At 54.0% G+C, this 70744-nt stretch overlaps 3 protein-coding genes across 4 annotated transcripts; 2 read left to right on the forward strand and 1 right to left on the reverse strand.

Moving 5' to 3' along the window:
- Positions 1-10425: 10425 nt before the first annotated feature.
- On the forward strand, positions 10426-22971 carry LOC119112976 (RNA polymerase-associated protein RTF1 homolog). 2 transcript variants are annotated; one of them, XM_037237283.1, is made up of 13 exons: positions 10426-10657; positions 14463-14640; positions 15443-15719; positions 16045-16210; positions 16488-16702; positions 17678-18002; positions 18385-18561; positions 18933-19128; positions 19454-19582; positions 20268-20396; positions 21386-21559; positions 21776-21914; positions 22262-22971. In XM_037237283.1, exons 2-13 carry the CDS (start codon positions 14560-14562, stop codon positions 22372-22374), a joined length of 2121 nt encoding a protein of 706 aa, XP_037093178.1. In that variant the 5' UTR covers positions 10426-10657; positions 14463-14559; the 3' UTR covers positions 22375-22971. The 2 variants fall into 2 exon arrangements, with proteins under 2 accessions (XP_037093178.1, XP_037093187.1); XM_037237292.1 differs by lacking the exons at positions 21386-21559; positions 21776-21914; positions 22262-22971 and adding an exon at positions 20981-21079.
- A 1743-nt stretch (positions 22972-24714) lies between these two features.
- Positions 24715-32592, forward strand: LOC119112991 (cofilin/actin-depolymerizing factor homolog). The gene is made up of 4 exons (XM_037237305.1): positions 24715-24818; positions 27750-27992; positions 31531-31662; positions 32148-32592. The coding sequence occupies exons 1-4, from the start codon at positions 24816-24818 to the stop codon at positions 32214-32216; spliced, it is 447 nt and encodes a 148-aa protein (XP_037093200.1). The 5' UTR covers positions 24715-24815; the 3' UTR covers positions 32217-32592.
- Positions 32593-36562: 3970 nt separating this feature from the next.
- Positions 36563-55246, reverse strand: emb (exportin-1 emb). Its single transcript, XM_037237314.1, has 18 exons — positions 55131-55246; positions 51296-51404; positions 50314-50595; positions 49626-49856; positions 49139-49258; positions 48810-48938; positions 48388-48540; positions 47556-47756; positions 46987-47229; positions 46463-46697; positions 41284-41447; positions 40837-40971; positions 40184-40327; positions 39391-39537; positions 38658-39032; positions 38055-38240; positions 37532-37756; positions 36563-37190 (listed from the first exon to the last, which is right to left on the reverse strand). Exons 1-18 carry the CDS (start codon positions 55148-55150, stop codon positions 37047-37049), a joined length of 3243 nt encoding a protein of 1080 aa, XP_037093209.1. The 5' UTR covers positions 55151-55246; the 3' UTR covers positions 36563-37046.
- Positions 55247-70744: the final 15498 nt, after the last annotated feature.

Genomic DNA, 70744 nt, shown 5'->3' on the forward strand with positions numbered 1-70744 from the left:
GAGACAGAGGTCGAGTCGGCCTCGTCCCGATCAACGCCAAAGCCGTTTCCTTGCCGCCTCTGAGGGACTCTGGCCTAGGAAGCTCCCCCTTCGTTAGGCCAGCACGCGTAAGCGGAGGTCTTACCGCACGCCGCGCCATGCATGGGCTCCAGCGCGCGCATGCGCCTAGCGCGCCGGCCCCTGAGGAGCGGCCGGCAATGCCCAGTCATTCACCCCGTCTGGAGGGCGGCGTGCCGGCGCGGCGGCGCTGCAGGCAGACACCGCGACGGCACGGCACGAGCGGCCGCTCACAGCAGCGGGAGGTGCGGAGTCCGCCGCTGGGAACGGGGTGTTGCCGGCCGCGGGCCCGCAGCCCGCTCCAGGAACGGGAGCCGGGACTTGGTGGCAGCGTTCTGGGACGCACGCGACAGACGTATAGCTGAGATACGATGGCCTCGTCCCGGGACGCGGCAGGCGTATAGCTGGGACTGGAGGTGCCAGCGGCCCGGGACGCGGCAGGCGTGTAGCTGGGAGTGGGTGTCAGCGGCCCAGGACGCGGCAGGCGTGTAGCTGGGGCTGGCGGTGTCAGCGGCCCGGGACGCGGCAGGTGTGTAGCTGGGACTGGAGGTGTCAGCGGCCCGGGACGCGGCAGACGTGCAGCTGGGGCTGGCGGTGTCAGCGGCCCGGGACGCGGCAGGCGTGTAGCTGGGGCTGGCGGTGTCAGCGGCCCGGGACGCGGCCGGCGTGTAGCTGGGGCTGGCGGTGTCGGCGGCCCGGGACGCGGCAGGCGTGTAGCTGGGACTGGAGGTGTCAGCGGCCCGAGACGCGGCAGGCGTGTGGCTGGGGCTAACGTTGCGCTTCAGAGGTACAGCAGACGCGAGACCCACGACAGCGGCGTAACAAGGCATGGGCCCCGGTCCGCGACGCTAATGATACCAGCGGCGTGTCACGGCCAGCAGCGGCGAGCCAGACATCAGCCCATGGCCGTGACAGAAGCATAACCGACCCGAGTGGCGGCACTCGGCGCATCAAGTCCCATGTTTAATGCAGCACGTGCCATCGATTACACGGCCGGTGCGGCGCCGGCCGGGCCCCGCGAGCCGGTGGGCCTCCCCAGCCGACTGGACGCCTGGAGAGCGGCGCCGCTCGGCCGGCAGGCCGTCCCGCTGCTGGCCGCCCCGCCACCTCGGCTGGCACCCCGGTCACGCGCTGCGCGCTGATCAGAGGCGCCGGCACGGCTCGGCTCGTTATGCGCTCTCGGCATTAGGTGATCGCCCATTCGGACAGAAGAGCAACAGCCTCATTTGAGGAGCGAATGTCAACAGCCGGCTCCAGAGGAGCAGTTGATGACGACTCGGCGGAATTGTGCCCGCTACCCTCGGCCCCGCGGCAACAAAGCGGAGCTTGCTGTCTGCTGCGTCGCGGCAGCTAACGGAGACAGGCACATGCAAAAGAGACTGCGGTCTCTAGCAGCACGAGTTTTGCTCGGGTCACTACGAGCACCGCACTGGACATGAACCGAAACCACGGCAGAAAAGACGGCTAAAAATCAGGCTTCGTCGTCGGTGATGGTGCAGCTTGGTGCAGCCTCACCAATAAGCGCGGTAGACGCTTTACAGCGCATGGCTCTGACACCACCGGCGCTAAAAATAGCACTGCCTTCAGAGGAATACAGGGTTTGACCATCTTGATGGCCATGTAGATCCAGTTTGTGTGGTGTGGAGGTTAGAATATGCAGACACCTGGCATGGCCCTCCTAAATAGTGTGCAGCTGCAGGCACAGATGCACACTCCCATTGCGCTGCCATCCGCCCTGTAACATGCATATTGCATGGCTATCGGTTGTTATTTAAAATAAGCAATGCAAAAGAAGCCGCCTGAAGCACAATGCCAAGTTATCAGCAGCTCAGGCCAACAGCTCAGTGAAACGAGTAACGATTTGCATCCACTGATTTCAGCTGAATAACCAATAGCTTGCGACAGGCCGTTGAAGTCAGCACTATTTCAGCCGGGGCTGGAGCAGGACGGTGACGGGCCCGCGCGACGCGGCGTTAAAGGCCTGACCGTGTGCCCTCACTCCCGGTCCCACGACCAAGCCGCCGATCCGGGGCACAGACCGACCCCTGACCTCACCGGGGTCACGGGTCAGGACCTCGCCGTCTGCGCCCTGATTTGCACAGCGTCACGGCGGCGCAGCTCACCTCGCAGCGGTGCTTCTGGAGATGATGCGGCGCCGCGGGGGACGTGTGGGTGCCCGAGCCGGGCGGTGGGTGCCGTCGGGGCACGTGTGGGTGCCCGAGCCGGGCAGTGAATGCCGTCGGGAGACGTGTGGGTGCCCGAGCTGGACAATGGGGTGCCGGTGGTTGACGTGTGGTGTCCCGAGTCGGGCGGTGGGTGCCGTCGGGATACGTGTGGGTGCCCGAGCCGGGCAGCGGGTGCCGGTGGTTGACGTGTGGTGTCCCGAGCCGGTGAGCGGGTGCCGGCGGCCTGACGTGTTCCAACGAGAGCGGCAGCCGGCGCGTGCCCACAGCACCGTGCAAGAGTTCAGGCAACGGTGCCTCTCGCCCGAGGCGAGTCAGATGCACAGACGACGCCGGGTGGCCAGCCCGGCTTGGCCCCGCTCACGGAGAATTACGGCAGCCAGAGTCCGGAACGTACTGTACCGACGAGGCGGCGCAGCGCGCTTTGGTCCCTTCTACTCGGAGTCGGTAGAAGCGGGTGTTCCTCGCATCCGAAACATGCAATATAAATGCTATGGTGTGGTAAGGAAAGGAATGACGTAACAATCGTGTTTCCCTGTGTCCTAACAGAGCACCGACAAGACTCGCCGTGTTGACAGTCTGTCCACTGTATTAAACGAGCAGTGCAGGTGATAATTCGGCTTACCGGCAGAGTGGTACTCATGGCCGTAGGCGCCGTACGCTATATCAAAATAACCTACGCGTCTGGGTCATCGCAGAGCAATCTACATGGTACGTCTGCGCCGGGGTATAGCTAGGTAATGTGGCGCCAGGGCTTGGCGAAGGCGATGCCGCACAGCTTTTAAATTACACTCATTCGATACTGTCGTGGGAGGTTCTTACTCCATTGTGAGCGCATCACCACGCCAGATTTCCCGGCGTGATTCTCCGGCGTCTGGCGACGGCCGGCCGTGGGGCCGCGGACACCACGCCGTCACTCAGCGCGAGTCGCTGGGGTATCCAGCGTGCTCACCTGCTTGCCGACGGGCTCCTCCGGCCGCAGCCGCTTCCCGGTGTACCCCTCCACCATCATCGCCATGGTACGACTGACGCCGGCCGCGCTGCAACCGACGTCCACCGGGTGGCGCTCTCGTCGGCCTGCAACCGGCCGTCGCCAGGCGGCGCCCCCTCTTGGCCTGCAACCGGCACGGTCGCGCCGGTGGCGCCTCCCTCGGCGCGCGGCCACGGCTCGGCAGGCGGCGCCGTCGTCACGTCGGCGCCGCATGCGTCGCGCTGAACCGGAAAACTGAGCGAAAAACGCCGGCTCTCCTCTGTCGCGTGCTGTGTGCAGAGGTCGGCAACAGGGAGTTGGCTGTTTGAGCGTGTTTGCGCCCGCCGGCGGCGGCCGACCGGACGCGGAATTTGAACTCGCAGCGCCGCCCCGCCGCCAACGGCCGCCTGCCAACCACCGCATGCTGTGCCGCACGACAAGCGGCCGGCGTCGACGGCCAGCCGAGGCCAGGCCGGGCTCCGTGCGACGCCGATGAACAAACTGCTGGCGGGACGACCAGACGGAGTTCGAAGCAGGAGTCAGAGTCATGGTCACCAAAGGAAATTCTCGGAGAACGCATCTTTCGAATCATATCGTCTGGTTAAGCTAACTGTTCTCAAGTAACGGCCGGTGCCAGGTGGCTGACCTCAGCTGAGGCTGAGGTCAGCCTCAGTCCGAGGTCAGCCTCAGAGTCATATTTTCTCTAAAAGGTTAAATGGCGTTTAGAAAAAAACCTTCACACGATCGAGAGTTGCTTGCCGCCTTTTTTGCAACGCTACACTTTAAATGTGTTATTGAAGGATGTATTAAAAGACGTGGCATTGTTTACAGATCACAAATCGCTTGCAACAGCATGTAACAGTTCTCATACTGGGAAGTCAGGCAGGCTACAACGTCACTGGTGTGCTATCGCTGAACACGTCGTAGAGGCAGAGTACCTAAAAAGGAGCGATAATGCAGTGCTGATAACCTGCCTTATCTGGCAAACGTAATTCATGTCGATGTCCACGGCCCAGCCTCTCTCGCGGAACAACAGCTGACTCACCTGCTGATTGCTGAGCTCAAGCACCGTCTGAGGGTCTGTCTGGATTTACCCCCTCAGAGATGACCTTGAGATTTGACGCAGTCGAATATTCGACGCCTCGCCCTAGACATTTTGTGTCATGCACTACACGTCATGGTTTGTTTGATGAATTGCACAACATGTCACACACTGGTCAAAAGACCTCCCAGCGTCTGATCACAGCTCGCTCCTTTTGGCTGATAGGCATTTGCAGATCAATGTCACTGCAGATCAGTGCCGCGGTATCTTGCAGCCAGTGGCAGATCCAGGATTTCGTGAAGATCTTGCAACATTAGGGCCTTAAGCAGCACGTATTCCGGCAATTCAATGATGATATTTATAATGTATGTTATGTGTATACGAAACCCATCTTACGGCGCGCAGCCCTAGAGACCTAGGCGTGTTACGTATGCACAGACATGTAGCTTGTTCACTTTCTCCAGGTCATGGCGTATCCTGTCATTTTGAGACTACCTATTTCGGAAATACATGACAAAATGCACTAAAGTTGGCCGCTAAGTACCATCCAATGCAAGCACGAAATTGATTCCTAGATTTGGGTGCATTTCCAGCGCGCCAAGAATGTTCTATTTTATGTGTTGTCACGTAGAATCCTTGCCTGGAGTGCTTGCAGCGTAAAAGTTTTTGTTTACATCTTCGTAAGTGTGACAATAACTACGTGTGCAAAGACACAAGTTTTCGTTTGCAGGTTCTATGAGTGCTCCTAAGAAAGGAAACTGCACATTTTGGCCTTTGTAGCGGATCAAACACATTTTCACCACCCGTGGTCGGTGATGGGTACTTTTTTGAATGATCCAATAAAAGGCGTCTTTTACCCTCGACGACCGAGAGCCATTTCCAATGCGGGACAATTGCTTCCGGCTTAAGGCCAGGCAAGGATTGTGTTAAACTCGCCGATGCTGTCCGGTGCAAAGCAAGGAAGGGGGTATTTTTGAAGTCACGTTAACTTAATCTAGCTCATTTTTGTTTCAGAAAGATCATGGCAAGTGAAGAAAACCGGCCCGATAGTTATATGTATTTCACCGCCACACAACACGCATTCAATAATCTTGAACGGCAAGTGAGCCTCCTCACCGGTCCTTGCGCCAAATTCCTCGCATGCAGCGCGTCCTGTGCATTGTCCCCTTTGTAATGGAATCTGCTGTGTCATTTCTGTGTCACTCCAACCGAATTGCGGAAAAGATTCTGTGTGTCCAGCAAACATTCTATGTGACGTCACCTAGAATCGTTGTCGTCTGAGTTGTTGCGAACACCAAACGGAGCAGAATCTATGGGGCATGATGTCATGAGTGACCTCTCGGCATATTCTCTCTTCAAGGAATGTTTGATAATTGCGCGTAAAATTCAACGGCACATATTCAACCGTTACTCTAAGGGTAGTTGCAAGGAGAAATACTCATCCTGCAGGCTGGGAATAGAGTGCATGAAGTAATATAATGAGGCCCGTGCACACAAGAAGGCGAAACGTCCTGGCGCTCGCGAGCACGCGTGGGGCTTTCAGCAACAGAGTAAAATTTTGCTGACCTCATCGGAAGAGCTCACAACTAATGTTGGGGGCCTGCGAGCCAGAAGCGCCTACTGATTAAAGGGAGTGTCCCACCTCTGTCGAATATTGCAAAACATGCTCCACTGAAACCTCAGGTGTAGTTGCCGCTAACAGTAGCACTGGGTACTGCCGCGGCAGCACCGTCAATACATGACAATGCTATCAGTTTTGATTATTTTCGTGACCAAATTATGCTGTCAGGGCTTTGTAACAGCACCGCTCTTTTTTCCTGCAGTTCCAGCCAATGTCGTCATGGCAACCATGGCGCGCACCTCTTCTGGTACGAATACGATAACATTTGTGATTGGCCTGGCGGGCAAGGGCCTGCTATCGAGGAGTATATTGGCCAAAGTTGATCCAATGCGTCACATGAATCTTGTGTTACTTCCACTCCCAAAGCTAATGTGCGCCTCGAAAAGACCCACTGGGTAAACGCCTTTGGGGCGAATTAAAGCCATGACATAACGTTTCGTTGAATTCGCGAGATATCAGCTTCGTGCTCGCATAAATTTGTGTCTGAGACACAAACAAAAAAGATACGGAGAGCTGGCAGCAAGTCCCATTAAGGCACCAACGACCCCGACGCGCAGAGCCGGGCCCTCAAATATCAGTCAAAGGGCCTCTTGCATCGGTGTAAAATATCCTGGAACAATGCGGACCTCTATATCGGTTAAAGAGCGGCAACACCTAACAGACGTCTCCGTGCCGGTCTGAGCCCTGGGGCCATCTCCCAAGCAGGGACAAGGTCGGGACGCGCGATGTGCATTGGTCGGACCCCTAAAACAATGAGCGCTCCTATGCCTGTGAGGCCCTACAGTGCCCAACAGAGGGTTCTATGTCGACAAGGGTCTCAAGTCGGCCTGGGTAACTACGGGTACTTTAAAGTTCATGTGCGTAGGCGCCGGAATCACATGTGGAGGTCCAGAAGTTTGCATCAGCTTCTGAAAAACGCACCTTTTCCGTGAAGCTGGAAGCATTGGTACCTTTTCTGAATATCCAAAAAAGAAATCATTTACGAAGTGGTTTTTGACATTATCTATACATAAACAAGAAAAGGGTGTTCTTATCACACGTGGCTTGCACAACTCGTTCATACGCAGGTCCTTGACAAACCGAAGTTTCATCGATACAAATTTGCATTAGTATTTCAGCTGAAGCAAAACAAAGCATAGGCGCTCCTCCATGCATCAGCTACGAAAATTGTCTTCAACCTTTCCCCAAAATAGCTTAAGCAGATACCCTCGTGTTGAAAATGCCTTTCTCTGCTCATTTCATTACCCACGCTTTGCAAGCCTCCTGAGTTTTGGGGAGACACTGTTCCGAGCCTTTGTGCCTTTATATATATACATATATATCACATACTTTTACTTTCTATAACTCAAGTATAGGCCAGACGCTACCGCAGGATCAGTTCTGCCTTAAGTTTACGGCAAATAAACTGAAAACAATATGTTTTAAATGACCGCCTGAAATAAATCGTACGGCGCTCCTCATCTTACAGCGGTCTAGTGGACTCTTTTTAAAACGACAGACCTCAGAGACTTCGTCAGAATTTTCATCTGGGTCGTACAAAGACAGCAAGGATTTAGCGAATGTAGTTGGAAGATGTAAATGGGTCAACAACTTGTTATAACATGGCCAAGCCATGTTTGTCAGAATATGTCCAACATTCAGTCAGAATCAATAAATGGTAAAATTATGTAACGTAGTTTTGAGCATGCGCGCTCGTACACCGAATAACAAAACCTCGACGCCAGGCGTTGCAGTCTCCCTAGGCCCCGCATCGTCGGTCTCGCGACTAACATCAGGCCGTGACTAACAGATGGACGAAAATGATGACGCATTTGAAAGAAGAGCCTTTTAACGTTTTTGGAAGTCAAATCATACATTTAGAGATATTCCGGGCGTACATCTCACCTGTGCAGTCTTTAGACTAGTGACAACAACGTATGTAACCTGGGATCTCGCAGTGGAACTGGGAGAGTAAAGGTAAAATCTTTATTTCCCGTGTTGCTGTAGCTGTTGATCTGTTCAGAGGACAACCTTAAATTGTAAAAATATATTTACCCAGTCGTATCTTTGAAGTGTGCGAATACATTTTGAAAGAAATTCAGAAACATAATTTTACGATGGTCATTGTTGCGCGCACGGCACCTGCCCCCTGGCGTTACTCGCAGTGGCCAACACCGCTCGGTTTTACGAAAACTACAACCCAAGCAATCGCTATGCTTGCTCCCCTGGATTACAGGCGTGACAATGGGGCTTTGTAACGCACTCAGCTGCTGGGGCTATATGGCGTCGCTAGCCTCTCACCCTGGCGCCAAGGGGAGTCGTAACTTGTACTTGTGGTTTCCAAGACGCACCGTAGTTAACACAGGCGCGATAACCACTACACTCTCGGCACCCGGCGCGCAGGCTCAAAAATTTTGATGTTATTTATTTCACTAGTCGATTGTGCAAAAGAATGAACGTTCTCAGGCAAACGTGGGATGGCCGCAGTTGACCCCGGATCGAATCATGAACCGTCATTAACGCAACAACATCCCTACTCGCCGCAGGTGGTCAAATAGTTGGCACATAGACTCCAGTTGGGCTTGACGGGCCTATGCTGCAATAGGGTTGGAGGGCCCACCGTTGGACGCTGGGGGCCCTGACTGGCACAGGACTCTTCTATTGCCTTAATGTGAGCGCTCATCATAAGCTCTTCCTTCAGCTGTGAAAATGCCCCGACCAAAGGAAGAGACCCTCTGCCATTCGGGCCCCCGTCCCCGTTCCTGTTGAACAAATTTTCGCCTGACCGACTCGAGGCCCCTTGTTGACACAGAATGCCCTGTAAGGCACTGTGGGCCCCTGAACGGCACAGGAGCCCGACCAATGTAAATCGCGGTCCGGCCTTGTCCCTGCTTGGGTAATAGGTTCCCAGAGCTCAGACCAACACGGAGCCGACTGTTCGTTGTTCGTGATCTCTGGCCAACATAAAGAACGCTCTGTGGCAGGGGACCCTGGCGGTGCAAGAGATCATCTTACTGACATGTGAGATCACGGTCCTATGAACGGGGTCTCTAATGTTACCTACGGACAGCCCTTCGGACCCTCCAGCCATTCCATCAGGCCCTTGATCTTTGGTCCCGATGGACCTTTCGACCCCTCTTCGGTCCCCCTCAAACACCGCTCCATCTCGGGGCCACTTGCCGCCACTGGGCCCCTGTTAGGCACTGTGGCCCCTAGCCGACACAAGAGCCCCTCATTGTGTCAGGGACCCCGAACATTGCAGATCGCAGATCCCGGCCCCGTTTCTGCATGGGAAATTGGTCTAAAGAGCTCAGACTGATATGGAACCGACTATTTGATGTTCGTGGTCTATCACCGACTTAGGCACCCACATTGTCTGGGCGGTTCCGCAAACGGTGCAAGAGGACCTCTGACTGATATTTCAGGTCACGAGTCTGCGGGCCGTGATTCTTGTGACCTATAGCCAGTTCTTCGGGCCTCACCGAATACTTTCCTTGGTCGGCCCGAGGCCCTTGCGAGCACAGGGCCCTCTGTTAGGCGCTGTGGGCCCCTGATAGATACAAGGCCCCGACCAGTGTAAATCACTAGCCCCAGCTTTATAGCTGTTTGGGGAGTGGGCCTTCAGGCCCATACTGACAAGGAGCCGACCGCGTGGTACTGGTGGTACCTGACCAACATTTAGGCCCACATCGACTCGGGGGTTCCCGATTGGCACAAAGGGCCCTATGACCGTGATTTGAGAGTCCGTCTTCACATGCAGCGGCCCCGGCATAAGACTACGACCAGTCCTTTATGCCCTTAGACCCTCTAATCACACTCTTGGTCGTCGGACCCGTTGGGCCCTCTAGGCTCTTTGAGCCTCCTCGAGCACTGCCTCTGGCCGACTCGAAGCCCCTTGACAACACAGGCCCCTTCTAAGCACTGTGGGGCCCCGAGCAATGTAAATCGCTGGCTCTGGCTTCGCTCCTGCTTGGGACATGAATCCCTAGGCCCATGCCACCACGGAGCCGACTGTACGTTATTGATGTCTGACCGAGCCTTTATTGACTCAGTGGGTCCCAAATCGGCGCGCAGGGCTCTCTGGCTAACATTGGAGTGTTCAGCCCTGTGGGCCGGGCCCCTAAATGGGACCTTCGACCGGCCTCTCGGGTCCTTCGAGTCCTCAAATCCCGTCCTTAATCGTAGGTTCCGAAGAGCCCTTCAGGCCCCTCGGAGCCTAATGAGGGGGGGGGGGGGGGGGGGTCCTGTGCCCTCCGCCTGCGCTACTGGGTCCAACTCAACATTAAGGAGAGAGCAGAGCTCTTGCAAAAGAACACAGATTCGCCGACGCTCGTGGTTGTGGGCATGATAGGAAGGTCGGCGAAATACGCAGATTCTACTTCCACGTTGTTCGGAATTCGACCGGCCATAATTCCCCAGTGGCTTGCTCTTAAACTATGTCCTGGCACCACGTGGGCGTGGGATGGGAAACAGGCCGCAAACCCATTAGCGAATATTTTATCCGTTTGGTATCTAGGAAAGCGAAGACGGTTACGGCGCAGGTGAAGCGGCAAATGCGACGCAATACGCGTCGCGGGAGTCGTGTGTCTGCGCTGGTTGTGTGATTGAAAGGGGGTGTAGATGTTGCTGTTGTAAAAAAAAAAGTGGGAGTGGGAGATGTGTACGGTGCCGTGCACACAGTTCTGAGTGGAATTTCAGGCTTATTTGCTCATTTTTTTAAAAGCCTCTTGCTTCATTCATTGACGTTATCCTATTCTGCATGGCCAGGTAGCATCAAGTCAGCATACGTGACAACTGGAAGAAAGGTAATGCTGGCGATTCTTTTCGAGTTGCTTGGTTGAATTACATAACATGTTTGCAGCTGTACCACATGTGTGTATTCATCATTGGTAAAGGTTCATCATATTGCAAACCAAACATTTTATTAGTTTTCATGTATTTGTTCCATTCATAATTAGTCGAGATTTATGTGTACACCCACAGAATATGGTGCATTTTGATGAATTGCCTTCAGCACATTTGAATTAGGTTGGCCACAGCACCAAAGTGGTGCAATCCCAGTGAAATAGTTAAGTTAAGCCAAAAGTTTTAACATGATGGAGCTCAGTGCCCACACAACAAAAGGTGTATGTTTTGGTGAACCTGTCTGCAGAAGCAGCAGTGTTGATGCAACAGTTTTCAGCCATTCACCCAAAATTTTTGACAGATGATGGAGCTCAGTGCCCAGACAGCAAAAGATACATGTTTTGATGAAACCATCCAAAGACAGAGCCACATTTATACAACAGTTAGACCATGTATGCTATGGTTCTGAAAGCTCTGAGCTTGGTGTATGATTACCACCATTTTCAGCATAGGGGAAGCCGGTGTTTCAAGGCATTGTGAGTTGCATGGGTAGTTGTAGAGGAGCACACTGAGAACATGTTTTGCATGAAAATAATTTGGAAATTTAGCACAATTTTGAGCTATCTTGATTAAAGTAGGTATGAGATTTGTGGGGATGTTGCCAAATAGGAGTTGGGTACAGTTGATGTATTTTTTACAGACTGGTTCATTCTTATGACTTAGCTGCCCTATGCCAGCCTGCTTTCATTGCTAGCACCAGTTGACTATCTCTGACAAGCTAAATAGAGGGACTCTGCTCCTTAATGGACTCTTATGTAAGACTTGGCATATAAGCTGTGGTTCCTCCCATGGATGAACTTTGGCTATGGCTGAGGCCTCATGTGGCTGCATGATCCCTCTCCAGGATATTGTGCATGGCCCCCCTCCCACTGATGATGTTTGCTGGTATTTGACTTATTTCTGGTCTGCATCAGACTGACAACAGGTTTTTATGGTTGTCTCACAGTGCCCACTCACCTTATCAGGTTCCCTGACTTCTGGATGGGATGAGGCATGCAGGCATGTGCTGACATGCCTTGGGGAGCTAATATACCCTGGATGTAGATGCATGAGCATAGCAGACATGCTTCATGCAATATGCCATGCACTTATGATTGACTCTACTGGCTCTTTAGACATCACTGTTCAGAAAGCAAAGTTGATATATGCCTGCTTCTCTTGCAACCTCTTCAAACATTGAGCAAGAATGACCCCAAAAATTACAATATGACATGCAGTCCTGTAGGGAGGCAAATGATAGCTTGCAGGCAGTGGCAGCGAACTGGGGATGTATTTCCTGATCCCTGTGATCTGTGATTGTGTGCAGGATGACTGAAAAGGCAAGGCATAACAATTAACATTGAGAACATGTGAATATCCCTAATGTCAATGGCTGCTATTCCATGGCAAATCATATCATTTCCACCAAATTGCGCAGTTTGCACAGTCAGGCACAACCCTCCAAAAACAAGATTGGGCTTATTTGCTGATCAGAATTATCATGGTTCAGAATAATTATTTGTTGTGCATGATGACTGTATTGTTAGCTGCATTATATACATAGTTTGTTGTCATAACAGCAATTATGGCTGCCTCAAAATGTCCACTCACATTGGCATCCCTCACCTTTCATCTTGTTATGTTCATGTGCATGCATTCCAATATTTGATGTGCTTTTAATAAGGAGGTATGGTATGTAATTAGTGTGTGTGTGTGCATAATTGGGGCTTTATGACATTCAGTTGAAGAGGCTGTTTGTTGTTGCCTGCCTCTCAACCTGACAGGGAGTGCTTATAATGGGTAAGCACTATGTTTTTGACAAACTTTAACCTTCTGGAGCAAAGGCTGCATGCCTACTGGGATAGTGATTTTGTCATGTGTGATGGTGAATCAGTTCTGGGCAAGTTACATGGGTAGCAAGTCTCTGGCATCTCTGTCCTCTTTGCATTCAGAAAATTGCACTCTATATGACAAGTGGTTCACAATATTATCACCAAATATGTACAAGATAACCTTTGTGTTTCCAAAGCTCTTGTTAGCTGCTGCTTTAAAGAAATGGAATTGGCAGGAACAACCTCATACACTTTCAAAGATTCTGGAGACCACAGGTCATGTACTGGGATGTCGGAAATATTCAAAGATTGGCTGGAGCATCCACATACACTCCCAAAGGTTCTGGAGACTACAGGGCATGTTCAGCACACCAGAAATGTTCAAAGATTGGCTGGAGCAACCAGTAACACTCAAAGGTTCTGGAGACTACGGGACATGTTCAGCACACCGGAAACGTTCGAAGATTGGCGGGAGCAACCATATACACTCAAAGGTTCTGGATACTACAGGGCATGTTCAGCACACTGGATATGTTTGAAGATTGAGGGGAACAACCATTTACACTGTCTCAAAGAATCTGGAGACTACAGGGCACGTTCGACACACCGGAGAAGTTCGAAAGCCGGTGAAAATGACGGAGGGATTCGGGCACTGGCCTTGAAGCCTCGCTCCTAGCCAACACCGCCATGTCTGGGCCATTGTAATGCGATGAGTTTGGATCGACCAAGTTTGGTATGTCCGCGAAGCTGGTTCACACAGGCGTATTGGTTTTTCTATCCTGAAATCGTTCGAGGCAAGCGGAAATGCCCAATTGGTCGCGTACCACGACCGCCAATCTCGAGGCTGCGGGCAAACAGGCCGACAATTACGTTTGGTTTACCGCTGTTCGGCACCTTGTGCGCAATTGAGGCCTTTGCCTTTTATATGGACGGTAGATTCAGAAAGTTTGAGAGGTCTCAGGGGCATGGGACCGCGTGAGCCGTCGAGTGTCTCCAGAGAGATGTTCAGCCAGTATGAGGGCTAAGTTATCCACGTGAAGCGTGACGTCTCTGATCGCGCGGCAGCAGCACCTCCGATCCAGACAGGTTGGGTGGCGCAGCTCACCACTGGCATAGGGCGATGAAGTGACAAGCGCGTGCGGCCACCGGAGCGAGAAGTGCCTAATGCCGGTCACAAGCGCGTGCGGCCACCGGAGCGAGGAGTGCCTAATGCTGGTCACGAGTGCGTGCGGCCTCCGGAGCGAGGAGTGCCCAATACTGGTCACAAGCGCGTGCGGCCACCGGAGCGAGGAGTGCCTAATGCTGGTCACAGGTGCGTGCGACCTCCGGAGCGAGAAGGAGTGCCCAAAACCGGTCACAAGCGCGTGCGGCCATCGGAGCGAGGAGTGTCTGGTGCCGGTCACAAGCGAGTGCGGACACCGGAGCGAGGAGGAGTGCCTAATGCCGGTCACATGTGCTTACGGCCACCGGGGCGAGGAGCAGTGCCAATGCCGGTCACAAGCGCGTGCGGACATCGGAGCGAGGAGTGCCTGATGCCGGTCTCAAGCGCATGCGGCCACCGGAGCGAGGAGGAGTGCCTAATGCCGGTCATAGGTGCGTGCGGCCACCGGAGCGAGGAGGAGTGCATGATGCTGGTCCGCGCTGACTCACCACGTCACGGCGACGCCCATATTGACTCGAGCTAACGGACGGTTCGTGGCGCCAGACGCCGGAAGTTTTGAGGACGTCACTGCTTTAGATAGTGACTGTACACGTCTGATACTCACTGTTACGTGATCCTTCTCAAGGACTGAGCAGTGCGCGTCTGTGCTGTTCGCGATGAGCCCGGGCGGCCTTGTGTCATTCTGTAGACCTAGACCGCTACATGATGCCTTTGTCGTGGTTTGGCCGACAGGTCCCGGCCCGCCCGGAGTGCGCCGGCTGCCGATAATCCGCGAGCAACATGGTGAGCGGCCGCTGACTTCGCCGACACACCCCTCCAGCCGGCGGCCATGTCCAAGCGCAAGAACAAGGTGCTCATCTCGGACAGCGAGGACAGCGACGCCAGCGCCAGCGGCTCCGACCTCGACTCGGTCAGTGGTGGGCGGGTGCCGCGCGCGCGAGGTGCGCGCGCCGACACGGCGGCGCTTGTGTGCAGGCGGACGGACGGCGCACGGCGTTGTGATGCGTCTCGGCATTAGGCGCATCTGCGCCAGTCAGTGTCTACAAGCCGTTGTGATATTGGAAGATGTCGCACCGGATATAGCCTGTGCAGTTTGAAAAAGTTTCTTAACGCTTTTGCAGCACAATGCGGCGGTATGCAGGCATTGCACGAGGCTGATGCCACAGCGTGTTGGTGATAATGACTTCGGTCGTGCGTATTCTTCACACATTGCCGTCAGTTACTGATGTGTCGCAGACGGTGGAGGACTTCGCATGTTATTGATCTTCACCGCATCGCTGCATCTGACCAACCTCTGCCGTGCTGTTTGCGCTCCGTATCGGGCATAAAACACGCGCAATAATCTGCTCTGCGTGGTAACGGTTGTGTCGATATGTGCTGGGAACAGGCAAGGACGCAACATGGTGCGCACCTTTGCTTGTTGTTATGACCTATCAAAGCTGAGAGGCCAAGAACAGATACAAAACGTCAGCAGTCAGTAACGTCTTTGTAGTGTTTGACGGCAATTAAATAAACGAATGATAACCATTTGTTATGACCGTTTTTGCTCAAAACCCTAATGCTACGAGAGACTTCTGCATGAATGGTCTCATCATAAAGCAGTTCGCGACACCCATGTCAAAACTGAGACATCGATTATCGTGTGCCGACGCTCCACCACCGGGATTTTTTTTTGCCGACGTTGTTCTGAGGCTGGAACCGCTCGTCGCTAGGAGCTGTTGTCCCTGGCCAAGAAGAAGCAGCGCCGCCAGGATGCGCCGTCGCCTCCAGCAGCGCCGGCGCCGGCCGCCGCCGACTCGGAGACATCGGACAGCGACGAGGAGTGGGGCTCGGCCGGCGGCAAGGCGCGTCAGAAGGTGGCGCGTCGGCGCGCGCCCGCCCGCCGCAGCTCCGGCTCCTCCTCTGGCTCCGGGTCCGGCTCGGGCTCGGGCTCCGGCTCCGGCAGCGACTCGGAGCCGGGCGCGGCGCCCAAGTCTGAGCCCGAGGAAGGTGCGTCCCGCCTGCCGCTGGTCGTCGCGCGACGTCCAGACGCGTCTCTGGCATGGGCTGAGACAAATCGCGGGAATCGTTTTGGAAGGCTCTTGACGCATGAATATTTACGTCCGACTGAAGTGGCACCTTCATCTGGTATTGGGCATGTATCGCAGTGTCGCCTGCGTATTTTATGCCCAATCGTATACTGAGACTTGACTATCTTTTGGGGTTGACCCAGCCAGCTCCTTACCATACCGTTTGGGATCGACTGGCTGTGGAGGCCAGCCGTGACCGCGTGCTGTGACCGTGCCGGCCGTCACGTGTCGTGTCTGCGCGCCAGGCGAGGTCTCGGACTCGGATGCTGACTCGGCTGAGTTCGACGACGGCCTGGACGAGAACCTGATGGGCGACGACGAGGACCGCGCGCGCATGGAAAAGATGACCGAGAAGGAACGCGAGCAAGAGATCTTCAATCGGCTGGAGAAGCGCGAGGCACTCAAGACCAGGTGAGTCGGCGCGCCGGCCTCCTCCGTGTGCTGAGAGTTCGGGCTGGTTCAATTGTTTGTAAGAAACGCGTTGTTTCAGCTATCTCGCACTGTGTAAAACGGGCTGTTTCTGAAACTGGCAGTTTGTTTCATGTTATGGGGTGAGTGACCTGAATGTTGGTCGGGATGGTCTGCGTATGAAGCTTGCCTCTTTTCTGTTGGTTGAGCCGGCTTGAAACAGTGCCGTGAGCATGGCGCTGGTTAGTGGTGACGAAGCGTCCCTCCTCCTTGGCCATAGGTTCGACATTGAGCGAAAGCTGAAGAACGCCAAAAAGCTGGAGCAGCGCAAGAAGGAGGGCCAGCAGCCGGCACGCGCGCGGCCGCGGCACGAGCCCGAGATAAAGCGCACCACCGACCGCAAGAAGGCCATGGAGGAGAACAAGGAGCGGCAGGACAAAAAGGGCAGCGCGCTCAGCCTGCTGAAGGCGCAGCGGGAGGAGAAGCTGCGCAACGGTGGGTGTTGCACTGGACAGGGTCTGGGCCTGTGGGTCTGACATGGGCCTGTGGGCTTGAGGGGGATGACCCGGTACCGTGCATGCTGTCAGAACCACTGGTGATTTGATCAACACTTTGTGAATATGGTCACACGCCTATCATGCACGCATGCATATGGTGTAATGTGTTGTCCCTTGTGCCCACCTTTCTACCGTATCACACGGCAGTACGAGGCTTCTCGCCTCACCTCACCTCGGTAACCAGTGCCGGAAAATGTTAACACGACGCACCGTACAAATACTAGTGCATGTCAATACCGGTCACCCACGGCACCATTGAGTGGCTTATTACCTCTGAAAGCTGATGATTAAAGCTGATGATGCTGGGAATTTGCCGTGAGTCGGATGTGCTCTTGGAGCCTAGTGGGATCAATTCGCCACCTGTTGATACAATGGGTGCCGCTCAAGTCTCGAGTTTTACCACGTCACGTCCGGGTCGGTTCGACGTGCGGACCGACCACGGAGTAGCCCACGTCTTGGAGCTTTGTCGCCCGCCGTCCCCGCGTATCAGCCCACTGGGCCTGTCACCTCTACCGACACCCACTGACCCCGTCCCCTCGCTCCGTCCCCACCCGCCGACCGTACCTAATGACTCCGTCCCCTCTCTACCGACACCCACTGACCCCGTCCCCTCGCTCCGTCCCCACCCGCCGACCGCGCCTAATGGTGCCGTCCCTCCTTCCGTCGACCGCTGACCCCTTCCCCCGCGCTCCGCCCCCACCCGCCGACTGTGCCCGCTGACTCCGTCCCCTCTACCGACGATCGCTGACCCCGTCCCCCTCGCTCCGCCCCCCACCCGCCGACCATGCCTAATGATACCGTCCCCCTTGCGACGACCGCTGACCCCGTCCCCCCTCGCTCCCTTCGCTCCGCCCCCTCTCCGCGCCTTTGCTCCGCCCCCGCCCGCTGACTCGGTCCGCTCACGGCCGCGCAGCCGAGGAGCGCGAGCGGCGCGTCGAGGAGCAGGAGCGGCGGCGGCGCGACCAGGGCCAGGCCTCGACGGCGGCCGCCCCCGCCGAGGCCTCGGACGGCGACTCGGACACGGAGCGGCGCGCCAAGGGCAGCCGCCTGCACACGACCGACGTGTACAGCGACGACAGCGGCTCGAGCGACGACGAGCGGCCGTCGCGCCGGCGCAGCAGCAGCGCCGAGTCCGACACCGACCGCGGCTCCAAGCGCGCCCAGCCCAAGAAGGCGCAGCAGGTGAAGAGCCGCGAGGACCTGCTCAAGATTAGGGTGTCGCGACACCGGCTCGAGAAGTGAGTGCGCTGGCCGGGAGCGGTGCTGGGCGGCGGGTGGGCGTGGCGAGCGCGGTCGGGAGGGTGCTCTGCTCCGCGAGGTGTCTGGTGTGCAACTGACGCGACGTTGAGCCCCCTTTGAAGGCATTATCATGCGAATGTGATGTGCGGTGCTCGAGACCCTTTGTGGTGGTCTTCGATTGATTAGTATCGGTAGCACAAGTGCACCTCCATGCATGCTTTACCGTTGATATGTCCCGGATGTTTTCACGTGTTGTATGCTTTCATCGCTCTTATAATCTGCAACGCTGTTTCGGCCGCCCGCTCCCGTCACATTTCCCAACTACCGGGCGAGACCTTCCCGTGGCCTTGCGCAGCTCTGACCGGTCACTCCGCGTCCCAGCTGGTGCCACGCACCCTTCTTCGGCGACACGGTGCGCGGCTGCTTCGTGCGCGTGGGCATCGGCAACAACAACACGGGCCGGCCGGTGTACCGCGTGGCCGAGATCACCGGCATCTGCGAGACGGCCAAGGTGTACCAGCTCGGCAGCACGCGCACAAACAAGGGACTCCGGCTCAGGTGGGAGGCTGGCGTCGGCACGGGCTCGGCCACGGGAACTGGTCAGACGCTGCAGTAGCAGCAGGGCGCTGTCACATTTACCAGAGCGTGTGTTTTCTTGGAGTGCGTAGATTGTCTGTGGTTATAGTGTCGATGGATTGAGGTCACTGTCTGTCGATCTGGTTTATCAACCCTGCTCTTCGTGTAGCCGTTCTCCTGTGGGTGCATGCGGGCGGTCTGGGCCCCTGAATGTCGCAGCCTGTCGATGTGACCGTCGCCGGGCTGTGTGCCGCCCGCCCACAGGCGGTGGGGGCCGCCCCAGGTGGGGTCTCACCACCGCCGAGTGCAGGTTCGCTCCGCCCGGTGGAGTGACCGCTCGCCGTGTGCCGCAGACATGGCGGCCAGGAGCGAGTGTTCCGCCTCGAGTTCGTCAGCAATCAGGAGTTCACCGAGACCGAGTTCTCCAAGTGGGTGGAGATGTGTGCCATGCAGGATGTAGAGCTGCCCACCATGGAGCAAGTGGAAAAGAAAATGGCCGACATGAAGACCGCCAAGAACTACACATACAAAGACTCCGATATAGATAAGGTAGAGCTGTTGTTTGTCGCTGACCTGCTGCCGAGTGGCAGCCAATGGTGGTGGGGGGCTGTGCTGGCCAGCCCGTTGTGCTGTCGTATGGGTCACATCTCCCAGTCCTTCGACTGTCTTTCCTCCGTGCCTGTGTGAGCATGCATGATTGGCTACATTATCCAGGACATTTTGTGGAATTTCATAGCTGTTTAAGTCGCAACCGTGCAGGTCACTTGTGATCGTAGCGCGTTGTGGGCGCCGTGCCCATGGGCGCAGTGCGAGTGCTTTACTGACTGTCTGCGGCCGGTGGCTGTGGCGAACTGACGGTCGGTGCATGGCGCAGATTATTTCAGAGAAGTCGCGCTTCAAGCAGAATCCCACCAACTTCGCCATGAAGAAGAGCCAGCTGATGAAGGTGCGGGAGATGGCGCAGTCCCAGGGCGACGAGGGCACAGTCGACAAGATCAACCAGGCAAGTCCAGTCTGCTGTTGTCGACAACGGCTTAATGTGTGCCGAGACTCTCGGCATACGCGTATGCCGTGGACCGTAGTCTCGACTCGAGACCATAGTCGACGAAATGAACCCCATCGCATTCGACGTCTCAAACTATGATTGGTATTTGCATCGTCCTGTCCCCGTCACGTTACGAACCTGTGTTTTGTGCCGTCGCCACGCCCGCTGTATTCGCGTCCAGATGATGCCGGATGATTTGCGTTGAGTTGACTCCTCGCGTAGTGGCTAGAGCACAGGCGGGCCCAAACGCACCACGAATGACGCCATCCGTATTAGGTGCGGACTGCTCATCCACGTGGCCAGGTGTATGATGGAACCATCAACCCAGGCTGCAGAGTGTAATCATTCTGCAACCTTTGCTGTGACACATGGTGGGCGTGTGCTCAGGCGGGCTCCAAAGGTATTGGCTAAACCGCATCAGTGATCATCCAAAGCGCTGGTCACTAGAGAGTTCCGCATGCTCCTGACTGGCGTCCGCTGAGAACCGTCGGCGGCCGTTGCCTGACCCTGACCCCGCGGACCGCTGGTCCTGCTCACCTGTGACCCCGCGGACCGCTGGCCCTGCTCACCTGTGACCTCGCGGATCGCTGGCCCTGTTCACCTGCGACCTCTCCGAATCTTGACCCTGCCGGCCACGCCGCAGGAGCTCAATACGCTGGAGGAGCGCGCCCAGGAGCTGGACCAGCGGCGAACGGGCAGTATCCAGAGCATCGCCTACATCAACGAGCGCAACCGCAAGCGCAACGTGGAGGAGGCCGAGAAGGCCATCATGGTGTGGACTGGGGGAGGGGAGCGTGAACGCTGCCGTGGCCGAGTGGTCGGCACGCGAGTGGGAGCTGGACCGGCAGGCGGTTAGAATTGGCGGCGGACCTCAGATACTCAGCGGGGTGGTTCGATGCAGCGTGCTGACTCTATTCCTGTAGTACGTCGTAGGTCTCATCACTGTCCGGACGCCCCGGAGCAAGAGGAGAGACTTCTGTTGATAGTCCAACGGAAGAATGTACCATCGCCCAGGATGATTTGTGATTTCATATGCGTATCCGTCGAGTGACACAGCTGCTGTTGAGAATACAGCTGCTCGGCTACCATTGCCGGGTCCGCATGCCGGTCAACCACAATGATACCACCGTCCGTTTGCGTAGTCCCAGTGCATGTCTCGTAATAGACCAATCCCTACGTGCTGCATACTGCATCGCTGCTGGTTCTCCTTTCTTCCCTGCGGGAGGAGCTGCGACTGGCGGCGGACAGCGGGTCGTACGCGCCACTGACCCCGCTTTGTCTCCCTGCAGGAGGAGCCGCGACTGACGGCGGACAGCGGGTTGCACGTGCCGCTAACCCCGCTCTGTCTCCCTGCAGGAGGAGCTGCGCCTGACGGGCGGACAGCGGGTCTCACGCGCCACTGACCCCACCCTGTCTCCCCGCAGGAGAGGCCGCGACTAACGGTGGACAGCGGGTCGCACGTGCCACTAACCCCGCCCCGTCTCCCTGCAGGAGGAGCCGCAACTGACGGCGGACAGCGGGTCGCACGCGCCACTGACCCCGCCTTGTCTCCGTGCAGGAGGAGCTGCGCCTGACGGGCGGACAGCGGGTCGCACGCGCGACTGACCCCGCCCTGTCTCCCTGCAGGAGGAGCCGCAACTGACGGCGGACAGCGGGTCGCACGCGCCGCTGACCCCGCCCCGTCTCCCTGCAGGAGGAGCTGCGCCTGACGGGCGGACAGCGGGTCGCACGTGCCACTGACCCCGCCCTATCTCCCTGCAGGAGGAGCTGCGCCTGACGGGCGGACAACGGGCAGAGGACCCGTTCACTCGCCGCTGGTCGCGGCCCAAGCTCATGTCGGCGGGCAACAAGCGCGAGGCGGAGGTGGCCACCAGCGCCGAGATGCTCAAGCAGATGGAGGAGCAGCGGCGCGTACAGCAGGAGCTCAAGAAACAGGTCTGACAGCCTGCGAGCCTAGAAGGGGGGGGGGGGGGAGCGACAGTGACGGTTGGCTGACGGACATCTGTCATGGAACTGCATGTTTTCATTTGTCAGTCGGGTATTGTGTTTAAGTTCAGGTTTGGGTGTGTTTGGTTAGCATGATGTCGCAAAGCTGGTGTCTAGTTCTTGTTTCTGGAACTGCGCGCTAACAGACGCATGTTTTGGGTATAGGAAGAAGAGGAGAAGAAAAAGCAAGAAGAGCTTCAAAGAAAGAAAGAAAAGGAGAAGGCTAGAAAAACCGAGGAGCCTAATGATATGTTTGACGCCCATAATTTTGAAATCAAGATCGATCTAGGTGCTCCTATGCCATGTAAGTTCGTGTGGTACAAGTAATTACTGGAACTTTCACATTAGCTTCATCGTCATGCTGATTGTCACACTTTTCTGTTGAAATGATTGCGCAAATTTTCCTTTAGTACATAATGTGTGAGTGGTTTAAGTGGATCGGAAAAGTTTCGACCATCACATGCAACGCAGACGGGATTTTAGCTAACGCGGAGTTTCGTCCGATGTGACATGTCCACACGTGACGTCAGCGGCGAGTTCCGGTTGGACCGCGTTGCCAGTCTCGCCCGCGCACCGACCGGCCGGCCACCGGCCGTAGGCTACCACGCTCTCCCGTCACTTCCCGAGGACTGACCGACCCTCTCCGGACAGCGCAAACGATGACGAGCAGCGTGACGCCGAAGCTGCCGCGGCCGCTGGAGAGCGTCACGCCGCGCCGCTCGCTCAACCTGGAGGACTACAAGAAGAAGCGCGGCCTCATCTAGGCGGGCCGGCGGCGGCGGACGCCTCGGGTGGGCACCGTCGGCCGGCCGGCCGGCAGCGGGGCGTCGCCGGCGTCGCGAGCCGAGGGTCGCGGCCCGACAACGGGCTGCCAGGGCCGGACGACGTCCCGGGGAACGGCTGACACGCCGGTGACGGGCCGTCGCGCGGTGACTGCGACCCGACGCCAGGTCACCGGGCGGTGACCGCGACCCGACGCCAGGTCACCGGGCGGCGACGAGCGTTTGGTGACGAGACCGGCGCCAGCGCGCCGAGGCGTGAGGAGGCTCGTTCTGGCCTCGCTCGCGCCGCACACGGACTGGTGGGGCCTGCGTGCCCCTGCGTGCCTCGCCCCCTTCCTCTCTCACTCTCTCCTTAGGTCGTCGACGCGCTGCGGGGATGACTCCGTATGGGGCTGCCATCGATGTGTAGACGAAATGTGCCGCCCTTTCTGGTGAGGCGGGCGACACCCGACCGGGCGTTGCCGCCCGTGTTTTGTTTTAGAAGGTTCCGCCATCGCGCCGGAATGAACTGTTCTGTACATGGTCGATCATGCACCCGTTGCGCTAGCACCTAATACAGATGCGACGTTAGGCATGTGAGTGGCGTTTACGGGTCGTTGTCCCGTGCGGAAGAGTCTGTGGAGACATCACAGTCCGGCTAGGAGTGGCATCTCGCTGAGGCAAGCTGAGTCGATCCGCCGAGGGCAGCGAAGAAGCCACGACATTCGGGCCGGATTTGTTGGTCCGAGCGTGTAATCAATTGCGTCAGATTCGATTTGTGAGCTGGTCTAGTCGGGTGAGTGTGCGCGGGTCGCCACACGGGGGAGGGTTTGGCGGGTCGCGCCTTCGCCCGCTCTCAGGGTGCGCGGGTCGCCACACGAGGGAGGGTTTGGCGGGCCGTGCCTTCCCTCCCCCCCCCCCCTCTCAGGGCGCGAGGGTCGTCACATGAGGGAGGGCTTAGCGGGCCGCGCCTTCGCCCGCCCTCAGGCAAGGGCGGATCCATTCGGTTCAGGTGACATTTCCAATTATAGTTTGGATTTGACAATTCAGAAAGGTACCCTGATTTTCGAAAAATTTTAGGATTTTGCTTCCCATTTTCTACCAGAACAAGCATAAAAACCGCTTGGTTTTCTTCAACATACCAAAATTTATTTTGTTCTGGTTGGGCCATGTTGACAGGGGACAAGTCCCGGTTCCTCCCCCTTGGGCTCACCCCGGATTTTTTTGGATGAATTCTCAGAAAACCCATCGTCTCTCAGCAAGGCACCGCAGGTGTTATAAACGGGGAGGTGAAAAGCACCTGCATCCGACTTTGCCTGTGAGGGATTTGTTCCCTCAGTTTCAGTTAATGAATGAGCATTTTTCGCACTCGCTCCGTGACAGGTGCTGGACCTATCAAAACCACGCTCTTTTCTAAGTTGACGTAGAGCGATTACAGTAATTGGTCACATAGCAACTTAAGACCTCCATTCATACCGAAGCAACGGTGACGTCATTTGCACTATTATATCTTCCGTCGCAAACCTGTGGACTACGATGCCATAATGGAAGCTTTACTATATGTATAGTGCCACGCCTCCAAATGGCCTATGCTCGGTGTATTGGCTCCTTCGCCGACCAAAACTTGAAGACGTTCCTTTTTCATGCAATGAAAGCTTTGCACCGTAGGCGCAGTCTTCAATTCCGCAAAAAGCTTGGACGTGCCCCTGCACGTCACGGACCACGATGTTACGGCCATAACTTCCAGACATGATCAGGATTTGGGGTCCACCGACAGCTTACAGTCACTTGAATCCCATAATTAAGTGTTAGCATAGCAAAGTGATATTTAACCGAGTTTTTATATGACTGAAAGCTTAAATTTCGAAGAAAATCGGCTAACCTGTGTCACATAAACAAAAATGAGTGTACAGCGAAAGGAGAAAACTTCTGTCAAAGAAAGCTCCTAGAAAGAAAGACATCAGAAGAACATGCCACAAGGTTCTACGTATCTATCTAAAGAAATGTTTTTTTTGTCGTCCCATCGACTTTCAAAATACTTCAGGATGCCCCTGGACCTCCAATTGTTTTTCCTCTTTATGGGTTCCGAAAAGTCGCCACGCCCTCGCGTGAAGGAGCTTCGCTGCGTTAGACGTATCGTAAGTGAATGGTTGTATTGCCTTAATCTATCCGTCAAAATAGCTCAGAATCTGCTTGTTCATATTTCTCTACCAAAATCTAATAGTTTTGAAGTCAACTGCCAAATAATTTTAGCATATAATTGATATGGACTAAAAGTTGGGATTATTCGCAACTTTGGCAGACTTTTAGATGCGATAGCCTTATCTGCGGTACGCCCTCGAGACGACCGGTGGCGCTGTAACGGGAAGTGGGAGTGGCAGCGCGCCAGTTGTAATCAGGGAATAAGTGAGGGATTATCCGGGTGGGGTCGAAAAAATACAGCAATGGTACGTACACTCAGGTTCAGTGATGCATGTAGTGGCTCTCGTGGAAGCGTGAGGGTGAGGTGTGGTGCCACACAATGCTGCAGTGGTTGAGGTAGATTTGGCTGTGGAGATGCGCCAGTGTTCCAGCCTCTATTCATTGCAATAGGGTTCCATATTTGTGTATTTTGGGAGGCAGGTCCGACTGTGATCTGTGCACATTCATCACCACACTTCATGTGTACAGAATTCATGCAACTGCTCAAACATAATGGAGAACACTGATGGGTATTTGCCAGTGAATGCTGAACTTTTCCCTGTGGCCTCATGTGGGTCCTGGTTTCCATCAGTGCTATACCATCATTAAAATTGTTGTTTTGAGTGTTCACCCATTTGTATGGTGTTCACAAATATTGTATTCATGCATCAACAAAGCTGTGGAAGGTATGAATGGTGGCAAATTTTTGTGCTCAATGTCATTGCAGAGCATGAGTCATCAGACATGACTCACCCTGTCAGTGGTTGTGCCCCAAACAAGTAATTTTTGCAACCAAAGTAAGACCAATGTCATGTGTTGTTACTATCACCTCATGCTGAGTTTATTTGCTTCAACACAAATGACTGGAGTGGCATTGAAACCAGTGATGTTGCATTTTTGGTACAGTACATGTCATAATGCAGGCCATCTACAAGAAACAGACAATACCTAAGGCAGTGTAGCCTAACCCAATGCATCCTTATCAAATATAACCAAACTTAATCTAACCTATCAAAATCTAACCAAAGCTGAAGTAAAATAATCCTAACCCATGCTTCTGCCCATCATTTATTTATAGGTTTGCAAGTCACAGAAGAAGTATATTTACCTTGTCAGATAGCTTATTCAGAACTGCATAGATATGGCTGTTGTATTTTAGATGAATGGTGTCAATGATTACATTCATTAGCAGCATTTCATTCTTGTTGCTGTGAAATGAATTTGTAAAATTCTCTTTGTTTCCATCACTATGTCTATTCTGTACTTCTATTGTTCCTTGTGTTCAGCCATGCAGACAAAGTACTTTTGTTCTGTTAAGAATATGTTGTTTTTTATGCAGTTCTGAAGAAGCAACAGCAAAAATGCTGTTCACTTCTTATTGGGTTGCCTTATTACTCTCCTTTTCTTCCAAATGTTATTACTAATATCCTATATTCAGTACAGTTATCAGCATCTGAACTCCATTCTGAATAAAGAAAAACTAGTGGGTATCTATATTTCAGTCACATGATCTTTCAGAAGCTGGCATTTCTGCTGTGAAGTTGATATTACCTAGGGCATGGGTGGTCAGCAATATTCATTCTTTACTGGGATGTATAAAACATTGTTTTACATCATGTCTAAGAGAATGAACATTTTTGTTGTATTGGGTGATGACTGTTGCAATCATAGCTGAAGCCTTTCCATTGAAATATAATGCTTTGTCAGTGAACAGTACTCATTTTTATCTCAAGGGGTTGATGGATATCTCTAAGATATCTAGATATCTAGATATATCAAAGAGAGGTTGATGGATAAGCAAAGGGAACTAGTGTTGGTGCAGTCAGCATACTGCTTCAAACTGCAAACCATCAGACATTGGTAGATCAATTTCTTCTTTATCTTTGCATCTCTCTGTGCAAATGGTCTATGCCACTTGTTTAAACATAGGTTTGAAACATGTAACAATTAAGCATGGTTTGAAATTATCAGTCACCTGCCACACTTATATGCTATACTTCAAAGGTGATTTTGTGGAAATTTGGTTGGCTTCATGAACTTTTTATCCTCCAGCACTTGCAGGCATTAAAATTTTTACATGTTTGGATTTCAGCATATCTGGAAATCATCAGAATGCATATAGTAGTTGTTGCTGTGTTCTTACCACCCTTGTTTGTTGCCTGTCCTTTTTGGTGATGCAAAATGTGCAACACTGTGATGTGCCCATAGTGGGTGAGGATCAGGGCTCCTGCTTGTGATATCAGCATTAAGAACTTGTAGAGTCAGATATCCTGAACTGTTTTGGCAGGCACCATTTGGTTGCTCACATTGGGAATTAGGTCCCATTGTTTAACAGGACTGTTGTTATAGAATGCCAGTCATACAGGGGAGTAGTGGCTCACATGTACCCAGGATGGAGACAGTGACCCAGTAGTGGCTCACATGTATCCAGCATGGAGGCAGTGACCCAGCAGTGGCTCACACATACCCAGCATGGAAGCAGTGACCCAGCAGTGGCTTACATATACCCAGCATGCAGGCAGTGACCCAGCAGTGGCTCACATGTACCCAGCATGGAGGCAGTGACCCAGCAGTGGCTCACACATACCCAGCATGGAGGCAGTGACCCAGCAGGGGCTCACATATACCCAGCATGCAGGCAGTGACCCAGCAGTGGCTCACATATACCCAGCATGGAGGCAGTGACCCAGCAGTGGCTCATACATACCCAGCATACAGGCAGTGACCCAGCAGTGGCTCACATATACCCAGCATGCAGACAGTGACCCAAATATGCAATAAATAATAGGGTGCGTGGTAACAAAAGGAACACCTGAATGTCATTTGAACCTTAAGAGCATGCAATGGGACCTTGGATTATGTACATGGTTTGTACATACAAGTACATTTATACATACATACACACAAGTACATACATTGTACATACAAGTGCCAAAGTATGTGATGGCTCCCACTGGGCAGGAAAAATATTTACACCTCAAGACTGAGTTCGGGACACAGTGTTGGCAGTGGTTCAGTGCACTTCACGATCCTTGCAAGACTTGTAACAGTGGTGACCTCAATGCTTTTGCATCGATCGCAAAGCGGTCGGAAGGCCATCGCTATCGCAATACCTGCCTCCGTGTGTCGGCCGGCCAGAAGCCCGCCTAGTCCGTGTGTTGGCCGGGCAGTGTGCTGACGCTCGGGCCTCGCTGCAGGCGTCCGGTGTGTCCGTATCGGACGCGTGCAAGACGGTGTTTGACGAGGTGAAGAAGGCCAAGAAGCACCGCTACGTGGTGTTCATCATCCAGGGCGACACGCTGATCGACGTGGAGGCAATCGGCGACCGCGACGCCACCTACGAGGACTTCGTCGCCGACATCCAGAAGGCTGGCAAGGGTCACTGTCGGTACGGCCTGTTTGACTACGAGTACCTGCACTCGGTCCAGGGCGCCTCGGAGGTGAGTGTGCCCGTCTGCCCGCCGGCGGTCCGGTACCCGCCTGCGGGTACCGGCGACAGTCGAGTCACACGAGCCTCGCCCCCCCCCCCCCCCCCCCGAAACCTGCCGGTGCCGAGTCGGCGAGCTTTGGCTGGTGCCGGCGCCGGTACAAGCTCTCGACGCGTCCAGTGCAGGCGTGCGTTGCGTAGCACCTGTTCCGAACGGACTGCCGTGCGCTATTCTGCCGCTGAAGTGACGCCGCGCTGGCCAGTCGCCTTCGACAGCCGTTCCAGCGGCCGGGCTGCCCCGTGCCAGCTGGCGGCGGACTGGCTTCAGACGCTGGTAGCGCACGGGGGCACGCGACGTGAACGGGCCGCAGTCTTGGGCCGTCGGCACCGTGTCGCCGTGCCCGACGGCGGGCGCCCGGAGGGGAACCGGCGGCGGCGGGGGCCGCCAACAGCCGGGATGTGGTCGCCGCCCTACCGCGCTGGCTATTTCGGCGGAGAAGCAGTGCTCAGGTGGAGGTTTGAAAGGGACCTCTGGTGCGAGGAGAGTTCAGACACCGCCAGGTCAGACACCGCCAGGTCAGACACCGCCAGGTCAGACACCGCCAGGTCAGACACCGCCGGGTCAGACACCGCCAGGTCAGGCACCGCCAGGTCAGACACCGCCAGGTCAGGCACCGCCAGGCAGGCACCGCCAGGTCAGACACCGCCAGGCAGGCACCGCCAGGCAGACACCGCCAGGTCAGACACCGCCAGGTCAGGCACCGCCAGGTCAGGCACCGCCAGGTCAGACACCGCTCTAGTATTTGCGGCGGCGATTTAGTTCCGGCGTCGGTGTCACAGTACTAAGAACTCACGTCTCTCACCTGGTTAGTCTTGTCGACGCTGCTGGTGAAGCCACATGCACCAAGTGCTGGTGTTAAGGGGCTTGTGTTGTGGTGCCGGGGTGTATTTTTGGACGTTGGGGACTTGGCGCGCGTTTGAATAAAGACGTCCTGTTAATGAGTTTACGGGTATTGTAGTTTCATTCTTCCAATGCACAGGTTGGCATCCTTGTCCCGCGTTTAGTTTTAGACTTATACGGGATTTCCTCTGGTTGCGGACTTTAAGTACTCTTATTTGACTTCGTCCAGTTTTTTTCGATCTTTTCAGCGTGGGGTCTTTTTCGAGTCGCGTACTATGCACCATGTATGGGACGTATGTACGGCAGACTGTGGCAGTTGTTCGGCCGGTGTCCGGCGCGTGTGTGTGCTGCTTCGTGGCTTCAGGTCGGACTACCGGCCTTGTCCCCAGTCATCTTCTCCCCCCGTAGCGATCATCATGCGAGGTGGCTCTGCTGAATGACGAAAACAAGGCGAATGCGCAGCAAATTAGATCTAAAATTTGTCATTGTCTTCAAAAATGTCATGTACTATTTCCTTTCATTATTTGTTAGGGTATTCATGTCTAGCCGATTTATCAAAACACCTCAAGCCAAGTTCAAGGCTAGAACTGCATGCTATCGCAGCGCAAAAATCGTACGTTTTCAGCTGGGGCTTCCTGCAAAGCGTGTGAACTACCTCACACCACCATCAGGAAACCTCCTGCACACAGCACGTTAAAAGCCAGTAAAGACCTCCACCTGCAAAGGTTGACAGATGAGCGTGCTGGGCATGGGGAAGAATCTCATCACGTGTGACCTCGAACGGTGACCTTGGCGGCTCACGCTGGGTCGCGGCGTGGTGCGGAGCCAACCGCCTGCTGCAGACCAACGCCATATTTGGGCAAGCGCTTTGAAGACAATCCCAACGACATTTCGTATTTCGTTTGATATCTCGAGTGTTATTCAACGTGCTGCTCGTATTTTCTTTCGTAATAACGGGCGGGTGTGGCGGGATTATTCAGGGACGATGAAGATTTGCGGGTACTTCCAATGCCAGGCGATGAGAGAAAGGCGAGGGCCCGGTGCGCCTGGTAATCACCGCAGGTCCCAGGCTTTTGGAAACTCTTAAGAAGCGGGTCCCCAAAAAGTTAAAATCAAAACTAATCCAGATCTCCCCCAGGCTGCACCTTTTATCCACTGGTCATCAGTGCGTTAAAGTATTATGATTCGCCTAAACGTTGCTTGACCCCACATTTTTTACATTCAAGAGAGGACGATGTGAAAAACTCAACGTGAGAGATTAATAGTTGCGAAAGCGGCCGACAGTCTCACTCGAAGCACTGTCATCGACGTCCGTCACCAACAAGTGCGCGCATGCTCAACTGCTCCGTACGAGGAGTGTCCGACTAATCAGCTGTTGTGGTCCGTAGAGATAGCTCGTTTCCTCTCTTGCTTCCGGTTGCAGGTTCACAATAAATGAGGCTCGTGCGCTATGTGACGGACGCGACTCCGCTGTTGCGGGACGACTGATCCCGTGTTAATCCTGGTTAAGAATGTATCTTGGTGCATGCGTATGTGTTGGAGTGGGCTGAACGATGATTTAGCTGATTTATCTCCGGGTTGCAACAGGAGTTCAAAAGAATCGACTGTACCGTAGCCGAACGAAAAGTTGGCCTATTCCGTTGTTGATTCTGATTCCGACCAGAATGATACGCAATGATGGCCGTGGTTTCCTCTTTTTTAGTGACGTGGTTAAAGAGTGTTCCATATTTACATGGGGTTTTGAACAGAAAAAGACATCTTGAAGACCTCTCGGTGCTGTTCGCGATCTTGTCCTATGCTATAATTTATGTGTGTTACAGCTACGAAAGACGATCGCAGACAATCGTCTGGGATCCCTTCAAACACGCATTTAAATGGGACAATCAAGGTTTAACACACACAGTATGTCAGACAAGCTCATGGTATCGAACCTGACGGTTCTAAGTAACGACTTAATGCTGTTGGCTTCACGTATGAAACTATGTGAGGTTCGAAAAGCTTAAGTGATTATTGGAATTGACGTCGGAAAGTTCAATAGATTTTCGGTCGACACACCGTTGAAGCCCGTGCCATACATTTCCAGCGGACCGAACATGTTTGCTGGCTGTCCATGAAAGTACTACGTGACCTGAAAGGCACGCTATGTAGGCCCAGCCCAATACCCTTTGATAGGTCATTCACGGTTTATAGGGTGAACAAGTAATTGGACAAAAGCCAATGGCCCATGCAAAAATATAGAGCATTGACAAGTTTACCACTTATTGTTCCTCATTATTATTGTCATCGTTTGCTGCAACTATTCGTCGTGGATACAGAAGTCAGATTGGTGAGGGCAGCTGTTCGAGCCGGCTTCTGTGGAGGCCACGGTACGGTGGTTGGCGATATGGTGTGTTCTGAATGTCCCGTCGGCGAGCGTGGCGATGGCGGAGTTCACGGTCCACCGACGTACCGTTGGTCCGCCATGACCGGCGAACCGGCTGTGTTGCCACCTGTGACCTCCCCATAGTGCCTGTGAATCTGTGTTGCTTGCGGGTGGGTCAGTTCTTAGCGTGACTGCGGGCCTCCTGGTTTTCGGCCACAGTGATGTCCAGTCGGAGAAGAGGTGGCGTCTTCTGTAAGTCTGATGCACTATGTCGTTCTCCCTCTACAGCCGACCAAGAAGCAGAAGTTGTTCTTGATGCTATGGTGCCCGGACGATGCCAAGATCAAGGCGAAGATGCTGTACTCGTCCAGTTTTGACGCTCTGAAGAAGGCGTTAACAGGCGTGGCCAAATACGTGGAGGTGAGTTTGACTGGGCTAGACGCGGCCGGTCGCCGCTCGGGATGCAGGTGGCCCGGTGTGCCGATCTCAGGCGCTGCTGGCGTGGTCGTCGTAGCAAATGCGATCATGTCAAAACTTGCTAACCGCGTCAAGTAATTCATAATATGAAAACAATCATATGATGATCATGATTATACTCATCAACATCGTGATCAACTATTATCATTTACGTCAAATGATAATGTTGGCCGCATTTGATTTCTGGTTTTGCATTAATACCGTGGTATAATAGGAAGGCGGGTGTATCTATGTCCCTATAGTATCCGCCACCCCGCCTGGTGCAGTGGGATGGATGGAAAAAGATAACCGTCGTTAAGCTGGATGTGTGGTATGTGGGCCGTCGGTCCATGTCATGGGACGTGAGGGTCATGCGCGCCCCAGTTTGACCTGCTCAGTGCGATGAGAGCAACACTTCCGTGTATCAGTAAAACGCGCCGTGTTCACAGGCCACGGACTCGTCCGAGATCTCCCGCGAGGAGGTGGAGAACAAGCTGAGGCAAAACGACCGCATGTAGGCGGCGCGCGCCTCGCCGCCGACGCCGGGCCGGGCCGAGCCGGGCCGGGCTGGACCAGGTGGCGGGCGACGGCCGGCCCTCATTCCCGCTCTTCCAGACCGGAGGACGACCACCGGGCCGCGCCGCGTCCGTCCGCCGCTGCATAGCCGCGTGGCTCGCACGCAAATTCCGCCGCGAGTGACCGGAGGTGGTCTCCGGCGTATTTAGGCCGCTTGGCTTCGAGATCAGTAGGGCGGGGTCGGGTGAGGCGGTACCACGCGGGCCTGCTTGAGTGTGGGAGGGATGACAGAGCCACGTGCGCGCATTTACTGTGACGATTTTTCTATTTTCAATTGTATTAATCAACCATGCGAGTCGAATAAACACTTTTTGCGTCGTGAGTGTATCGGTGGTGGTGCCCCGCGCTGCGCAGTTCTGAGCGAGGGTGTCTGTCGGCACGGTATCGCGACCTGTCACGGCCGACTAGATTTGCGCGTCTTCTCCAGTCTGTTTAACCTCGGGAGTTGGGCGCCTGTATCCCCTCAGCAATCGGCTGATCGAAAGGCAGCAATCGGGCTTGGCCCCTGTCATTGCCGGCGTTGACCGTGCCGTAAATCTACATCACTAGATCGGACACGGCAGCTGATGGGCCCATTCGCCAAGTCCAGCGGTGAACTCATCTAGCGTGACACGTTCATGTGCAGATGGCTGTTACAGAGCGAAATGAAAGCATGCATGCTGTGGGAGAACAGCCGCATCTTAACGTCGGTATGGCAGTCCCATCAGTTTTGAGCCCCACTGTCTGCATTATATGACAAGGAAGATGAATTGAGTACATAGCTATGCAGCACACTAACGTGTTTCCTGCGATTTTCCTGACGCCTCTTTGCCAGCTGCTGGACATTTGCTCAGCAAATTTATACGGTTGTCACTGGGAAGTGGGAACATAAATTTATGACCATGAATCTGCTCTCACCCTAGCAGGAAGGGCGGGCACCACGGGAAACTGAGCCCCGTACCTCTAGTTCTCCAGGCGTACACCGGTACCATCTGAGGAAATCCCGAGATGCGGGGAGCTGAGCCCGTACCTCTGGTTCTCCAGACGTACACCGGTACCATCTGGGGAAATCCCGAGGTACGGGGAACTGAGTCCTGTACCTCTGGTTCTCCCGAGATACACCGGTACCATCTGGGGAAATCCCGAGGTGCGGGGAGCTGAGCCCCGTACCTCTGGTTCTCCAGACGTACACCGGTACCATCTGGGGAAATCCCGAGGTACGGGGAGCTGAGCCCCGTACGTCTGGTTCTCCAGAGGTACACCGCTACCATCTGGGGAAATCCCGAGGTACGGGGAGCTGAGCCCCGTACCTCTGGTTCTCCAGACGTACACCGGTACCATCTGGGGAAATCCCGAGGTACGGGGAGCTGAGCCCCGTACGTCTGGTTCTCCAGAGGTACACCGGTACCATCTGGGGAAATCCCGAGGTACGGGGAGCAGAGCCCCGTACGTCTGGTTCTCCAGAGGTACACCGCTACCATCTGGGGAAATCCCGAGGTACGGGGAGCTGAGCCCCGTACGTCTGGTTCTCCAGAGGTACACCGGTACCATCTGGGGAAATCCCGAGGTACGGGGAGCTGAGCCCCGTACGTCTGGTTCTCCAGAGGTACACCGGTACCATCTGGGGAAATCCCGAGGTGCGGGGAGCTGAGCCCCGTACGTCTGGTTCTCCAGAGGTACACCGGTACCATCTGGGGAAATCCCGAGGTACGGGGAGCTGAGCCCCGTACCTCTGGTTCTCCAGAGGTACACCGGTACCATCTGGGGAAATCCCGAGGTGCGGGGAGCTGAGCCCCGTACCTCTGGTTCTCCAGAGGTACACCGGTACCATCTGGGGAAGTCCCGAGGTGCGGGGAGCTGAGCCCCGTACCTCTGGTTCTCCAGAGGTACACCGGTACCATCTGGGGAAATCCCGAGGTGCGGAGAGCTGAGCCCCGTACCTCTGGTTCTCCAGAGGTACACCGGTACCATCTGGGGAAATCCCGAGGTGCGGGGAGCTGAGCCCCGTACCTCTGGTTCTCCAGAGGTACACCGGTACCATCTGGGGAAATCCCGAGGTGCGGGGAGCTGAGCCCCGTACCTCTGGTTCTCCAGAGGTACACCGGTACCATCTGGGGAAATCCCGAGGTACGGGGAGCTGAGCCCCGTACGTCTGGTTCTCCAGAGGTACACCGGTACCCTCAGCTGAAATCCCGAGGTGAACACAATTCGGAGCATCAAACGAGGCATTCCGTCCAGCCGATTACTGGAATGCCGACGTCGGTATTAAAGCGTTGGAAAACATTGAAATGTTTTCTAACGGTATAAAGCCTCGCCTACTGAGAGCGTTCTACAGCCTTAACTGCACCAAAATGTATGTAGTGGTCTCGGCAATGCAGGCAGCATCAGAGCCGCGCGCATCAGTAACGCATCGTGGTGGCATGATCTTCATGTGGTGGCATTCGCCGGTAGCTTGTGGAAGCCCCCTTCGCCGTCATCTGTTCTGACTAGTTTAGAGAGCCGTTTTTTGCGAGGCCATGTACCAACGTCTCTTTAATATGGATGGCCGATTCGTGCAATATGCAAGACAATCGGAAAAACACCCACCTTAACGCTAAATTGCCTTGGACCGTTTGCTTTGCAGAAAACTTTCAATGTCTGGAGGGGGAGAACCGGTAGTGCACTGGTTAAGCAACACCTCCGGGGAACCAGACGTAGGGGGTTCCATTCCCTGTCAGGACAGGAAGAAGCAGGAGACGCCACAAATCCCTGCCGCTTAGTGCTTCCTAAAGCCACAATGGTAACGACGCGTATTCCCCAGCTGCCGGCGTGCGTTCATGGGACGCTGACGTCTGGACGTCGACGTCGTCTCTCACTGTTCGCACGCGGCACCGCCCGGCACGCGCCCTACGAGCGCGAAAAGGACCGACGCTGTGCCGGCGCGCGGTCAGTGTTGGGCTCCAATAACAGCTCGCTCGCCGAACACCGCGTCCGATTACGGAATGCCGGGTGCGGTCATGGGGCCGTATGCTGCCTGTGTGGATGACGGAGTCGTGACCGGGTTTCGTGACGGCTCGGACGGCAGCGATGATCTCATTTGTTTTTTGCTGCGGCTGGTGCATCGACCGACCACAGACAGTGCCAGGGCAACGCACGGTGGACGGGCGGTGGCGAGAGGGGGGGGGGGGAGGGGGCATTCCCAGGTACGTCTCCAGGATTTCGCAAGGGGACGGGCCCCCCCCCCCCCCCCCGTCTGGGGCTCCTCAGTGGGACTGGCCCCCGGGCCTCGTGATTTGTCCCCTCCCGTGTCCCACGTAGGCCCAGAGGGACCATGCCGCCAAATACACATTTGGAATCCGCGCCCGGACACATCACTCATCTTTGTGGACGTGACATGAATTCCACAATGCAGTACGGGGCCGACTTCAAAGGGCCTTGGCCCACCGCTTGCCCTGGCGTGCCGGGGCCTCCGGGATTGCCCCTAGGCTATCCGCTGCACCCGGGACGTCCCGCCCTGGCGACATCACCCCCCTGCTCTGTCCGGTGCACGGCCGGTGCGGTCTGTACCAGTTGCAGTTGGAATCGATCGGTTCGGCATGGATGCGCGGGGGCTCGGCAGCTGTTGTAAACGCGGACGGAGGAAGCAGAGCGGCGCAGCGCAATGCCATTCTCAGCGATTTGTAGTCCATTCTGCCTTGCCAAGATAGCAGTTTTTCCACATCGTACCGGGAGTGTTTCAACGAGCATCGACGGCGGGCTGAGAGTAATCCCGTGCCGGAGATGGTCAACCTCCAATCAAATTACCCATTTTAGGAGGCGGTGGAGATGAAGGGCGGCGCCCGCTCGACACCGACGTGCGGGCGTAGGTGAGGATATTCGAATCGCTGGCGGAAGCTGGTGCCGCGCCCATTGTGACGCACCGCCCGATTACAACACCCCTCTGAGCGCGTCCGTCTACACCCCTCGCATTAGCCTCGAAGTACTCTCAGTGAAGAATAAATAATCTTCCTGTTTGAGAATGATGAAAGCCTCGGAGCAGACATCTCTGCTCGTCTCGGCGATCTGGACCGCCCTATTTCGAAATTGGTTTGTTGCGTCAGTTACTTCTTGGTCATGGCGCACCGAAGGGCTGGCTCCGTTTTTCTATGTAGCCCGTAGGACCATCCCCCGTGACCTGGCTAACAGCTTACAAACGTGGTGCTCAACTCCCTTCAGCGTCCAGTTTCTCCCACCAAACGGCGACTGGCGCTTCAGCACACCATAACCTTCCACTTCACCAGGACCTGGGCTGCTCTCGCATACCTGAGCCACCGCCAAAACCATCGCATTATCAGGTGACAGCTATTTATTTTGTACAAAACCTATTATTTAGGGTGAAGACGCCTCTCCGGTCCGAGACCCGGTGAAAGAAAACATATGGGACACGTATCTTTGGGGGGCCGGGAGGCGCGGCCCAGCCGACGGCCGCGCCGCCAGCCTCACGCACAGACAGACAGCCGGACAGACAGACAGGCGGGCAGGCAGGCGGCGGACAGCGGCGCGGTGCGCCCCCGACAACGACAACGCAACAAGCTACACCTCTGGGCCGCACGCACACTGGAAAGATGAATCCTAAAAATACCTAACAAAGCGACGCTGAAATAATCCACTAGTGTAAAATCACAGAGTGGCCGGGCCGCCGGGGCATGTCTGGAACGACACGGTAGACCCCGCGCGGGTGGCGGCCGCGCGTGCAATGAGACCTCTCACTCGTCCGACACACGTATTAAGTTAGGCGACCGACCGCGGACGGCTGCGGCGGCGGCGGCGGCGGCTCAGTCTTGCATCTCCTCGCCGACCTCGTGCGGGTTGAGGATGCCCGGCACGGCCGCCTGCTGCTTGCGCTTCTCCTCGTGCGCTCGCCGCAGCGCCGCCTCCCTGTCGTCCAGGTACAGGTCGGCGTCGTCGCCGGTGAACTCCTGCCGGTGGCGCCGCAGCGGGGGCGTCAGCACGCTAAAGGCCCTCCAGCCTACATCGCAGCTGCCGGCGGCTCACCCACCAGCACGCAACACGGCACACAGTTGTGATTGCAGACCTGTCGATTCACCTGCATGGTGTTGGCACCTGAATCGGACCGGCACGAATCACCACGTCGGATCACACCGTGAGACGCAAGCATTGTGAGTACAACTTCAAGGAAGCACTCAAGTACAACTTCAGGACGGCCGCCCAAGTAAGACTCAGCTCTGCGTGCAAGAGTGTTCAAGAGTGGTAAAAGATCAGGCGACAGACCTGGCCGGGTTCAGGCCAGACCGCCTACCTTGATCTGGACGAGGAAATCACGGATGTGCTCCTTAAACGCGCTCAGGTCCTGATTGAGATCGAACAGCCCCTGGACGGTGATCTTGATCTGGTTGTCGGTGAAGTGCGGGAAGCCGGCCTTCAGCAGGTTGGCGACGAACTCCTTGACGAACACGATGTTGGCGGCCGTGACGGCCTGCGCGTCGCCGGCGGCCGGCACCGCGCTGTTCAGCATCGTCGTCACCTGCGCCCAGACGAGCCGGCGTCAGGACTCCCAGCCAAAAGCTGTGATGGTGATCACGATTTGGACGCAAGGGCGCGTCGAACGCCCCGGTCGCATGGCGTCCATAAGCAACAACTGTGTTGCCACGGCACGTAGCAAACACATGGCACCAGGCACCGTGCAAGCGTTTGGTTTCGTCATGCCAGCGGACAGGTAAGAACATCGCCACAGCAGACCTATGACTCGGCCCTGTTTTCAGCGCGTACGACAGAGGGCCCGGTTCATCCCCGTGGGCGCGGCCGTCCAGCCGCCCACTCGCCTGTCCCTGCTCGACGATGCTGAACATGTAGGCCATGATGGTGGCGTGCTGCGTCAGGTTGGCCGTGTGCGACGTGTCTGTCATGACCGTGAACAGGTGGTGCAGGATGGTGGTGTAGTACGTCTGGTAGAAGCCTTGCGCCATCTTGTCCTGCTGCGCCACATTCAGCAGCATCTGGTGCATGATCTGACGGCGCCGGCGAAGGAGACCTCAACGACCGGCGACTGCTGCACATAGCACGACAGACTGCGGCCGCGAAGCCTGAAGGCCCAGCAACGCACACCAAATCTACGGCCGATGGGCCTCACAGATTTACCACCAACCCAACAACTGGCATCCCGTCTAACAAACGCCCAGCCGAAGTGGCCTCGGATGGCGCAAGTGTACTAGGGACCGTCTGGTGTAAGGAGACCCTAGCACGCAGTGTTCGTACCAGCAACACAAACACAACAGCGGGGCGACAGGCACCGGCCAGGACCAGGTCACGATCAGGTCACCAGGCGACGACCAGGACCAGGTCACGGTCCGCCCGTCCCGCCGACCAGCCGTCAGGGACGGCGCGTCGGCCGCATCGCCATCGGCGCGGGCATCAGCGCCACTGACCTGCAGGCCCGTCTCCGACACGTTCCGCATCGTGTGTTTGACGGCCCAGATCACCGAGTCGAGCACCAGCTTGAACTGCTGCGCCGAGATGGCCACGAACGCCGAGAAGCAGTGCTGGTTCACCGACTGCAGCATGTTGAAGAAGTTGGTCCGGTGCTCCGGGTACTCCTCAAAGTCCTTGTTGATCATGTTGAGCGTGCACTCGAACACGGCGTCGAAGATCTTGGGGATCTGCTGCGTGATGTTGTCGCCCAGCTTGTTGACGATGACGGTGATCGTGCTCAACACTTCGGGCTCGCGCGCCGCCGGCACCGGCGTCCGCTGGTAGTCGAGCAGCACGGCATCCAGCAGCGGCGGGATGAAGTTCTCCAGCACCTGGCGGCGGCACAAACGTTCCCGTGTCCACGTCTGCGACACGCGGTCCGCGTCAGGGCCCACGGCAGACCCCGCCGGGCGGCTCCCCGAGGACGACAGCGCCGCGTGCCGGCTCCCACAGCGCGTCACGCCCGGCAGCGGGCACGCGTGCCCCACTCGGCCGCTGCCAGCCGCACCGCCAGCTGCTCGCCACCGTACACTGCCAGTGACGACACAACGCAACATCAAGAACGCACGCCGCCGACGCGGGGACGCCACAGCGGCCACGGAGCGAGGCAGGTGCGCTGCCGCATCCCTCTCACGCGCAGCTGGTGAGGAAAACATGGCCCCCGTCCGAGCGACACGCGCGTGGCCTCACCATCTGGTTGTCGGTGCTCTTGCCGACCCAGGTGGCGATGAGGTTCAGCGTCTCTTTCTTCACGACACGCATCATCTTGATGAGCGGCTGCCGCGTCACCGTCTCGCCGTTGACCGCGATGGCGGCGCTGATGTTCTCAGACATCACCTGGCGGGCGCACTAGGTCGCATCAGCTCCGGTCACGTACGGACGCATCAGGTCAGGTCACGTACGGACACATCAGGTCATGTCACGTGAGGACGCATCAGGTCATGTCACGTGAGGACGCATCAGGTCAGGTCACGTACGGACACATCAGGTCATGTCACGTACGGACACATCAGGTCAGGTCACGTGAGGGCGCATCAGGTTAGGTCACGTGAGGGCGCATCAGGTTAGGTCATGTACGGACACATCAGGTCATGTCACGTACGGACACATCAGGTCAGATCACGTAAGCACGCCTCAGGCCATGACACGGTCGGACGTTGCCGCACGACCAGCGCCATTACGCACAATTATTCCGCCACAAGTCCTCCATGCTTGCTCATCCGTAATATGCTTCTGAGGTTCAACAACGCGACACAAACCCCCAGTCATTCAGCGTCATCGCTCCCGCCGACCGCTGCAGGTGGTCCTAAACTCCTGGCCGGGGGAGGCAGGCTCGCGACCCGCAGGGTGATGCGTACGGCCCCGTAGCGACAGGTGAGGCGGTGGGCGAGGCGAGGCGGCAGGCGAAGCGGCAGCTCTCTCAGCGGAGCTCCTCCGCCCCACTCAAATCACCGACGGAGACGAGATGGAGGATGGCACGCACCTTGTAAACGTTCAGCATGTCTAGGTATATCCTGCCGAGCTGGATGACGAATGGGTGGCCGACGGCTGTGCACGATCGCACGTTCGTCTTCAGGATGTTAGCTAGTTGTTTCACCGCCTCCTGATCTTTCAGGATGTCAACGTTCTGGAAACAGCATAGTACGCACGGTAATGCAAATGGCTTATGCGGCCCGCTCTGTCAATCGGCATTCGCGCTGCACTGCCAAGAGTTACGAAAGCCTAACATAATAGCCTGTTCGTTACGAGTTCGTTGTTTCCCTTTACGAGGTCAAATAGTTACTTACGGGACAATTTATACCGACCCTATGCACGCCTGAACCAACCAGGTGGCTCAAGTTCGCTCACAATGCCAGCCGCTTTTGCAGTGGCAAAGAACAGGTGCAATGAGACCGTCCTTCAGAGCAACAGCCCCTCCTCCACGTTTCGCCTGAAAGGACCTACGTCCTTTTTGAAGTAAGACACAACTAGGCAAAGCCTACGTCACTCAACCCTACCGACCATGTTTGCACAAGTGGTTTCACGGCAGCTGCACTTCCGCGTGGACTGCAGTCCTACCATTCAGCAGCTGGGCAGGCGTCCTGCCGCCGACTGCAGGCCGTCGGCGGCCATCGGCCCACGCCCAACGTCCCGTACCTTGCTCGCCTGGTTGATGACGTCATCCCACACTTGGTTGGGCAGCGACATGTACTTCTCCATGAGGTTCTCCTGGATGCTGGGGTCCGGGTGGGCAGCGATCATGTAGCCCACCGCCTCGTAGAAGGTGTGCACCTGCCGACCGGAGAGCAGCCCGTCTGGGCGTCACCGGATGAGCGGGCCGGCGGCACGCGTACCACACCATACCACACACCACAGACGCGCGCCGAATCACCGGTGGCATCAACGGTGCTGACACATCCAAACGGCGCCGCCGCCACCGAACCCGGCTTGGCTGCAGCAAAACTCCGTCAATGTGAACAAGCAGATTTATCGTGTCGAACTAGTCGTCAGCTATCGTACCTTAGCAAATCTTCTGGAAATATGGACGTAGTCGGGATCGGGGCCGGAGTTGTGGTCGTCGTCGTGGTCGTGGTCGGCCCGTACCTGTTGCGGCTGTAGGTCGCAGATGTGCGTGCTGATGGCGCCCAGGATCTCCTCGATGAAGGGCCACACCTCGCCGACCTGCACGGTGACAAATTGTTTGCGGCACTTCTGGGCGATCTTGATGAACGTGTCGCACGCCATGTCCTGCACGCCGTCGTGCGTCTCTGCGGACGGAGCCGGGCGTCAGCGCGGCGGCCGGGCGCGCGGGGGCCGGCCCGTAGCCCGTCCCACGGCGACACCACACCAGCCAGCTGCCAGCGCCCGACGCGCCCGCTGGCCCGGACTCTGCCCCCGTCTGCTCCAGAGACGGACGACATGTGACCCGGACACAGCTCTACAGTCGGACCCACAGCTGACCGCTCAGTGGGGGCGCCCTTCAGTAGCGGCCAAACACAGCAGCGGCCGCGGGCCCCGGTGACAGACCAACCGTTCAGCCGCCGACGACTGTGGTCGCGGCTTCACAGCAGACCACGAGCAACGCCACACTCGCACAACGAGCGGGCGGCGTTGCCATGTCAACAAAGTGGATTGTCAAGTTGAGGTAGAAGCGACAGACATCACAGATATTCGTGGCACCATGGAACCGTGGCGTCGTTCAGTCTTTGATATCATGAGGTCCTTATGCCGGACGTTGACAAATAGGAGCAGGTTCAAAGAAAACTGATTCTTAATACAATTGCCCGACACAGCCACCGACTTTTTAATTAATCATGCACATGCACACCAGGATCAAACACGGCTGATATTAGGTCGTTATCTGTGAGGAGCTGTCGGCACTGGTCTTCGTCCCAACCGCTACCAGTGATCCACAGGGAAGGACAATGGGTACGTGACCCCATGGAGCCGCGGCACAAGCTCCGTGGCTGCCAATCACGACCAATCATCACGGGGCAAGATCTGCGAGTCCATCTGTCGTCGCCATGCAGCGCCCGCCTCGTCCCCGCAGCCCCGCCGCCGCCGCAGCCCAGTCATGCCGGCGCTCCGGCGCGCCAGGCACAGACGCAGGCCCGCCGCCTGCCCGTCGCCGGCGGCTCGACACGGGGACGCTCGGTGGCCCGGACACCAAACGCACTCCGGACAGCTCCCCGGTGCGAGGGTTCAGGCATAAACAATAAACACTCCACGGCCGTCACGAGCGAGGGTCGGTCCACCTCACGCCGGACGCGGCACCACAGGCGTCCACGCATACACTCTGACCCCGCACGCGCACACGCACGAACACACTCGCCAACTCTCATACGGGAGGATTCAGTCGTCCACAGCCCGAGCGACAATAGACGATGGTTGCCAACGGCTGTCCGACAGGTCGACGGGACAAAGAAAAACACATGCGTGCAGAAAAAGGCATGAAGCTTGAGATTAGCAAACACCATCCATGACCGATCACGCACTCCGGCCCACATCTCCGCAGCGCAGTTGCCATAACAGGGCGCTGCCACTGCCTGACGCGCACCGTGCTCGGCGGCGGTATCAAAGAGGACCATTCAGTGCGCCCCAGGCGTCCAGCCAACACCACAATGGGTCGGGGCAGTGGGAAAGCAGCAGAAGTGCAGGAGGAACACTGGAGCCAACGAATCCCAGAAGTGGAATCCCAACGCCCGCTCCCACTGTGCCAAGCAGCTGATGGTCGACTGTGTCAAGCGGCTGCAACGGTCGATGGGATGTATGTGTGTCTGTATGTATGCGCGCACGTGCGTAGGGCTCTTTGGCCAGCGAGCTTTACCGCCCCGAACTGCTTTCCCCTGACGTTCAGTCGGGCCAAAATCGACAGGAACCATCCACACCGCAAAAGACAGTAACAACTTTCCGCGTTTTGTGCGGCTTCTGCCTGCTAAATGTCACATATTTACCCCTCGCCATCGCTGTGTCGGCTGAATTACTGTAGGCACGTGCTGTCGGCGCGGCCCGTCTCCCACCGCACCCACCGGACGCCAGAGCATGAGTGCACCGAGGCGTGTTTCTTCTAGAAGCCCCGGAGCGCGGTGCCGCTGGCAGTAACCCCAGAAGCGCCCGACGAGTGCACAGAGCAGCGGTGGGGGGGGGGGGGGGGGGGGGGGGGGGGAGCGGCAGCAGCAGCAGGAGAGCAGGCCGGCAGCGAAGGTGTCGGTGGGAGGACTGCCCTGTCCTAACCGGTGGGTGGGGGGGGGGGGGGGGGGGGGAGCGGCAGCAGCAGCGGGAGAGCGGGCCGGCAGCGAAGGTGGCGGTGGGAGGACTGCCCTGTCCGGACCGACGGGCGGCGCCCAGGCGACGGGAGGGGTAGCCCGGGAGCGTGCTCGGCGGCCGGCAGCGGCGCGGGCCGCGGCAGGACGCAGCGGTGAGTGACGGCACACCAGTCTCATTCACTCACTTGGGTCGGCGCGGCGAGGGAGGGTGGCCGGCCGTCCCCGTCAGACGACGCATCGACTCAAGGACAGACAACGCTGCAACGGCAACACAGTCTGGCGTCATACCACCCCGACCGGCCGCCACGCTCTCTCTCTCTCTCTCTCTCTCTCTCTCTCTCTCTCTCTCTCTCTCTCTCTCTCTCTCTCTCTCTCTCTCTCTCTCTCTCTCTCCTCTCTCTCTCTCTCTCTCTCTCTCTCTCTCTCTCTCTCTCTCTCTCTCTCTCTCTCTCTCTCTCTCTCTCTCTCTCTCTCTCTCTCTCTCTCTCTCTCTCTCTCTCTCTCTCTCTCTCTCTCTCTCTCTCTCTCTCTCTCTCTCTCTCTCTCTCTCTCTCTCTCTCTCTCTCTCTCTCTCTCTCTCTCTCTCTCTCTCTCTCTCTCTCTCTCTCTCTCTCTCTCTCTCTCTCTCTCTCTCTCTCTCTCTCTCTCTCTCTCTCTCTCTCTCTCTCTCTCTCTCTCTCTCTCTCTCTCTCTCTCTCTCTCGCTTTCGTTCTCTCAGTCGTGCCCGCGCTCCCACCGCTCTGGCATCCTCTCTCAGGCGCACACTGCGCGGCGGCACCAGCCACAGCAAGCATCCAACGTATCGACCACAGCAGCGTGTGAATAATAACTTCATGCTTGCTTTCGCCCGTCGGAAAATTTACCCTCTACTCTTTCCTGAAATAACTATACTGACAATCTGTCACATGCCCCCTTACTTGATTCAACTTTGAGAAACTTTCAAATGCTGAATAATTAGCTTTTGACATGCCGAATACAAGAAGTTACTAAGATCCAAGAGAAGAATCCAAGATACCCTTCAATGCAGGATCCAGCAAAACCCCACGCCGTTTTGAAGGCATCGAAGGTTACTGCAGGTATTCGCTTTATGCCGAGCTGGGGCGACACACCTCGCACTGCGCACATCTACCGCACGCTGGACGCACTACCGGCCACCACAGACACCCACCACTGCACACATACGCTGCGCTCTGGGGACAGCGTCGGCCACCGCAGACTCCCACTGCACCCGCGGCGGGGCGACGCACCTCGCACTGCACACATGCGCTGCACTCTGGGGGCAGCGTCGGCCACCGCAAACACCCACTGCACGCGCGGCGGAGCGACACACCTCGCACTGCACACATCTACCGCACTCTGGACGCACTACCGGCCACCACAGACACCCAACGCGCACGCGGCGGGGCGACACACCCTGCACTGCACACGTGCGCTGCACTCCAGGGGACAGCGTCGGCCACGGCACACATCTACTGCACACGGTCCAGAGCGACCTGGCCTAACACGGCAGACACTGCTGTCTGCGCGCCGCCACACCCCAGAACAGGGCACTGCTGATTCACACGACGCACATAACACCGCTCTCTGGGAGGCACTGCCGACCACTGCACCCTGCACCAGGGTACTGCGCAGCTCGTGCTGCGGGCATTCAGGCCAGACGGGGCTGTCTCGCTCTGAACATGCAGGTCAACATGACTGATCAGAAGTGCGCTTCATGTCGTCTTTTGGTAACTTCAACGATTCAAGGAAAACTCCTAATTGGTTGATGCCACGACGGATTTCAAGTCATGATTTCATGAGATCACGACAGTATCTCAGGTTAAAAAGTTTGTTTTTGCCCCTTCGGTGCCATGACGCAGCAGAATGTTCAGCCCTGTTCCGAACAAGGAAAACCTCACTCTACAAAACTCGTGCTGAATACCTACCAACAAATTGCTTCTGACCATGTGACACCATTGTGACTTGATAATGGTCATCACGTCATCCCCTCACGCCCAGACAGGACATTCACTACTCGTCCAGGATGGCGGGGGTTCCGGTCGAGCCGAGTCACCTCTGCTGTGGGGGGGGGGGGGACGACACCACTCACAGGCCCCGATCCGGCCGAGTCGAGGGGGGGGGGGCGCCACCGAACGGCAGTGGATCAGGGCCAGAGCGGACAGCAATGACCCCGGGACAACCTGACCCAGACGGACAAACAGACACACACACACACACACAGGAACAGTCACCCAGACAGGTGGGTAGAGCGAAGGCTGCAGCGGCGCTGAAGGGAATACTTCACCTGTGTGGCTCCGGAAACAATCCGACGGCGGTAACGCACGCCGTGGTCTCAGCGTTGCCTGACTGAGTACTTACGTAGTTTAGACATGCTATGCTCATAATACTACGCGTGGGAAAACCGAAGCTCGGCAGTGGCCGAAATGGTCCCCAGCAGTTTGTACGAAAAGCATAAAATGCTGCGAAAAGTCCCAAAATCTGGCATCAAACGCCTTCTAACAAGATACGAATGTCAAGCTAAAAAAAGGTGATGTATTCCCTTTCATGCCATGGCGTTACTGCACAACGGTAAAACCAGAAAAGCGCGCAAGAAACAAACAAAACGAAAAAGCGCTTATTAACTTTGCGATGCCAAGGACGGACTACGGCCGGAAGGAGGGCAAAAGGGACTTTTCCGCTCACTAGGAGACAGCGACAGCCGAGACAAGGCACACGATGACCGACCACGCCTGGACAGGACAGGACAGGACAGGACAGGACAGGACAGGACAGGACACAGGACAGGACAGGACAGAACAAAACAGGACAGAACAAAACAGGACAGGACAGGACAGGACAGGACAGGACAGGACAGGACAGGACAGGACAGGACAGGGCAGGGCAGGACAAGACAGGGCGGGACAGGACGGGACAGGACAGGGCAGGGCAGAGCAGAGCAGGGCAGGGCAGGGCAGGGCAGGGCAGGGCAGAGCGGCTGCTCGGCCGCAGACACTACTTCCAGATATCCGACCACTCACCGTGCATGAACTCGAACAGCTTGTTGACAACCGTCTTCAAGAACTTCCAGTGGGCCTTGAGGAAGCGCGGGTACTGGCCCACGACGTACATGATGTTGCTGGCGATGATGGCCTTATTGTCCTTGCCCTTCTTCTGCTCGCAGAGGCCGAGCAGGTCGCGGATGACCGTCACCAGGAAACGCTTCTCGTCCTCCTCGTGCATGGCGCCCGAGATGGAGCCGATGGCCCAGCAGAGCTGCCGGTGACGGCGGCCGGGCGGCAGTCAGGCACCGGCGCCGCTCGCAGCCAATCGAACACAGGCAGCGCCTGGTGACCGCACAGCTAGCTCTGGCCGATCTGGATACGATACGCACAATGCCTGCACAACGGACAGATCGATCTCTCCGCGCCTGCACGTCGTGTCATTGGCTGAGAACAAACACCTTGCCACGGCCTGACCGGCCCTCAGTTTTCCACGCCAACAAACGGACCCTGACTAAGCACTGAGCCCCCCTCCTGGCAGCCCGCGCCGGCGCGACACTGACCGTGTTGAGGTTCTTCCAGGACCACTCGGTGCCGTTGACCTGGCGCTGCAGCTTCTCGGTGAGGATGCGTTCGGTGTCGACGTAGTCCAGGTGGGTGAGGTAGACGAGTGTCTCGCGCATCGACTTGTACATGTTGATGGCGTCCGTGTCCTTCATGAACTCGCGCACCACCTCGCCCTGCTCGTTCTCCACCACCAGCACCTCTTCCGGCTTAGCCATCCGGCCTACCATGATGTAGCGGATCTGCCGACGGCGGCACGCGTGCACGGTCGGCGCGAGCACGGTACGCTGGATGACACCGTAGCCGTACAGGGGCGTCACCCGGCGGTACATGCAGAATGTCAGCAATTCTTTAAACACCAGCCCCCAGAATCCAACAACGGAGGCACGATTTCATCGTAGTTACAATGCACGCGGTTTGCCGTAACCCGGTGTCACGGTGTGACATCATCCCGCGACCCTACGAGAGCCCCTCCCGCATCACCAACAACTACACTGCACACGCCAGCGGAAAGCCAGCCGACTTCACTGCGAAGTTCCGCCGCGCTGGCGCCTGGCCGTCCACCGACCTTGGTGAGGACGACGCTGTAGAGGGCGCGCCGTCCCTGCGGCTGGCTGCTGGGCCGCGCCATGAACGGGAACGGGTTGGTGGGCGACGTGAACGGGTTCTCGCGGTACAGGTCGCCGGCCAGCACGTTCCAGTACTCGAGGCAGATCTTGAAGATCTCCGTTTCGTCCACCTCCGAGATCAGCACCAGGTAGTTGAGCGCCTGCCGCCGACGGGCGAGAGCTGCGTGATCGGTGCTGGAGCTGGAGCTGGAGCTGGAGCTGGAGCTGGAGCTGGAGCTGGGCTGGAGCTGGGGATGGGGCTGGGCTGGGCTGGAGCTGGGACTGGGACTGGGACTGGGACTGGGACTGGGACTGGAGCTGGAGCCCGGCTGGGGCTGGGGCTCACCGGTCGCCGGAGCAGCACCGGCTCTCCAAACTAGTCCTGTCCCGACATGACCTCCCGGGCTGGCTGAGATGGGTATCGTACCACCAACAGGGATACCGGTATAAGTCACGGAGGCGAAAGCACACACTGGTAGCTTCACATGGCTATGTGCTTACCCCAGCCCCCACTTCCAATCAGTCATCGTTCCCCACAAACCGTGGGAGTCATCGGCGGCAGTCTCAAACTACGCTTGGGAGAGCATCTTGGGGCGCTGGGGTCTATGTCAGAGGTTTCGGTTCAATTTTCTGGACCGGAGACTTTCACTTGCACCAATGCCAACATAAGTACGACGACGGCGATGACGTTAGGCATAACATTCGTGAGCAATTGCCTCCAAACGTTTGCGAGGATCCACTCGCAGGCAATCACCACCACTTTGAGACAGAGCGGCGCCCGCCCTCACCCACCTTGTTGAGGGTCTCTGGTGACTTTTTCTCCACGAGCGTGCCGTGCTCGCGCAGGAAGACGCACAGGAACACGGACAGGTTCTGGATGAACTTCTGCTCCGAGTCCTGACCGTGTGCATACGCCTCCCGGATGTTGGTGTTGACCGGCAGCATCTGGCGGGCGGGTCACCATGAATCTTTATGTGTTTCTGCCTATGTATTACCATCTTACCATACTATATATATATATATATATATATATATATATATATATATATATATATATATCCTAACACAATACAAGCATTACCGTATCTGTCCATGCTCGGTCTGCGCCCCCGTCCTGATCTGTGCCCCGCCGACGCACGGGGGCGGGACCTGTGGGCTGGGAGGCCAGCGCGGTGCACCAGTGCACACGGCGGCCGCGGCTTCGGCTGACCCACCTGCTCCAGCTGGGCGGCCGTCTGCGTGATCAGCTGGATGAACATGTCGTCGTAGTTGGAGACGGTGACGCTGGCGATCTCTGTCAGACACTGCAGCGTCACGTTCCGGAACATGGGCACGTTCAGGAACTGGCGACAACGAGAATCAGTGTTAGAGCACAGGCCAACGCGCAGTTAGTCACACTTCAGCAAACACGTTCAGCAAACTTATGTAAATTACACACCAGCACTTGTGATCAGCACAGTTTCTAAACGTTGTTTCCGGACTACTACACAAATCAATCACCTGACTTCCGTCTTTTGGCCTACGCGCCGTGCCTCAAACATACCTTGTAGATGAGCAGACTGATGAGTTTCGTTTCGAAGATGTAGCCGAGCGGGATCCAGTTCAGAAACCGGAGCAGGGTGTCGAGCGTGGCGCCTACCAGAGGCGCGTTCTGCGACGACTCCTGGCGACACGCAGCGGCGACACATCATTAACGGATGTCGGGGGGAGGGGAGAGACGGGCCCTGCACCGGCAGACTGCTGTGGGAGCCAGGCTGACTGGAGCAAGGGACGCTGGAGCAAGCCCAGACCACAGACACGACAAACTGCACTTTAAACACAGCCATATCTATGAACTTTCAAAGGCCGTCAAAAGTTGATGAGCAAAAAGCATCAGATGATGATGGACGTCCCCGACCACTCAGCCAACACGCAGAGGTCACCCCATCCCCATAAAGAAGCCTACTGTTGTACTGTAATGCTATGCAACAATAGTGCAACGGTCGACGACGGCAAATGGGCAGCGTTAAAGCGGTGACCAAGTAACCCACCATCACAAACTGGCAGAGCTGGAAGACCTGGCTGAACTCGGAGCACATGGTGTCCTTGAGGTGTTTGGCCTTGGCCTGGGTGAGCTTGCCGGCGCTGAAGTCAAACACCTCCTCGGAAAGCAGCGCTAGGATGTGCATGTTGTTGTGGCAGAGCGCCTCGTTGGCCTTGCTGGAGCCGACGATGTCTGTGATGAACGAGTCCCAGTTGCGGGGCCACTCCCGCTTCAGGATCTGCGACGGAGGCCACGGTGAACACGGCCACTGGCTACCGCACCAACCACGCAGCAGCGATGGAAATGATCATCATTCCTGTCCTTGGATAGCATCGCAGCGGACCGAGCATGCCGACATTTACAGAAGTTGCAACAATTTTAAATGGAAGTTAGCTGTAACGCACTTACAACAGCACATCAGCAGCTTCGCGATGTTGTCCAACCTCAGCCGGCGCGTCCGAGTATGACGTAATCGGACTAGCTGTGACGTAATCGGACTAGCTAGTGTGATGTGCCTCCCTCCCACCCAGTGAAAATTATTCCGAGGCAGGGCACCGACCGCTGATAACGGCCCAGCGACAATGTCCCAACAGCTTACAACGGTCCACGACAGGTCTGGTCTGCTTATAACTGTAATGATCGATGAGCCGCCACTGCGGCCGGCCCCCGGCAGCAGCACTCGCCACGGCACCCACCTGAACCAGGATGAAGTTGAGCTTCCTCAGATACACCTTCTCCCGCTCCAGGTTCTCCGGCACGGACGAGATCTTGATGATGAGGCCGACGATGTACTTGCGGATACCCTCGCACTGGTTGCGGGGCAGCGCGCGCCAGCGTGTCTGGATCACCTGCTCGAGGATCTGCAGAGCGTAGTACTTGGTCTGCTGGTTGGTGGAGAACTCGAGGATCGTGTCCACTCGGGTCCAGGCGTCCATGTGCTCCTTCAGCGTCGTCAGGATGAACTGCGACTCCCGTTGCTGCAAGGCGATACCGGTCACCAGCCGACAGCAGACACGGGACAAAAAACGCAAACCGCGGCGGCATGCCACGGGCTCTGCAGCGGTAGATCCTTCCGCGGCTTTACGACAGAACTCCCTGCTCTGGGCGTAAGCGTGGTAGGCTCCCACACGGACTGGTGCGCGGGAACCATGGCACCGACAGCAACAGGATGTGGAGCCCACGGGAGCCATGGCACCGACGGTAGCAGGATACGGAGCCCACGAGAGCCAAGACGCCGACGGCAGGAGAATATGGAGCCCTCGTGAGCCATGACACTGACAGCAACAGGATATGGGGCCCATGTAAGCCATGGCACCGACAGCAGCAGGGTATGGAGCCCACGGGAGTCATGACACTGACTGCAGTAGGGTGTGGAGCCCACAACCTGGTAATCGTAAGATGATCACCCTGCACTGCACTCCCGCGACCGACAAACCATCCACCATGGTACCCGTGAACCAGGCAAAGATGTGGTCTTAAAAACCTAAAAAACTTACATAGTGCTCCTGGCAAATAATGGCAAATGTATATATATATATATATATATATATATATATATATATATATATATATATATACACAAAGCATGCCTCCGGACCTACACCAGTGCGCCCAACTGCAATCCCTATAAAACGCGCATCATCGTGGAAGTTTCCAGAATTTGACCACTGATCTCACCTGCTCGCCAGTTCCATTGTACATGCACATCACCACTCTGTCCAGAAGAGTGATGTCCAGCTTCTGGCTGAAGTCTAACAGCTTCTGTGCGTCCTCCATGGTGTTCAACCTGGTAATCACAGCACAAACGTCTCACTCAAACAGTCCTGACTTGTCCCCAGACAGGACCCAACTCAACAGCTTGTAAACACAGGTCCACCATTACAGTTTCTGATGATGGGAAGACCCTGCCATGAGTGGTAATTGCCCAGTCCTCCAGCAAATTTAAAGGTGCCTGGACCATCACAGGACTGAACAATGGAACACCAAAAATAAACTTTTACCAGCCATGCAATTTGTTATGATTACTGATCACTTTCGGGGCACTAAAAAAGGGTTTGAGATGTCTATGTGAGTGAAAGCAAAATAGACCTTCTGCTCACAGAAGCAAAGGTGTAACTTCAACAAATAACACTCCAGAAGATTAAGCCCCAGAGGCCATTGTGCCTGGGCAATGTACATATTTGATGCCATGATGTGAGATGCAAAGGGTTTGAGACATCAAAGTGCACTTTTTGCTTTTATGCCCTTCCCATTTTTATGCTTTGGACATGCTCCATCACAGTCCATCATGATATGTCACAGGAGGCAAGAACAACAGGTGCTGAACTAACACAGCTTGTATTACCTATTTGTGATAAGTGGATGTAATTGACACATTTGGTGCACAAGCTACCTCCACTGGGTGCTAGCAAAAATACCACTTACTAGTCACGACAAAGATAATGATAGTGACTTAAGGGCATGCTGACTGCCTAGGTCATTTAAAAGACACCTAGTTGGCAACTGGGTGGCAGTAGGTTATCATCATGTGAAAAGCAATAAAAAAAACATGTTGGAACATACAGAACAGCATCTTTTGAATAAGGTAGTTACCATTCACCACAACCATACATATAGCTGCCAGGGCTGTCAATAACCAGCCTTTGAAATTCTGCATAACTGCAAGGGACCACCTTGCTCAGAGTGTGAACTCTTGAGTAGCACTTAACCACAACAATGAATGCATCACTGCAAATGGAACCCTTATTTACCTTTTAAGGGCTTAAGTGTCAAAAGGACTTGAATTTGAAAGGGGGAGGGGGGGGGGCAAGAAACATATGACACCTAAAAAAGTTCTTACCTGGGAGTCACCTAATACATGTTGGAGCATGTGTGTCAAACACCTAATCACAAAAGGGCTGACTGCATTGGTGAAAGCAAGCCTCCTGAGCAAGGCTGCCAGTCAAGGGTAGTGAATATCCCAGGCAGAACCAGGGTACTCAACATTTATTCAACTTGTAATAAAAACCTGACAATGTTTTCACTTCATTAAAGATGTCCAGGAAAAGTCAGTTCAGGTCATCATTGGTGAGGTCTCAGGATGCATGGTGGCATGATGAACTCATCACAAGTGGCACTGGTTTGTAGATTAAAAACAAGAAATCACAAAACCAATTGATGTGTGCTTAAGCATAAAGCCACATGAACATTCAGTGATGAATTGATTGCCCTGCAGTATAACATGGTTCACAAAAACTGGACTTGTGATCTTTCTGTGCTGGAAAGCATGCAGCTATAGGGTGCTTTCAGTAAACATCAAGAAGCATCATCTAAAGCAAATGGCAGAGTATGCATGCCAGATGCACAAAGGATACATGTGAGAGGCACACAGAGGCACAGACACTCACAAATGTGTACTCTGAAGACATCAGCAAAATAGTGGCACCTGCAGATCTGAGAGCAGAGCTATATCTGATGCCGCTGCCAAAAAATACCCGATGATCTGCACATGTGCAATCATGAGCATTACAGCCTTGATTGCCCAGAGTGCACCTGCTATATACCACTCAACATATCATGCCTATTTACTTAATATGCAGCAGTTGTGGTCAGAACATAGCAATTCCAGGACAAGTCTTTCTGACTTTTAAAACCAACCCCAGCCATAATCAATCACAAAACCTTTCCCTCCTTGCAAGCAATTGCTTTATAAAAAGTAGTTTTAAAAACCACTTTTAAGAGGTTTTTTACAGAAAACAAGCAGCAAGTGAAAAAATAGTGCAAAACTCTGCCTGGCATTTGTGAGGATTTGTGGACCACCTGTGCCCAGACATGATCTCCACTTTACAAATGAACAGCAGGTGCAAAAGGGACCACACAAAGGTCAAAGTCTTAGAGAAATTAGACTTTGGACATAAATTATGGCAACTGAACATTTTCATTACTTCTAGATTTACAGAAATACTCATTTAAGTCTTAAGACCCATTCATGGTCCTAACATAACTATCTAAGGGGCATCTATGAGCTTAATGAAAAACACAACAAGGGGACATCAAGATAAGCTTCAGATAAACCACTGCAGTACCACATTCAAGCTTTTTTCTGCATAAGGCTGGAGCAAGTTGCCTGAGAATATCACTTACAGCTCACTCCGTGTTTAAATAGTGCAGAAAAATACTTTGACGAAAGACAAATAGCCTTTGAGTATCCTATGAATTAAACAAAAAAGAAAACATCAAAGAGAGAGTTCTTGTACACCACCTTCAGGAACTATATATGTTATGCTGGGGAACATTGCATCTTCAAAAATGATGAGGGATCCTGTTGGCCTTCCTTTGTCCATGCATAAGCCTCTACCAGGCATCACCAGCTCTTAAAACTAAATCTGATCATTTCAATCTAAATCAATCTGGATTTCAGGTCATACCCTAAATTGGCCAATGTCACTACAACAGTGGTGATGCAATTTCTTCTGGACTTATTGACTATACCAGAATATGATTTTGAGCCAACATGGTGACCCAATACATCGTTAAGACCATATACTGATTATCACCATTAGCAATGGGTGTCCCCTCCCCCCCCCCCCCCCCCTAACCTACTACTCTACCTCACATATTATTGTATGCTCGCATGCATAAACCTGAGACATGGAATAGCATTAAAGCTTGAAAGGGTTGCCTCACATCCTCACAATTACAGGTTGAGTCCTGTCCAGTATGTGTAGTAATAATACTTCTGTGAGTATAGTTATAGTATATGGGATTGCAAAACCAATGCAACAATTAATTACAATATGCAAGAAGCTTAAAAATTGGCCACACCTATTGGTTAACAATCAGATATATTTTGTGCTCTCAGCAATTATGCATGCATATGTGGTCATTTGTAGATACACATCAGAAGCACATTATCTAACACTGTAAAGCCAAAAAAAATAGCAGTTTGAGGGCACCAATTGCATACATTCTGCTCTCATTGACCAGTCATCAAAAGCACGCAAGCTCCAAGACATCCCTTAGTCCGATATGAATCTTAACCTTAATCACGATCCTTGAACTTGTCTGCATATCATCTACCACATATTCTCCAAAAACTGGCAATAAAATGCAACATAGCAATTCTCCTAATAACGGGAGCCAAAAGAATCCAGTCCCTGTGAGCCCCACAGCAACCCCTTGTGCATGAATGTCACCTGAAGCATATATTTCTGATATGATGGAACATCTATAATTCACCCATAAAGGTACCACGTATTCACCTAACTCCTAACTGAATGGCACTATTCAAATGTCCTACAGTTCTCAACACAATATTATAAATTAATCAATAGCCACATACATACATAACTGAATACTTGCATACATGTATGGTACTAATGACCACGCCGGGACGGTTCCAGCGCACCGACCAGGGTCTCTCAGGTATAGTACTGGCCCATGGCAGGATTCGAGCACGAACCGTCCGCATGTGCGCAAACCACGTTCTTCCCAACTTCAAAATTTAATAATCATGAGGGTAATGGACACTTACATCGGTTGAGGGACTAGCATTCGCAGAGATATTCTTTCGTACGCCGTCCCAGGCAGGCAGCCATCAAACGAAGCAATATCAGTTCAAACTGGTATAAACTGGTTTACATGTGCGCAGCGCCATTGCTGGCGAGAACTTTCTTGCGTAGGAAAACCAAATACGAAAATAATATATTTAAAAATAAAAGAGCTATTATTGATATATTTTTAGACTTACTTTTTTTAGTTCTCTTTAGAAAAAGAAATCAATATTTTATTTTTTACTAAATATTACGGAAGCAATAAAGGAGCTCATAGACAACAACACAGGCAGCCTGGGAACCTTATCAAGGCCACATGTATTCATCAAGTATAAGACAGCTCTTTCGTATCCAGGGATAACCGTGCATGACGTCACTGACTAAAATATGAAACAAAAACGGCGTAAATATTCAGGGAAGCGCCGCGAATTTGAATATGGAAGGGTCAGATCAAGATTGAGTATTGTTTCAGCAATAACGTCACTAACAGTGGCACTTGTGATCATTGCGTTTCATGCTTCTTTTTTTGTTGTTTGTTTTCCTTATTTAGAGCGCTAGCAGTCCACAGAGAAAAGCTCAGTTGCGGGAAGAGTCCAGTTTTAAAACAACCAATACATGACACACACACAGCCAAAAAGTTACATACACATACACACACACACACACACACACACACACACACATATATATATATATATATATATATATATATATATATATATATATATATATATATATATGTATCCTGGTCCCAACAACGACACGTATATCAGTCACACAACTCACATATATCTTGAACACGCAGACACAACGGTCATGAAAAGAGCGCACCTCGAGTGCCGGCGAACCTGAGCAAATCAGACTGGAATTATTTTGGTGGCTGGAAAAGGTTGGTTAAGAGAGAATGCTGTAGAAAACTATTACAGCCAATGGTCAGAAGTGTGACCCCAGCAAATGGCTCATGCAAATGGTTGGTGTGCCGAGAACCCGGGTGGGTGTAGCTAGACCGAACAGAGATGTCAGGTGGGCGCAGTGAAGCCTCTGATGATCTTTGTTGCATAAAGATAAGATGTCAGACTGAGTAAAACACGTCTTGCTAGATGTCGTGTTCACATAAGCGAGAAGATGCTCATAATCCAGTGAAGGACACCGCGACTGGATACTCGAACCCAGCCGCATAAGAAACCGTTGTTGTAGTCGTTGGATCTGGGCGAGATGTAAAACGGCAGCATCGCTCCAACTAGCGCTACCGTACAGTATCAATGGTTCAACAAAGTTGTTGAAGGCACGGAATAACGCTTTGTGATTGAACGTCGCTCGACGAAGAAATGACGGACTTCGTGTGCTTCGCGTGAAGAGGTTCAGTATGCTGCTTGCTTTTGAGGCAGTCGCATCTAGATGTTTGGCAAAGGTGAGTTTGTTATCCAGGAGGACGCCAAGATCGCGAATCTTCTGGCCGCTATCTAAACGTTGACCGTCTGGTGCATTTAAGCAGTGAGCAGGTAATGACCGGAGGATGAATGAGATGGTTTTGCATTTAGCTGGGTTCAGTTTGTCCACAGTTTTCGGGCCATTTATAGAAGCGATCAAAATCAGCCTTGAATGCGAGACACTCTGCAACGTTGTTGGTTCGGTGATGAATTTTGAAAATTATCAGTGTTCGTGAGGCAGTATTTCTTAATTTGGTCAGGAGCATCAGCCAGGAAACAGGCAAGCAGCAGCGGTCTCAGGATGCTGCCTTCCAGAACATCAGATCGTACTGGAATCCAGTCAGACTGCCTGTCGTCAGCACTAGGCGTTGTGAACGATTGCTCAAGTACGTATGTATTGTTATGTCGGTCATTGACCTTTAAGTGTATCGGTCATCGACCCTCCGAGGAGGTACCCGTGTGTTAACCATCGTGCTGAGAGAGATAAAGTATCTGTACGCGTTCTTGGCAGACAAAATATGTGGTCTAAAATGAAAGTTACTCGAATATGATCTACGTTTGTATAATTGCAAACTGAAATTTATAACATAATGGCGATAAGGATTGGATACATGCAGTTAAAATGATATAATTTATGGTTAACGTAAGAAGCAGCATCTCACGATTCCAACTGGATGAGCCCAGCTTCACCAAGCGTGTGAATGCAATGAGAGAAGCAATTGTGCATAGCGATTTTGCGTTCACGATTGGCAGTTGCATTGCAAACAGTGGCCGGCTGGCGGCAATAAAAGTACATTGCCAGATTGTGATAGTACTGGTCGACACTGGAGCATGAGCAGACATCACAGCCACAAGGACTTTGAGAAACTGGCCGGCATCAAAGCGGCAAAGACGAGCTGACGACTGCTGCCGTATGGATTGGAAATCCTAAAGAAGCCGAACCGTCAATTCATGGCAGCGATGACATCCAACCATCGAGAAGTCCAGAGCTGTTGGACCAAAGCAGCTCACGACCAAATGTCGCTCCTCAGTGGAATAACGGCAGAGCTTCTTGGTCTGATGACCACTGGAGGGCACGTCAATCAAGTGACTGAAAAGAAACCCGCTAAGCCGTCGCTTGAACAAGTCCTGTACGAACACAAGGATGTTTCTGATGACATTCTGGGGTAGCTAGCCGACGTCAAGGCCGGCCTGAGGTTAAGATAAAGGGCAAAGCCAGTGTTCAGGAGAATACTACCCGTGCCACATGCGCTGCGAGACAAGGTCGACAGATCTGAAAACATGAGAAGACCCAGGGATAGCTAAGAGGATCGAATATTATGGTTGGGGCACACCCCTGGTGGTGGTGCCGAAACCCGGAAGGGGGGGGATTGGGGGGGGGGGGGGGGGGTGACTGTGCGGCGGCTATAAATGCATGGTTAACCGTTGGTTCAAAGTTCCACAACATCCCATGCCGAGCTTGGAAGATGTTTTGACGAAACTGGCCAGCATGAACAAGTTTTGCAAACTGGATCTCAGCACCGATCATCTACAGATAAGGCTGGACGAGAACAGTCGGTAGCTGACCGTATATATAACACACCGAGAGGACTTCCAAAAATGACGCGCTTGCCATATGGCATCCCAGCACCGCCTGCCATATTTCAAAATTACGATGGCGGAGGTGCTGGAAGGCCTCCCTGGTGTAACCTACTTTTTAGATGACGTCTTTGTAGCAGGCTCAACGGATAATATAACTCAGGAGCAGCTGAATGAAACTTTGAAGAGACTGAATAAACGGAAGATCGTCTTGAGCAAGAAGTGCGGGTTTATGATGGTGTCAGTCCAGAATCTGGCAATAGAGCTGAGCGGCGACGGCGTCAAACCAGTGAAAGAAAAGGTGGACCGCATGCTAAAGACATCAAGACCTTATAACACCGGCGAGCTGAGAATCTTCCTGAAAGCAGTAACCCACTACCTCAGATCTATGGCAGACATGCCGAAGGTGGCAGCTCCGCTACATCGACTGCTGAAAAAGGGGCAAAAGTGGCAGTGGGTGGCAGCCGAAGAAAGCAGTTTCCAGGCTGTGAAGCAGAGACTCGCTTAGGCTCCCGTGTTAGCTGATTATGACGGACGAAGGCCGGTGAGATTGGTCACTGATGCCAGTTCGAGTGGTCTGGGTGCCGTTTTAATGCAAGTGGACCAAAATGGGAACGAGCGACCCGTGAAATCAGTTTCAAGAAGTCTCATCAAAGCTGAGAACAACTACGCTCATATTGAACAGGAGGGACTGGCCGTCTTCTTCGGCGTCACCCGATTGAAGCAGCACCTCTGGGGCAGGAGATGCACTCTGGTGACTGATAACGAGTCACTCACCGCCCTGTTGGGACCAAAGACGCGGGCTCCTGTGCTGGCGACAGCTCGAATGCAGAGATGGACGTTGACTCCGGCAGCCTATACATACGATGCCGAATACAGAAAGACAGCGGAAATTCCAATGGAAGACTTCCTGTCACGTCTCCCAATTCAGAGCAAGGAGAAGCTGGCTGTCATCCCAGATGAGGCTTCAGTTTACTTCCTGAGGCAGTGTGACAGGATGGAGCCGCTGACCTGTGAAGCTTTAAGACGAGCCACCGGCCGTGATAACGTGCTATCAAAAGTCGCTCAGAATCTCCACAGCAGCCAGCCGGAGCGGGGACCGCCGGAGCTACAGCCGTTTGAAGAAGGATAGTTATATCTCAGCTGTGGCTGCACACTGTGATATTTCGTGAGAAACGGAGTGCTCCTGCCCGAGCGCCTGCGGAGAGCAGTCCTGAGCAAACTGCACGACAGTCACCCAGTCATTAGCAAGATGAAGATGTTGAGACGCAGCTGTGTGGTGGCAAAAGGCTGATGAAGACATACAAAATGTGGTGAGCAGCTGCCCAGGGTACCAGGCCGGATAGAAACAGGCCACCGGCAGTGTTTTTTTACACCTCTGGGAACACACACAGAAGTCATGATAACACATCCATTTAGATTTTCGTGGACCTTCCAGAGGCTGCTTCTATCTAGTAGTGGCGGACAGGCGTTCTAAGTGGCCAGAAATCGTCACAATGAAGAACATCACCACAGCAGCGACAATTAATGGGCTATCAAAGATATTCGCAAGATGGGAAATTACATTGAAAGCAGTGTCGGATAATGGAGCTCAGCTGACGTCAAAAGAACTTGAAGAGTTCAAGATCAAGCTCGGGATCAAACGCATTCGGAGCGCACCATATCGTTCTCAGTCCAACGGACTCGCTGAAAGAGTGGTGCAGACAGTCAAGCAGAACCTAAAAGCATGTCTGATGAGTGGAGATAACCGTCCGCTCGAGCTACCGCTGTCCTCGTTTTTGATGAGGTATCGAAATACCCAGTACAGCAGAACGGGAGTGGCACCCGCGGAAGTCATGATGGGAGGAGTCACGAGAACCAGACTGGATCTACTGAAGCCAAGGCCCGTCGACAATGCGCTGAATGCTCAAGCCAAGCAGATGGAGAATGCCAGCAAAAGATTCCCGGAGTACACGGCTGGTGATCCAATGCTGTTTAACTAGGCTGGCGAAGCAAAATGGAAGAAAGGTAACATGAAGTACACATGAAGTCAACAGTGATACGTCGACTGGTGGATCTCCAAACACACCGGAACGGAGTGAATGCAGGGATTAGGCGAAGAAAAATGAGCCCGCAAAGGACAAGGCAAAGCAAGCTCTACGCATCGATCATCATCCGAACCAGTAAAAATGTTCACAAGGAGTGGTCGGGAGGTGCGCGAGCCCATCTAGTTCCAAGCGGGCCAAACCTGACGGCCACGAGCTAGGGCCACTTCATTCGGAGGGGGTGTGATTTGTTATGTCGGTCATTGACCTTTAGTGTTATCGGTTATTGACCTCATAAGAGCTACCCCTGTGTAAACCATCGTGCTGAGAGCGAGACAAAGTATTTGTATGCGTTCTCGGCAGAGAAATATGTTGTTGTCCATCATGTAAGTTACTCGAATACAGTATATTTTTGTATAATTACGAATTTTGTGTTATAATATGTATGTGTGTAGGCATTTGATCTCAAATTCGCCCATCGAGTGGTTCTTCCGGATTTGCGTTCAGTACATGATGTCAACACAACATAGAAAAGCCAATCACCTGAAGTCTATGCATTTAATTACAACATCAAGCGTACAATTACTGTCAGAGGTACTCAACACACAATGTACACGACCTAGAAACACTTCGGAGTGAGCCTCAGCAACAAGATCACCTCATCTCAAATCCCCGCCGAGCAGCTCACGTCCCTCGCGGCAGCTCCCGAAGGCGGACAGTGAGCGGCACTCGGTTACACTGACCGGCAACCTATTCCGCGAATAGGACGCCCGGTATCGAAGGCCCCTCTGTGACCACGCCAGCCGGTATTTTGGCAGTTCCAGCCGTCCTGTTTCTGTAGAGCGAGCGGCACGGTGGGATACCGTGGAACTGGCAGTAAACACAGCCGTCCTGCTTCTGTAGAGCAAGCGGCACGGTGGGATACCGAGGACCTGGCAGTAAACATGCTGCACAATGCGGGAGGGGGGGGGGGGGGGGGGCACGCCGAAAGACAATGCACAATATAAGGGAATACGTGGGTTTCAATCAAAAGTTTTAACATCTACTGGGTTAAGTGATGCCGTAAGCGAAAGAAAGATATCAAAAGTGCATTGCACTTCCTGACTACTTGACTAATGTGCGAATCTCAGGTCAGAACGGGGTCGATGACGACACCGAGCAACCGGACCGAGTGAGAGGGTGACACCCGGGGATTAGCGATAGTTAAATGAAAGTGCTTCGCCCTTCTACTGTTTGCCTGCTTCCAGTAAGAATAAAGTTAGTTTTGGGGCTCATTTTGAGGGAGTTTAAGCGTAACCAGCTCTCCCTGGGCGCGAAAGCATGCTCAAATTGATTCTGGATAGCAGTGATATTTTTATCATCTGCCTTCGCTTGATCCATCAACTGGGTGTCGTCAGCATGCATAATGACTCGGCAGTTGGACAGGTAGCACGGCAAGACGTTTGTCAGAACAGTGAACAGGATGGGATGGGTCCGTCTATCGATCCCTATGGAACGCCATGTATGACGGTCAGGGAGGGGGGGGGGGGGGCTAGCAATTCTACCTCTGATCATTCGACCCCGCCGGTGAGGTAGCTCTTGAACTACGAAGGATCAATTCCATACCATCCCAGCTTGTCGAGGAGGACACCGTGGTCGACGCCATCGAAGGCTTTGCTCAGGTCTGCTGTTGTGATCGATGATATGTCACCGAAGTGCATATCATCAAGTACGACTTCAGCCAGCTATGCGCACGGCCAGTGATGCAACAAGAATGGCGAAGCTTGTGCAGCAGAAGCGGATGATTGACGGTAATGAGTGTCGAAAAGAAATCGGTGTAACTTACATCTGTCTGTTTGCCTTTTGAGATAAATGTTCAGCAGCATTCAAGAAAGCATGAAAGGTTTGTGATGCAGGAACGTTTTGGAAGGGCACTGTGTAAGGTTGAGAGTTACGTAGGTAGACAAACCTGTAGTAGGCTTTCGCCCACATTTTTCTCCAATATTCTTGACCAGATACGGAGCAAAGACAAAGGCCTGTAATTTGAAGACAGCTTTTTGGACCACCATTGTGTACCGGTATGACATTCGCTTGCTTCCACATGGCAAGGAAGACATCAGAGATTGGAAAAACACGTGCAGAATATTCCGAACAGCTAGCTCCTCGGCACACTCCCTGAGAATTCTGACTCTGAGCCCGTCGGGGCCGTGGGCCTCGTGTGCACTAAGATCACTAACAGTTGGGACATATGGTCCTGCGATACAGAAAAGCTGTCAAATCCAGGCGCGTCGGAAATATGCGATCCGATGCGCCTGGATAATCCAGGCAATACACGAACGCTTGAGTCACAGAACTTACGAGGAAAACACATATTCAAATAGTTGGCACGCTCCGCTTCGCCCTTGCACACATTGCCAGGGCTCTCAAGAACGGGAGATACGCGCGGTGATGACTTCAAGCACTTAAAGGGCCAATGACGCTTTGGGTCGCTTGTAAAGCTCCGCACTAGACCCAACGAGTACTCGCGATATCTAGCACCAGCTGCAGTTTTGAAGTCGGCTCTAGAGGCGCGGTACCTGGCAACACTTTCGACGGTCGGACATGCTTTCTTACGTCTGTGAACCATCTCCTTGTTAAACAGCCAGTCCCAAACGAACCGGTCAAACCAATGAGGAAATTTATTTCGGAAATCAACAAGAGGTAGCAAGCCTGTGGTGACGACGAATACACGATCATAGAACAGGCGGACAGCATCAATATTGAAATCCCTTAAAACGGTAAGAAATAGGCCCGAGAGCAGTGCGCAGACCGTGGAAGCCTGCCTGGTCGTAATTGTGTACGTTAGATCGGGAAACACGGGAGCCGGCCCACATTTTACAACAACAAAAAACAAACAAAAAACTGTGTCGTCACTATACAGCGATCCCAGTTGAGTTGAATATACACTCGCCCACCTCAGATACAGCAGCTCCGCCACAGGAGATGGGAAGGTCCAGGATATTCTCCCCGCGTGTCGATAACGTCATAAGTTGCACCGCTTCGCCCTCAGCGACAGAGTCTGGGCATTTGACGGCTCTGACGATGCTCCTCAGAAGAGCAGCTTCGTTGCACCCGGCTACCAAACATCGAGCCAATTAAAGTCATCCGCGATGCGAAATGGCAGATTGGCGGAACGGCTATTCCGGACAAAGGCGGGGGTCGAATCCACGTCACGCCAGCCTCTGGCGGACGGTAGCAGACAGCCATGATGACAGGGTAGATGGTCCCCAACTAGATCGCCAGCGCCTCGCAGTCGGGCTCCGGGTCTGATAACTGAACACGTGACAGGTTTGCCTTCACTGCGCAAGCACCGCCTCCTCCTCTGCCGTCCCTGTCCTTCCGGGACCAGTCTTGATTCAAGAGGCCCAGCTGTAGCTCAGCGTCCAGCACGTGTGATACGAGCCACGTTTCGGTCAGGCCAACAACATCAAAGCCAGCCAGCTTCCCACTATGAGAGCGCAGAGTGCATAGCCTGTTCTTCAAACTGCAGACGTTTTAGCAAAGCACTCACATTGTTCTTAGCCTGCGTGCCGGCCCTCAGCTTACTTCAACGTCTCCGAAGACAGGAGACTCACTAGAATATCGTGAAAATGAGGCCTTCCCAGCCCAACACGGCTGGGGGGGGGGGGGGGGAGGGGCTAGCCCGTAGCCGTGACAACGGGGATGAAAGGTCGGGTCATGACCCTCCTACTTTTGATCTAAATTTGTCGTTAGAAAAGTCAAGTTTTCTCCCAAATCTGGAGTATTGGGACTTGTATTGGGACTCAGGTTGGGAATCGGGATAGATTCTAGCAAAATCGCCTAGTAGCTAGCAGCGATTTTTTTGCTACCGTTTATTCGACAGATGCCTCATTTGTTCCTATCATATTCTGCCGGCAAGTTCTTCTGAAATGCACGGTCACTGTCCCACGCCCACACCCACGCCCACGCCCGCGCCCGCGTCCGCTCCCCACATGCGCCCCCACACGCACACGTGCACGCACACGCACACGCGCTCGCGCACGCACACGCACAAGCACACGCATAGGCGACCCAGTTCCAAGGTTCTGAAACACACGCCATTGCGGGGTGTCATGCAGCGTATTGTGACGCATGAAACGTTTAAGACTTCATAGAAGGAGTGGAAGATCTGCCCAGCCTATTGGTTAGGTCTTAAAAAACGTTATTTGTCCTTGAGCCAACATGAGACCATTCAGCCAAAATCTTGTCACACCATTTTCATAGCTTCACCTTCGCGTTAGAGAAGCAGGATACCTGCGCAGCAGAATTAGGAAATTTCAGCCTATGCATGGTTTAATCCCTCGTCCTGATTTAACCTGATTCGTCCTTTTTCATAACACGGACTGGCAGGGAGGGGGTCGTCACCATTATCCCTGTCTGCCGTCTCCAAACTTACAATGGTATGGCCTCGCAAGAGAAAAAGCAGTCGGTTTGTCTCAACGAGATCTCGCAGTTGGTAATAAACGTTATGTTACCTAGTCAATAACTGACTCCACTATGTCACGTGAAACATCAAATTTCCCCGAAAATCACGTCTGTTTTGCTTTATATGTTGATATTTAGAAAACCATGTCAGGCAGGCAACACAAAACTTACACAGGTATGTTCCTCGTTTTATTCTAGCCACCTAAGCATGTACTCTTATGTTGTTTGAGCATACGTTTATGGATGTAGGGTTTTGTTTATGTGATAGTGTTGGCCCGCCACGCGTGATCGGCGGACTGCTGGGTCGCTGCCCGCCGCCCACACCGGCCGTAGACCGTCGTGCAGTGTTCCTAAAAAACAGCCCCTGCTCGGAGAGCAGAAATGCTAAAACACGCACAATGCATGCATCGTAGAGTACCAAAGCCTTTACGTGCCACTACACGGCAGGTCGGAGAGACATCCACAGACAAACAAAAGTCTACAAAGGCTGCTTTTGGTCAATGAGACATAGCACCGTCAATGATTATGAAGCATAACTGACAAAGGCCCTGCTAATATGGCGTCCGAGAAATTTTCGTCGACTTTGCCAGTGAAAGAAGAAGGGTAAAGAGGGGCAAAACCCGTAAAATTCTCGTCTTGCCCCCACACCGCATTTTAGATCGTAGCTTCCATTAGTGCTGAATTTGTCCGTAAATAATGGAATTATGGCGTCAATTATTACCATCATGGGACCATTTTATTCTTCTGCTGAATTCAAATATCCACAAAGGCGCAAAATCTTTTACGAGGAGTGTTTCCACAGACGTACCCACCTACAGCGCCTGTGCCGTGTACAATGCGAAGAGGCGTTATGACACTCCCCTCCGTCAGCCTCCTGCCCTCCGACGAGTCAAATGCGTATAACGACGGCTACCGACCTGGGTTGTTTAAAATGTAATTTTTCGTGCTTGCAGACATCATGGTCCTAGTTTATAAGAGAGAGGGAGACGACCCGAAACAGATGGAGCAGAAAGAGAAAGAGAGAGAGAAAGAGAGAGAGAGAGAGAGAGAGAGAGAGAGAGAGAGAGAGAGAGAGAGAGAGAGAGAGAGAGAGAGAGAGAGAGAGAGAGAGAGAGAGAGAGAGAGAGAGAGAGAGAGAGAGAGAGAGAGAGAGAGAGAGAGAGAGAGAGAGAGAGAGAGAGAGAGAGAGAGAGAGAGAGAGAGAGAGAGAGAGAGAGAGAGAGAGAGAGAGAGAGAGAGAGAGAGAGAGAGAGAGAGAGAGAGAGAGAGAGAAGAGAGAGAGAGAGAGAGAGAGAGAGGAGAGAGAGAGAGAGAGAGAGAGAGAGAGAGAGAGAGAGAGAGAGAGAGAGAGAGAGAGAGAGAGAGAGAGAGAGAGCATGCAAGCGACTGCCTCATCCGTGAAAAGGGGAGCAGCGTAAAGAAGGCCGTTGCTTTGTATGGAGTACCCAGTACGTCATTTCAACGTCATCTATCCGGCAAGTGTCCACTCAAAGGGGTTTTTGGGACCAGAAGAGTGCGCACTCCATCGCAAAAAGGGGAATTAAAAAAAGGTCACATACTACTTGTGGGGAGTGCGCTCTACGGCCTGACGCCCTCAAATGTGCACAGCTTGGTGCACCAGCATACCGTAAAGAATGGCTCAGCCAAAACGCTCAGAGTGGGCAAGGCCAGCAAGGATTGGCTGGGCGGCTTCATGAAGAGGAAAAACTATCCCCGCGAATGTCAGAAGCCACGTCTGTGGCACGTGTCCGCGATTTTAAGAAGGCTGTCGTTGACAGGTTCTTCAATCTGCAGGATCAGGTGCATGATGGCATCACCGATGCGTGCAGAATATTTCATTACGATGGAACAGGTATGACAACAGTGCAGACAAAACCAAGCAAGGCTCTAGCCCAAAAAGGGGGGGGGGGGCAAGCTGGGAGTGTAACCTCGACAGAGTAGGGCTACCTTACCATGGCGGTCGTGTGCGTATTCGCAGGCAGCAACTTTGTCCCAACAATGATGGTTTTCCCACGAGCTCGTGAGAACAAAAATCTGGAAGATGTCGCACCACCTGGGACATTCGGCGAGTACTCCCCCCGGATGGATGCGAAGCGCCACATTTAAAAATCGCTTGACCATTTCCTTAACCATGTCGAGCCTTTGGCAGATGATCCAGCTCTGCTCGTCATGGATGCCCATATGGGACATACCAGGAACCTCTAAGTGATTAGCACCACGTGACCATTAGCATCATACTCCCTCACACCAGTCACCGTCTGTAACCGTTTGAAGTCACGTTCCTGAGGCCTCTGAACATCTTTTATTCGCAGTTTGTGGGTGAATTTCTCAAACAGAACCCTGGACGACTTGTAACCATGTTCCAAGTGGCCAGTTTTTTTCGGCGAGGCGTACTTCAAGGCGGCTACGCATACCACAGCCATCAATGGCTTCAAGAGTGCGGAATTGCTTCGCTGGATCTCGTCGTATTCGACTAATCCGACTACGCGCCTGCCGAGACGACCAACCGCGGGCTCGGTGATGTTGTCACCGACAGCGGAGCTGGGGCGTCCTCGTCTGCGGAAGCCTCAGCAGCACCTGAGGCTTGCTCGGCAGGCGAGACGCCCACGGCTTCGGAAACATTCTCGTCCTTGGCTGCTGAGGCGTCCACGTCTGGGAATGTGGAGACGTCCAAAGCTGCAGTGAAGGCAAAAGTATCGTCGGACGCTGAGATGGCCACGGCAGTGGAGGAGCCTACAGCAGCGGAGGCGTCCACGTCTGGGACGACCAAGCCTTCCCTGTCAGCGACGGCTACTGGCGCGCCTGCTGTGCCTGCTTCGTCACCGCGCCCAGCCGCTGTAGTGCCACCGATGACGTTCAACCCTGCTGATATACTGACCGTGCCGCAAACAAGTCAGCAAAAGAAGCCATGAATATGTCGTGCACGAGCAGAAACGGCCATGGTAGCGAGTTCGCCGTACAACAAGCATTTGCAGGGGGACGTGCGAAGAGGAAGAAACCCAGACAGCAACAACAGAGGAAGATCTGCAGCAAGAAAATTGACAAAACCAGCAAGCCGGAAAGGGAAGAGATCAGAGATGCCTGAAGGCAAGAAGGACGGGAAGCGACGGGAAAGGAAGCCAAGTTAGGAAGACAGTAAAGGTGAAAGTGAAGAAGATGGAGACGTATAGAGTGTGAGGTGTCTGTGCTATAACGTGTCGTTTAGTGCGTCAGTATCTAGTGAAAGATGGACGTGTTGTAAATGTGCAAGAACTGGGCACATGATGAATGTGCCGGTCTGGATGAGAGTGGATCTGTATTTCACATGCAGGATATGTTCTCAGAATCAAAAGATCCTAAGACATCAGAAGTTGAGAAGCCATTGGACGTTGGTGTCTCATTGAGTCGGTTTGTATTTAAGTATGGTTTAACAGTTTCCAGCTGTTCACTTAACTCCGATGCTGTGCTCGAACCCTTGTCGTTCAAACAGAAGCCTCACTAAGGTACTTACAAGGGTTCTTTAAGTTGGCTCAGCACAGTTGTGTTTCACATGTGAGGTGTGTTCCAATTTCCAAGGGCCTGATGAAGCCTGATAATAATTGTGTGCACTTCTGAGGTCATGCCCTACTTCACATCTGTTACAAGTGCAGTCAAAACATAATCTGAAATGTTGGTTTTTAGGCCCAAATCACAGCTCAGCAGCCACCCCCTCCTCAACATTGGGGAGAGAGTGAGCCGAAAGCGGGAAGAAGCACGTTTGTTGTCGCATTCTTGAGTAGGTGTCGTAATTTTTCACTGTTTCACTTTTCAGTCCCTACCCCTACCCCTCCCCCCCCCCGCTCAACTCGTTGCAAAACTACGCCCCTGCTCATACGGCTAGTTCTCTTAGCTTGATATTTCGTAATGCATGTTTTATGTGCACTGCAAAAGTGCCAAGCACCGCGTATCACCATCACTTCAACGACAGAGTACCGTAACCATTGGAGAATAAAGCATACCTTTCGGTGGACGCGGCCGGCTTGCACAACCTTGCTCTGTGGGACGTCCTGACTGAGCTGAAGGCGAACAAAAAAATGTCGGCTTCGCTCAAACCACGTGGCTGCAGGGTGGCAAGGACATGGTAAAGCGGGCGCATCCCTGGCGTCTAATGGTGATCACGCAGGAGTGATCAGGTGATTTGGAGCGAGCTTCGCAGGTGCACTAGGATGTCATCCATTTCGTAGTATCTACTGGTGTAAAGGGATATGCTAGAATGCAATCATAAGTTAACGCGTCCTTGAAAGGCCATGTATGAGAAACAGAGAGGTATTTGCTCGATGGAATGTGATGAGAAAATAGATAGGTGCTTGTGATGTCATTTTGTGGTTCATTGTCGATGTGGAGGTCCCCATGCTCAAAAGAGCGGAATATACTGTACCGGCATCGATGGCATGGGCACGGGAAAGCCTTGTGGTAACGCGTGACAGCCTGCAAGAGGTACCGAGCTGACGCGCCGACAGCTGCGGTCTGTTACTGAGTGCGTCAGGGGTGATAATGGCAGCGGTCAGCTGCATGGATTCAGCTGCAATGAGCGGGCGTAATGTGCAGCCGCAGGCCGCGAGGTTTGGCAGTCATTAACTCGCGCTGAAAGTGTACCTCATAGAGTCCCTGCGAGCGTGCCTTGCAGAGTTCCTGCGAATCCCTTATGTCCTCGTACTCGGGTGAGTTGTGTCGCAGCACCATCTAGCGGCGCTTGATCGACCGTTCTGTCCGCGGTGGGAGATGGGCCCTAGCCTGGCGCGGGGTGCGTCGGACGGAGCTGCGGGGTCCAGCATGGGCAGAGAAATGCCCAGCGGTCATGGCCATCATTTTCCAGCCGTGGTGTTCAATAGCAGTCACCCAGTCAGTGCAGAATACACGTGGCTGCATGCGCCATTGTCTACTCTGGCTAAATTGCGGCGGCGTGAGATTGGGCCTATTTTAAGAACTATTCGTCCGTGACTTCAGAGTCGCAACACTGCATCTGTGACGTCATACAGACTCCCGTGATGGCACCTAGTGGCAACGACACGCTGGATACGGTCGCCACAAGCGACGGCGACAATGTCGAGCAGACTGTGTACTGTCAGGTATGTAGGACATGTACTGTTACAAAAGAGATGACCACAAGAGGCGACTCTAGCATGTGGCCTGGGTTTGCGTCAGGTTTGGACAGGTAGCAGTTCACATCACCGACCATGATAACCTGGGCATTTTGGTGGTTAGCTATTATGCCGACGTAATGGCCATTTCAGTTACCGCGTATGCGCGCCGACGGATGGACGAGTTTCATTAAGCACGTCAATCAGATACGAGTGCTTTTTCAATTTCCTTTTGCTAAAACCCAGAAATTGGCGTTGAAGCTATGGCTAATGTCAGCAAGTGGCGAGAAATTAGAAACAAACTATAGTGTCAATGGAATGTCGGATACTGGTCAATACGTCACCAACGTGTGGGCTCGCACGATAAAAACCGCGCAAAAAACGGCGCCATCTAAAATTATCTGGAGGCAATAGTTTCCCATGCATGAATCATGTCTTATCGAATCAAATATTGCCTCTTTGAATTTAAAGATCACACAAAGATTCATGCGTAAACTTAGACACTTTAACTGATTAAGCGCCAGGGGTATCAATTTTTGTAAATTATACAGTGGGCCAAACCAAAAGCCCGAAAACCTAACACTCCCAACCGTTTTTTCATAGATTAAGCTCGCTTTATTTTGATGAAAGGAAATATAGATTTAATTTTTACATAAAAAGTATTAACTTAAGCAGCACAGTGGTCATGCAGGGGTGGATCCAGGCAGCAGGCACTGGACATACGCGGCTCTTCTGATCGGCAAGTGAAGGCGCTCCTTTAGAGGCCACCTTGGGGCGCCTAAGGCGTTCTCCTATGGCAATCATGAGAGGCGGCACGCACTTTGTTTGTGGGGTACGGAGATAAGGTTTACATTAACGGATCTAACTACCGCGCTTTGGAGCCAGGCCATCGGGCCAAATAACATGCGCTACTCCAACTTATTTTTGTCTTTGAATTAGGTTACAGTGCGCACTACCTCCTGCAACCTAGTACTGATTTGTTAAAGTTGACATTTTCTGTGACATGCGACTGGCGCGTGAA

Source organism: Pollicipes pollicipes, unplaced genomic scaffold (assembly GCF_011947565.3).
Source record: "Pollicipes pollicipes isolate AB1234 unplaced genomic scaffold, Ppol_2.1 Scaffold_2555;HRSCAF=2994_pilon_pilon_pilon, whole genome shotgun sequence".
NCBI lineage: Eukaryota > Metazoa > Arthropoda > Thecostraca > Pollicipedomorpha > Pollicipedidae > Pollicipes > Pollicipes pollicipes.

Bases quoted from the DNA above. Each gene is read 5' to 3' on its own strand.
- LOC119112976 (XM_037237283.1), top strand. From the start codon at position 14,560: ATGTCCAAGCGCAAGAACAAGGTGCTCATCTCGGACAGCGAGGACAGC. The intron at 16,211-16,487 runs GTGAGTCGGCGC...CCTTGGCCATAG, and splicing joins CGCGAGGCACTCAAGACCAG to GTTCGACATTGAGCGAAAGC. The intron at 16,703-17,677 runs GTGGGTGTTGCA...ACGGCCGCGCAG, and splicing joins GGAGGAGAAGCTGCGCAACG to CCGAGGAGCGCGAGCGGCGC.
- LOC119112991 (XM_037237305.1), top strand. The intron at 27,993-31,530 runs GTGAGTGTGCCC...CTCCCTCTACAG, and splicing joins CGGTCCAGGGCGCCTCGGAG to CCGACCAAGAAGCAGAAGTT. The intron at 31,663-32,147 runs GTGAGTTTGACT...CCGTGTTCACAG, and splicing joins GCGTGGCCAAATACGTGGAG to GCCACGGACTCGTCCGAGAT.
- emb (XM_037237314.1), bottom strand. From the start codon at position 55,150: ATGCTAGTCCCTCAACCGAT. The intron at 50,596-51,295 runs GTGAGATCAGTG...ATCGCCTTGCAG, and splicing joins ACAATGGAACTGGCGAGCAG to CAACGGGAGTCGCAGTTCAT. The intron at 48,939-49,138 runs GTATGTTTGAGG...CGTTGTCGCCAG, and splicing joins TCAGTCTGCTCATCTACAAG to TTCCTGAACGTGCCCATGTT.